Source organism: Panthera uncia, chromosome A2 (assembly GCF_023721935.1).
Source record: "Panthera uncia isolate 11264 chromosome A2, Puncia_PCG_1.0, whole genome shotgun sequence".
In the NCBI taxonomy this organism is placed as follows: Eukaryota; Metazoa; Chordata; class Mammalia; order Carnivora; family Felidae; genus Panthera; species Panthera uncia.
In genome coordinates, this window is record NC_064816.1 from 7,325,425 (window position 1) to 7,394,060 (window position 68,636).

Below are 68,636 nucleotides of genomic sequence, written 5' to 3' on the forward strand. Positions count from 1 at the left end.
TGACCAGAGCCCTGCCAGGGAATGCTTGGCTCTGAGGTAGCAGCTACAATTATCGAGCACCAACTGTATATGACCACACTATATAACCCCGTTGCTGACTGTATGCCTCATACTGAATGTGTGTTCCTGCTAATCTACTGCACCAAACGTATAATCCACTGTACTGTAAAGTGTGCAGCTGGCCTCAAAGAGAGCTATTGGGCAGGGTGGGGGGGGGGCGGGTACAGAGAGAACAGGCACATGACTGAGGGAGTATACAGTTGGCTTGGGGAGTGGATGGTTGGTGTGGGGGTGTATAATATAGTCAGCTGACTGTATACCCCATACTGGCTGCACAACCCTTTGCTGACTATATTCCTTGCACCAGCTGTATACCCCCACCCCTGCTGTGTACCCCACACTGATCAAATACCCCCATGGCAACTGTATACCTCTTTGTTGGCTGTATGCTTCCACACCAACTGTATAACGCCAGGCTGTATGCCCCTACTGGCGTCCCTCCATACCTACTGTATATCTCCGTATCAGTTAAACACCCTTACGCTAACTGTAGTACGTCCATGCCAACTGTATACCTCCTGGTATCCTGTGATTGGTCTTTGACCGGTTTTGGTTTTATACTTTCAGCCCCAATTCACAGTTGAGGCTGCACAGGGCAGGCAAGATACTGGCTGAACTGCCCTGCAGCTTGGACGGGGCAGAAGGAGCGTTTGAATCTAGGACCATGGGGTTAGAAGGGGAGTTTCACAAGAACAGATGCACAAGACTGGGCTCCCATTTGCTATTGTATATACTCAGGGCCCAGCCCTGGGCCTGCACCCAGTAGGCGCTGAATAAATACTTGTTCTACCGAACACTGGCTTCAGGATGCACAGTCAGGATGTGTGCTGGGATGGTGAGCTCAGGTGTATAAGCCCTGGGGGCCACAAAGGGCAGTGCCAGGCAGGGATGTGGCATCTGGGCTGCAGGTCCCATTTTGCCAGTCTTCAGAAGACCGGCGATGTGGATTTTTATATGGAGTTTCCCAAACGTTTAACTGTTGGCATTTCTTTCTTTTTTTTTTTTTTTTCTTTTTTTTATGCAGACCAAAATAAAAACTGGTTTGAGAATTTTCAGCTCAAATACTCTATATTTGGGAGTTTGGGTGCAGCCATCTGCCTGCTTTGCGGCGCGTATCTCGAGTTACCTCCCTACGCCTCAGTTTCCGTACCTGGAGAATGGGGCAATCTCAGGCGTCCTTCCAGGGTTGAGAGGTGTTCCAGGCGGCGGCGTCCGGTTGGGACGCGGGGGGCGCGCCGAGGCCGCTGGGTGAAGCCAGAGTCCCCCGGGTGGGGGCTGGGCAGGAGGAGGAGCGGCGGGGGGGGGGGGGGGGGGGGGGGGGCTAAATCGGGGGTGGCGGGTGAGTGGCGGGAGCAGCTGCGGCCCCGCCCGGGCCTCTCCCCCCTCCCTCCGTCCGTCGGCCAGTCCGTCCCGAGGCAACTGCTCCGCTAGGGCCGGTCAGACCGGTTTGGGCCGCCCCGCCTGGCTCTCCGCTGGGAGGAGCCGCCGCCAGTGGGTCCATCGGTCCCGCCTTCGGGACGCCCGCGCGTCCGGACCCAGTGCCGAGGGGGCTCGGAGCAGGCGGGCGGCGCCGGTGCTGGGCGCCCGCGGGGATGGGGGGCGAGCGGCCGCATTACTACGGGAAGCACGGTAGGCAGCGCCCCTCTTGCGCACCCGGGCCTGGCCTGTTGGAGGGGGCAGCGGGAGGACCCCGCGGGGAGCGAGAGTGGGGAGCAGACGTGCCGATCTCTGCCTGTAGCGCCTCATGCTCACGTGCCTGCACCCCTCACCCTGTTCCTGCCCGGAAGCTGCCTCTCAGGGGTCCCTCCAGCCCCCCTCACCTGAAGAGCCTGTCTTCGTAGCCCCCTCCCCGGTACTCCTGCCGGAACCTTCTCCAGATCCCACCTTGGACCCTCCCCTCCCTACCTGGCTCCCAACCGCCCAGTCCAGCGCCCTCCCCAGTGGGTAGCCGCCAGGGGATAACTCGGGGCTGTTCTCGGTGGGCGACTGCTCCCCCTGCCTTGCCCTGCCAGCCCTGGGGGCTCGGGCGTGGTCGCCTGGAACTGGGGTGAGGCAGAAAAAACTCGCTGGCTCTCTGGAAGTTACTCTTCCCTGGGCCAGAGGGTACCCCTAGGGGCTTCTGGGTGGGGGGGCTCCCATCCCCTTCTCGGTCACCCTGCTCGATCTTCCTGATTTTCAGGAACACCGCAGAAGTATGACCCTACCTTCAAAGGACCCATTTACCACAGGTAAGGGCCCTGGGTTCCTGGGAGGGGTGGGGTCTCTGCTGGTATTGCCTCTACCCATTTCTTCACCTCCCCCCCCCCCATCTGCTCTCCAACAAACTGGTGATAGATATTTGCAACTTGACAATTAAAGAGCTAATTTCCTTAATATACAAAGAGTCTTTACAAATGCATTTTTAAGCAAAGACTGGAAGAGATAATTTCTAGAACAAGAAGTACCATAGGCAGTGAAGTTATGGGAAAGTACTCAAACTCACTGATAGGTAAAGGAATGGATAAAACAATAACCAAACAGAATTTCGCCACCATGGATTAGCAAAGATGAAAAAGATTGGCATTTAGGCTGTTGTGAATCTAACCCACACAGTGTCTTCTTGGAGGGAATTCGGAAATACGAATTTTTAAGTGTGCAGCTCTAAGGGCGCCTGGGTGGCTCAGTCCATCAAGGTTCCGACTTCCGCTCAGGTCAGGATCTCACGGTCCGTGAGTTCGAGCTGTGCTGACAGCTGGGAGCCTGGAGCCTGCTTCCGATTCTGTGTCTCTCCATCTCTTGGCCCCTCCCCTGCTCATGCTCTGTGTCTCTCTGTCTCTCAATAATAAATCAATGTTAAAAAAAAGTTTTTTTAATAAAAAAAAAAGTAATAATTATGCAGCTCTTCGTTCCAAAGAGTAAAATTCTAGGGAAAAAAAATTCTCCATCAACCTTGTACACCTGGACAAAAAGGGATGATGTAGCTGCTTTTTTGAAAATGACAAGACCCAGCAATCTGAATGTGCATCTTTGAGAACTGGAACTGGTTTGATAAGTTACAGTGGGTCTTTGGGTCCTACTGTTCCGCAACTGTTAAAACGTACAAAAACCCTTGTAAGTGGTGACGTGGATCACTGACAAAATATTAAGTGAAAAACAGCAAGACACAGAACAGTGGGTGTATCACAATCACTTGAGTTAACAACAAAAAATGGTTTTTGAACATTTGTATCCAATAAATAACCCAAAAGACTCAGGACAGGGGCACCTGGCTGGCTCAGTCAGAAGAGCATGAGGGGCGCCTGGGTGGCGCAGTCGGTTAAGCGTCCGACTTCAGCCAGGTCACGATCTCACAGTCCGTGAGTTCGAGCCCCGCGTCAGGCTCTGGGCTGATGGCTCGGAGCCTGGAGCCTGTTTCCGATTCTGTGTCTCCCTCTCTCTCTGACCCTCCCCCGTTCATGCTCTGCCTCTCTCTGTCCCAAAAATAAATAAAAAAACGTTGGAAAAAAAAAAAAAAAAAAAAAGAAGAGCATGGGATTCTCCATCTCAGGGTCTGGAGTTCCAGCCCCACGTTGGGCGTGAAGATTACTAAAAAAGTAAATAAATAAATTGAAAATAAGAAAAATCATTAACAAAGTTTACTTACAGGGAGAGGGGCCGTGTGGGTGACTTATTTTTTCATTGCATGCATTCCTGCATAATTTAATGTTTATTTATATTTGAGAGAGAGAGAGAGAGAGAGAGAGAGAGACAGCGTGTGAGCGGGGGAGGGGCAGAGAGAGACAGAGACATCATTGGAAGCAGGCTCCAGGCTCTGAGCTGTCAGCACAGAGCCTGACCCGGGGCTGGGACTCATGAGCCATGAGATCATGACCTGAGCCGAAGTCAGACACTTAACCGACTGAGCCACCCAGGCGCCCCAAAATAGTTTACATTTTAAAAAACATTACTGCCAATTGCTATTAGAGGTGTGGGGACGTGGGCACTCTGAATCAGAAGAGAGCTGAACACTGTGGCCCACTGCTTCAAGAACAGTGTAGCATTAGGTATCAAAATGTAAGGGTGCCGGGTTGTCTGGGTAGAGCATGGGACTTCTGATTTTTTTTTTTTTTTAATTTTTTTTTTTCAACGTTTTTTATTTATTTTTGGGACAGAGAGAGACAGAGCATGAACGGGGGAGGGGCAGAGAGAGAGGGAGACACAGAATCGGAAACAGGCTCCAGGCTCCGAGCCATCAGCCCAGAGCCTGACGCGGGGCTCGAACTCACGGACCGCGAGAACGTGACCTGGCTGAAGTCGGACGCTTAACCGACTGCGCCACCCAGGCGCCCCATGGGACTTCTGATTTTAGGACGTGAGTTCCAGCTCCTTGTTGGGCGTAGAGGTTGCTTTAAAAAAAAAAAAAAGGCGAAATGTACATGCTCTTTGGTACAGCACTCACACCAGTAAGGAATACGTGGCTGTGCGTTATGTGTTCCGGGCAGCATAGGGTCCATGATACACAGTCCCCAAGGTTCCCACAACAAAGATGCTGTTCTTTGTTCCCCAGGGGCTGCACAGACATCATTTGCTGTGTGTTCCTCCTCCTGGCCATTGTGGGCTATGTGGCTGTAGGCATCATAGGTGAGTGGAGGAGGGCACAGAGTCGGGGTTCCAAAGTGTGGGGGGGGGGCAAGCCACAGCCTCTAGGGCAGGAACGGGGATGATGCTCAGGGATGGCCGTGCTTCAGTGTCCCTGGATCCCTCCACAGCCTGGACCCATGGGGACCCTCGAAAGGTGATCTACCCCACTGATAGCCGAGGCGAGTTCTGCGGGCAGAAGGGCACAAAAAATGCGTGAGTCTGGTTCCTTGGGGCCTGGTGGGACTGGGGAGGCATGGGCGGGAAGGCTTCGGCGGGAAGGCTTCGTGAGCACGGGAGAGAAGGTTCTAGGCTTCCCCCACCTCCATCCATCCATTAGTTTAGTCAACAAGTATTTATAAAGCTCCCACTTTCTCCAGATACTATTCTAGGCCTGGAGGACACAGCACTAAGTGAGACATTAAGAGTCTTGTGTGGTCGCTCACACTTTAGGCGAGGGACAGAGAGGAGACAGTCCTGGATCTGGTGTCGTCACATGGTAATGAACAGATGAGCCAAAAGCGAGTTCAATCCAGGCTGTGGCACTCCCTGGCTGTGTCACCCAGGGCGAGTGTCTCAACCTCTCTGGGCCTCATTTTCCTCAGCTCTGAAATGGGGACAATAACAGGCTGTTGTGATGGTTAGATGAGCCAAAAGGCAGAGCTTAGAACGGCGCCTGGTGTGGAGTGGTCGTTGCTAAGGTTGTGGTTTTCATGAGGCATTTTATATGCCATCATGACAGTTTCCATCTCCCTTCCCCAACCCCAGGAACAAACCCTACCTGTTTTATTTCAATATTGTGAAGTGTGCCAGCCCCCTGGTCCTGCTGGAATTCCAGTGCCCCACCCCCCAGGTAATGTGGCCTCTCCCCATCTTCTTTGCTGTCCCTGCTTTCTGTCACCGGGGCCTCTTCTCCCTATAGCGACAGCTTCTCTCTCTCAGCCCCTTCTTTTCCCTGGTGAATGGGAAGTGGGACCTCTGTCCTGAGTGGGGATCGGGTGTCTGTCTTGATCCCACCCAACCCCTGCCTCCTGCCCCCCCAAGATCTGCGTGGAGAAATGCCCCGACCGTTACCTCACCTACCTGAACGCTCACAGATCCCAGGACTTTGAATACTACAAGCAGTTCTGCGTGCCTGGCTTCCAGGGCAACAAGGTGAGGGGAGCCCAGGTGGGGGCAGGGGGGCAGAGTGCTGGCCTGGGGCTTTAACCCCCCCCCCCCCCCCCTTTCTTGTCAGGGTGTGGCTGAAGTGCTTCGGGATGGCGACTGCCCTGCTGTCCTCATCCCCAGCAAGCCCTGTGAGTCTGGGGTTCCGTAAGCTTGGGTGGGCCGGGGAGAGGTTTCGGGGACTCAGCCTGACTGGTCCCTTTCCCTGCTCCATGCAGTGGCCCGGCGATGCTTCCCAGCCATCCACGCCCACAAGGGGGTCCTCATGGTGGGCAACGAGACAACCTATGAGGACGGGCACGGCTCTCGAAAAAACATCACAGAGCTGGTGGAGGGTGCCAAGTGAGGACCGCCGCCGCCCATCACAGCGGTGTCCCCCTTTCCTGGGTGGGACAGGGCATCCCCTGGGGCTGGCCCGATCAGGGAGGGGCTCTGACACCAGCCTTATTTGCCCTTCCCCAGGAAGGCCAATGGGGTCCTGGAGGCGCGGCAGCTGGCCATGCGGATATTTGAAGATTACACAGTTTCCTGGTACTGGATCGTCATGTAAGTCGGGAGGGAAGGTGGCCCTTCCTGTCTGTGTGTCCTGGGGCTGGTGAGACGATCGCTGTGCTCATGCCCCCATTTTATCCCCAGAGGCCTGGTCATCGCCATGGTGATGAGCCTCCTGTTCATTGTCCTGCTCCGCTTCCTGGCTGGCATTATGGTCTGGGTGATGATCATCATGGTGATTCTGGTGCTGGGCTACGGTGCGTCCCCCCTCCCGGCACCCTCCCCACCCCCCAGTCTGCAAAATGCCTGTACCCTTTGACCCGACAGTGGCCGGCAAGAATCTTGACCTAAGCCGTGAGACATTCTCCATTCTTCTACTTGGTGTGTTTGTGAAAGATTGTTCATCTCGGTGTTGTTTATGGGAGCAGGCGCTTGGAAACAACCTCAGTGTTTATCGATGGGGGATGGGTTAACTCGTAGCCTCCCAGGCTGGGACCTGGAGCTGTATTTTATCTACATCAAAAAGCATTCTCAAGCAGACCACTTAACACAGTGATTAAAGATGCGAGCTCTGGCACCAGACAGCTGGGCATTAAATGCTGGCCTTGCCAATTCCTTCCTCCGTGACCGTGGGCAAGTGACTCACCCTCCCTGTGCCTCAATTTCTTCCTCTATAAAGTGGGGATAATTAGTATTTACTAGTTAGGAGGCTTAATGAGAAAAAGTGTGCAGATGAGATGCGGGGGGGGTGGGGGGGGCGTAGATTTCAGGCCCGTGGAACCCAGAGGTCATGCTCAGAATTCAGTGGTTTGTATTTTGATTATTTAGACAAACTTTCCAGATGAAAGATGCCTGATAGGCAATCCAGTGTGAGGATACAGATATTAAAACACTCACGTTAATCACTGGTTTCTGGCTGGGTGCTGGCATCTTAGGCAAAATTTTTTTTTTAATTTTTTAAATTTATTTTTGAGACAGAGAGAGACAGAGCATGAGCAGGGGAGGGGCAGAGAGAGAGGGAGACAAAGAATCCGAAACAGGCTCCGGGCTCCGAGCTGTCAGCACAGAGCCCGACACGGGGCTCGAACTCACAGACCGTGAGATCGTGGCCTGGGCCGAAGTTGGACGCTTAACCTAGTCACCCAGGCGCCCCCATTTTTTTTTTTTTTTTTTTACTTTATCTGGATTTTACAATTTTATTCTTCAAAGAGCAAAGGGGAACATTAAAAGTCCCTAATACGGCCCCACTGAATGTTAACACCCATATCCTTCCTCCCCACCCATGAATCATTGTTATAAGGTGGCAAGGAAAACCTCAAGTCACACAGCAGCCTGATACCTATTCAGTCACTCACTCATTCCTATAGGCAGGCGTGCGTCAAACACGTATTGAGCGCCTATGTGTCCTAGGAAGTTTTCTAGGTCCTGGGGGATGCGGGGAAGATGGACCAGAAATAATAAACCAGGTGTGTGCAACTCCTGATCTCGGAGTCGTGAGTTTGAGCTCCAGGCTGGGTGTGGAGATTACATAAAAATATAATCTTAAAAAAGAATAATACTAATAAACTAGAAAACTCTCTAGCAGGTCCAAGCAGAGAGAGGGGACAAGAAGTCGAGTGTGAGGGTGTGTGATTTGAAACAGGAGAAGGGGTTTGGGAAGGTCTCGTTAGAAGGTGCCATTGGAATAGAGACAAGGAGGGTGTGAGGAGTCTGGTACCAGGCAGTGGGCATAGCAAGTGCGAAGGCTCTGAGGCAGGAGGAAGCACCGGCAGCCTCTGTCCGCTCTGGTTTCTGCTTCTGCTCAATGGGGGTGTTTCCCCCTGCTTTGCAACGTCGGGGGAGCATTCCGTGGGCTGAGGTCGGTCCCCTGTGCAGGAATATTTCACTGCTACATGGAGTACACGCGACTGCGTGGCGAGGCCGGCTCCGACATCTCCCTGGTGGACCTCGGCTTCCAGACAGACCTCCGCGTGTACCTGCACTTGCGGCAGACCTGGATGGCCTTCAGTGAGTCCCAGCCCCCCCATCCTGCCCTCCGGTGAGGCCTGGGAGGGAGCGGGGACAGGCAGCTGGCAGCCTCTGCCACCCTCTGCCTCCCGCAGTGATCATTCTGAGCATCCTTGAGGCTGTTATCATCTTACTGCTCATCTTTCTGCGGAAGAGAATTCTCATCGCCATCGCACTCATCAAAGAAGCCAGCAGGTGGGTGCCAGGGTGCCCGGGGTTGGGCTGGGGTTTGCCCCGGGGGTGCTGGGGCCCTGATGCCTGTGTCTGCTCCTCCCCAGGGCCGTGGGATACGTGATGTGCTCTCTGCTCTACCCACTTGTCACCTTCCTCCTGCTGTGTCTTTGCATCGCCTACTGGGCCAGCACTGCTGTGTATCCACCGTCAGACCCAGATCCCTGACCCCCGCCCCGGGGTGGGGCGGGTGGCTAAGGGCCAAACTTGCCTGGAAGTGACCTGCAGCTTGGGGGCAGGGCCAGAACCTGGTGGCAGGGGGTGGGGGGAATGGAGCCTTTCTGGGGTCCCTAGTCCCAAATGTTGGGCTCCTTAATGAACCTCCAGCTTCCTGTCCACTTCCAACGAAGCTGTCTATAAGATCTTTGATGATGGCACCTGCCAAGTTGCCGGGAAAACCTGCAACCCTGAGGTGGGGGTCGGCTATTTCCCCAGCAGCCCACAGGCTATCTGAAACCTGTCATCTCCCCGCTTGGGGACCATTCAGCAAACATTCAGTGCCTGCTGTATGCCCTGTGCTGGATGTGGGGAGCGTGGAGGGGAAGAGCTCCAACTGGGCAGCCCCACCCCACCCTAAATGCTGGACCACACCCACCTTTCTCCCCTTGACTTCATTTCCTGCCCCACACCCCGCCCTTAATCCAATGATAGCCAGTTCTTGTTTCTAGAACCCCTTCCTTGCCTTTCATAAGCCCCTGTCCTGACCCCTGTGGTCCTCATACTGATCTCTACCACTCTTGTCCTGTCCACGTGACCACTCAACTGATGCATGACCCCACTCTGATCCCCAGGATGGGTTATCCTGCCTCATCGACACCTGTGGAGTCAACAATCCCATCTGGCTTCTAGAACCCCTATTAAAAGCCCCTATACAGAACTCCCAATCCCTTGACTTAACTCTGACTCCCATGACTCCTGTCCCACTCCATGGGCTACCTGACCCGGGCCTGATGCCCAGAACCCCCTCTGAGCCCCTGGCCCCTATGTTGTGACCCGGCTCCCCATCCTTCCCGCAGACCTTCGCCTCCTCCAATGAATCTCGCCTGTGCCCCGGTGCCCACTGCCAGTTCGCCTTCTATGGTGGTGAATCCGGCTATCACCGGGCCCTGCTGGGCCTGCAGATTTTCAATGCCTTCATGTTCTTCTGGCTGGCCAACTTCGTGCTGGCCCTGGGCCAGGTCACGCTGGCTGGGGCCTTCGCCTCCTACTACTGGGCCCTGCACAAGCCAGACGACCTGCCTGCCTTCCCACTCTTCTCTGCCTTCGGCCGGGCGCTCAGGTGGGACGCCGGGTGGTCTGGGGCTGGGGGCGAGATGGGCTGGAGGAGCCTTGGCCTGGCCGCTGACCACCCCCTTGGCCCTCAGGTACCACACAGGCTCCCTGGCCTTTGGTGCCCTCATTCTGGCCATTGTGCAGATCATCCGAGTGATGCTCGAATACTTGGATCAGCGCCTCAAAGGTGCGGCCCACCAGTGGCTCACGAGGGCCAGTGGGAGGTGGGGCGGGGGGGCGGGGTTAAGGCAATGGGACTGTGATTGGTTTCTGCTTGTAGGGAGCTTGGTTAGTTCCTAAGGTGGAAGAATGGCTGAGGGAGTCCAGTGGGTGGAGTTCTTAACCCTGGGGTAGCGGATGCGGACCCGGAGGCCTGGGGCACCATTGGTTCCTGAAGAGACTAGGATTTGTGTGTGAGGAGAAGAGCGGGGCTAAGACATTTTTTTTTTGCTGCGGTGGAGCTTGGATTGGTTATTCTTTGGGGTGGGGCCAAGGAGGCGGCAAGGATTGGCTTCTGCTTGGGAGGCGGGGCTGGGGCAGGTGTGTGGGTTGTGATTGGTCCCTATCCTAGAAGCTGGGTTGAAAGGCTTCAAGATTGGGCCCCTCCTAGGGGCCGGAGCCCCGGGCCCCCGTTGGTTCTTACTTGGGTGAGGGCCAGGCCCCCCGAGGGTTCTGGATCAAATTTCCTTTCCCTGTCTCTTTGAGAAGGCAGGCTCCAGAAATCTGGATTGTGTGCGTGTTATGAGGGTGGAGGGTGGTCCCTACCGGCGTGGGGGGGGGGTTGTCCCCCCTCACCTCTGCGTCCTTCTCTTCTCTCTTAGCTGCGGAGAACAGGTTTGCCAAGTTCCTCATGACCTGTCTCAAATGCTGCTTCTGGTGCCTGGAGAAGTTCATCAGATTCCTCAACAGGAATGCCTACATCATGGTGAGTAGACCTGGGACCCTGAACCAACCTGCCAACTCCTGCTGGGTGAGAGCAGCCCTCGTTCCCAGCCGGTGGGCCTGATCCCTCCTCCTCCTCCTCCTCCTCCTCCTCCTCCTCCTTCCAGATTGCCATCTACGGCACCAACTTCTGCACCTCGGCCAGGAATGCCTTCTTCCTGCTCATGAGAAACATCATCAGGTCAGGGAAAGCACCATCCTCTGGCTGCCTCCCTCCTCCCCCCGGTCCCTGAGCCCCTATTCATGCCTGCTCCTCACTGTCCCCTGCAGAGTGGCTGTCTTAGACAAAGTTACCGACTTCCTTTTCCTGTTGGGCAAACTTCTGATCGTGGGTAGTGTGGGTGAGTGCCGCTGGTCAGCCTACTGGGGGGGGCTGTGGTTGGGGTGACTTGTGAAGTGCTGTCGGGCCCCACATCTTCTTTTGTGACGCCTGCCATGGTGTCTGAGGTCTTCTTGGGGGGAGGGGCCGCTTCCTTTAGTCAGAACCCTCAACCGTCTCGTTACCTCCCTCTCTCCAGGGATCCTGGCATTCTTTTTCTTCACCCACCGTATCAGGATTGTGCAGGACACAGCACCGCCCCTCAATTATTACTGGGTCCCTATACTGGTACGGACCTTTGGGGACGGGTGGGGATCCAGGGAGAAGGAGGCGCTGGGGTCCTCCTGGTCTCTTTTAACTAGACAGATGTGGATGGAGGTCAGAGGTGGGGGATTGATTATGTATTCGGTCCACAAACACATAGTAAATACCTACTGTGTACCAGACACAGGGGGAGGAAGGGCTTCCCTCCAGGGGGCCTTCCAGTTCAGAGGCAAGTAGACATCAGTCAGTAACGATACGGGTGGCTGCATGATTGCACACTGACTCGTGCCACCGGTGGGGGGGGGCTTACAGGGAACCATTAGAGCCTGTGCGGGAGGATTTGGGCAGGTCTGGGAGGCCCGGTGTCTTCACTGTGGAAGTGATGTCAGATCTAAGATCTGAAGGAGATAACAGGCCACATCCAGGCAGAGGGAACAAGATCGGGGGCCGTGAGCTGGGACTGTGCCAGGAAATGAAGAAACCGGTGTGGGGGGAAGGAGGTGGAGATAGGGGCAGGGAGGTGATGGGGCCGTGGAGGTAATGTCATGCACCCTAAGAGCATTGCAGGCCTTGGAGCCCAGTGACCTAGAATTTTATCTGACTCTCTCTTTGCTCGTTCTAAGATGGTAACTTTGAGCAAGGTATTTAATCTCTCCATGGCCCACTTCCTTCAATCCATAAATGTTTATCAGATACCTGCCAAGGCCCTGTGAGCCTCCAGATTGCTGGGGGTATAGCAGTAAGTGGGACAGATACAGTCTGATGGGGATGAGGGCGTTATGTCCGTAGTACCCTAAACATGCATAAAATTGCAGCCAGGGTCTAGCTGTCAGAAGCAGCTTCGTAGAGGAAGTGGTATCTGAGGACTCCACGTATGAGCTGGAAGCAGAAAGATAAGGAGACCTTAGACTAGATTAAGTTGGGACGACAGCATGTGCAAAGGCCCTGGGGTTGAAGAGAGCAAGGAGTGAATGGCAGTACTTTGGATATTACTCTAAGGAGGGCTTATCAGCGGGGAAATGACCTGATCCCAGCCTGGGAGGGTGTGGCGGGTGGGAGTTGCCCTGGGAGCTGGGGTGGAAACATCTTGGCTCCCCTTGCCTAGACGGTGATCATCGGCTCCTACCTGATTGCCCATGGCTTCTTCAGTGTCTACGGCATGTGTGTGGACACGTTGTTCCTCTGCTTCTGTGAGTGACCCCTCACCCAAACCCTTGCCAGGCCCTGACTGCCTTCTCCCCTCTGGGCATAACATCTTCTGATGGGGCTATGCATCCAACGGCCAGGTGCCCCCAGCTTCCCCGGGCGTCCGAGGGCCCTGGCATGCCTTCTCGGCCTCCTCCCTGCGCTCGGAGCTGCTCCATCCCGTTGTGCCCTGGTCCGGCCTGCAGCTAGAACGCTCTGCCCCTGGGCCCTCGGCTTTGGGGTTTCTGGCTTTGTTGGGGGGGGATCTGTGGCTGCTACTAACTTTGGTCTCTCCATCTGTCTGTTTTTTGTTTTGTTTTTTGTTTTTTCTCTTCTCTTCCTCTACTCCATGCCTGCTGGCTTCCCTGTTCTTCCCTGCCTCCCTCTTTCCCTCCCTTCCTGACCACCCCATTTTCCCCCTGCCGGTTCCTGGGGGGAGCCCAGGTGAGGACCTGGAAAGAAATGACGGCTCTCAGGAGCGACCCTACTTCATGTCGCCCGAGCTGAGAGACATCCTGTTGAAGGGGAGTGCGGAGGAGGGGAAGCGGGCAGAAGTCGAGGAGTAGAGAGGGAGGGAGGCGTGGGGGCCACACAGGCCTCCTCCTTTCCTCCCCGTAGACTGGGGGTGCATGCGGGACTTCCCCTGCCCGGGAGCGTGGGGAGCGTGTGTGTGTCCCGTTCCCGAGCCTTCCACGGCTCGCCCCTCTCCTGTGTCTTGCTTCCTAATCCTCTGAGGCTTCTCTGTGGCCCTCGTCCCGTCCCCCCCCACCCCACCCCCGTCCCCGGAGGCCCCTGCCCGGGGGCTCCCCTCATGCCACGGTCTCTGGGGCCTCTCTCCGCAGTGGAGGACCTGGAGAGGAATGATGGCTCAGCCGAGAGGCCTTACTTCATGTCTCCCAACCTCAAGAGGCTCTTGAACAAGACCAACAAGAAGCTGGCCGAGTCCTAAAGGCCCCGCTCCCCCGCGCCCCACACACCTCTCCAGAAATCTCACACCGGGTGCTCGGCAGCTGGGCCAGAACCCTTGGCCCGCTGGGCTCACGTGAAGTCCTGTCACTGCCGCCCCCCCCCGCCCCGCCCCGACCCGTCCGGTCATCACTGGACCCCAGGGACCTGAAAGATTCGGGGCGTCTCCTCCCCTGTGCCGAGGGGCCTTCGGAGTTTTCCTGGCGGCGCCCCGAGACGCCACGAGTCACGCCAGCTCTCGCTGGCCTGGACGGGGAGAAGTCCGTTGAGGCCTCTGATGTCCGACCTGCAGTGGGGCCCGACCTCTGTGGGCCGCCGCCCGCTTCCTGTCGCTGCCTTCCAACGGGGCAGTGTCTGCGTCTGCGACCGTGGTGGCCGAAGCGGGCTGCGGTTCCTCAGGCGCCCGTTCTCTCGTGTCTGCTCCGGCCAGGACCAAGCCCCTTCTCCATGGCTGAACGGCTGACTCACAGGCTGCCACATGCGTTTCTTTCTTTTTTTTTTTTAACCTGGACGTGCATTAAAGGGTCTGTTAGCTTTTTCCTGTCTGTCTCAAAGGCTGAGCCGGGGCCAGCTGAGGAGTGCCTTCTGTTGTCCCCTCCCCGCCGAACGTGGCTGGGGTGGGAGTGGGGTGGCCAGGTGGGGGTGTCTCCTGGCATGGGAGGCCACAGCAGGGGTGTCACGGAAGGAGAGGGAGCTAGTCTGTTGGGGGAGGGCAGCTGGGAGCAGAGCCGGTGCAGGAGGGAGGAGGCCGCTAATGGCTGTTTGATGGGAACCTGCTGGCTGGCTGGCTGGAGGAGTTGGGCCCGATTTCCCCCCTTCTCCTGCCAGTTACTGACACAGCTCTCTTTGTAAGAGAGAAAGAACCTGAATCCCCCAAGGGGCGATTTCAGGGGAAGGGGTGGGTGGGGGCAGATGCCGTGAGCAAACCGGGCCGCCTCTGCGCAGTCACCTCGCCTTGAGGATTCTTTTGCCAAATTTGTGGAACTCCATGGACCTGGTCTCCTGGTTCCCCCTTCGCCACGTCCCAGGCCCCTGACTTCATCAGCACCGTGTTAGGGTCCGGAAGAGGGAGAAACCCAGGCCTGGGGTCCCAGGCTCTTGTGTCTGCCCGCCATCCCTCAGGCCCCCTCGTTCTGTCTGCACACTCTTGCGTGTTAACTGCATTCCAACCACTAATAAAGTGCCTATTGTACAGAGCCTGGGCCTGGAGTGTTTGTGGAGTGAGTAGGAGGCTGGTAGGGGGAACCCCAGCTTTGACTGTCCTGGGATTCATTCTCTGAGCTGGGGCGAGGCTCTCAGGGGAAGGAGGGAGGGCAGGGAGCCTTCTGTCTGCTGGCCCCGAGTCAGCCCGAATGGTACCCTGCGGGTAGCTCAGGTTTCTTCTGAACAAATAGCCCTTATTAGGTTCTCATCCCTACACTCCAGAAGGCGACGATGGCCTGTCTTCCCCCCCACCTCCTCAGTCACATGGCCTTTGTCCCCAGGCCCAGGCACCTGAGGCACCCACAGTCTAGTCCAGCCCCTTTGGGCCCGGAGAACTGCAAAGAACTGAACCCTGTCCTGCTGCCTAGGGGCTCACTGCTGCCCCCTGGTGCAAGCTATCTGCCCACCTCTGGGCCCTCTGTCCCACATTGTCCCGCTTTGCTGCCTTTCTCTATATCCCTGCCCTTGTAATTTTTTCTTAAACAGCCACCATTTTTTGAGTACTTCCTACCTGCATACCGTATACCACGTTTTTTTCTTAAAGTTGATTTATTTTGAGAGAGGGAACTTCCGTAAGTGGGAGAGGGGCAGAGAGGGAGAGAAAATTCTAAGCGGGTTCTGCATCAGCACAGAGCCTGAGGAGGGGCTCAAACTCAAAAACCGGACTATGAGATCATGACCTGAGCCGAAATCAAGAGTACGACGCTTAATCGACTGAGCCACCGGGGCGTCCCCATGGACCACTTTTATCACTCTCCTCAATAATTAAGACCTGGAGAATGGGCTACATTTTTTTTTTAATACTTGTTTTTAATGTTTCTTCACTTTTTGAGAAACAGAGACAGAGTGCAAACACGGCAAGGGCAGAGAGAGAGGGAGACACAGAATCCGAAGCAGGCTCCGGGCTCTGAGCTGTCAGCACAGAGCCCGACGCGGGGCTTGAACTCACAAACCACGAGATCATGACCTGAGCTGAAGTCGGACGCTTAACCAACTGAGCCACCCAGGTGGATGGGCTACATTTCTAAAGGTGGCACAGTGGGAAAGTGGCTTAGAAGGCAATTCAACCCTGGTCTCCTTGACCCCAGACCTTCCCGCTACTCCATACGGACACTTTCTGGCGTCCCCTGTTCACCTGGATTGTCTGAGTTTGGTCTTTTCCCTGTCCCCAGTTCCTGTTAGCCCCGCCTCCAAAATATCCCCTAAATCTGCTCACTTCTGTCCATTATCTTCAGCTCCCAGCCCCTGTTATCATCACCTGAACCAATGCTGTCCCCTGCCCTGGTCCCTGATTCCTGCCATCACCCCCCCGCCCTTCTCCACAGTTCCCCACACAGGTGCAGAAGGATGCTTGTGAACACCCTAGTGAGTTCACACCCCTTCTTTGCTTAAGAACCCCGCATGGGGCGCCTGGGTGGCGCAGTCGGTTAAGCGTCCGACTTCAGCCAGGTCACGATCTCACGGTCCGTGAGTTCGAGCCCCGCGTCAGGCTCTGGGCTGATGGCTCAGAGCCTGGAGCCTGTTTCCGATTCTGTGTCTCCCTCTCTCTCTGTCCCTCCCCCGTTCATGCTCTGTCTCTCTCTGTCCCACAAATAAATAAACGTTGAAAAAAAAAAAAAAAAAGAACCCTGCATGGCTTCCTCCTTATTCAAAGTGAAAAGTCAAAGGGGCGCCTGGGTGATTCAGTCGGTTTAGCATCCAACTTCAGCTCGGGTCATGATCTCGTGGTTTGTGGGTTCGAGCCCCACGTCAGGCTCTGTGCTGACAGCTCGGAGCCTGGAGCCTGCTTCGGATTCTGTATCTCCCTCTCTCTTTCTGCACCTCCCCAGCTCACGCTCTGTCTCTCAAAAATAAATAAATGTTCACAAATAAAAACAAAAGTGAAAAGCCCGAGTCTTCCCTCCAGCCCACGAGGCGCTGCCCCACCTTCCCCATCACCCCTGCCTTGCTGACCCTTCCAGACACCCTGGCCCCAGGGCTTGTGCCTGAAATGCTCCCCACTTGGCCCTTTGTGTGGCTAGCTCCTCATCCTTTGGCTTTCAGCTCAGGGGTCACCTCCTCCAGGAAGCCTTCTGTGCTTGTCTGAGGTTGGCTTATCTTGGTGACCACACATCACCCTCTTTCTCTTTCTTTTTCATGGCGTTTGTCACAATCTGCAATTATCTATTTGTATTTTCACTTAATAATTGTTAGCCTCCCCACCCAGAACGTCAGCTGTAGGGGGACACCGATCTTGCCCCTTTTTTACCACCTTAAACTGGAGCCAGGCAGGGTGTGTGGTATACAGCAGGTACTCACTATATAGGCACAGAACAGCTGAATGACTACAAGGGGCTTAGCATAGTGCCTGGTCTGGGGGAAGTACACAGCGTTACCCGTTGTTATTAGTATATCAGTACACGCCAGCATGTAAGTTCCCAGTCTCTTACACATGCTCCAAACTCCCTGGCTGCTGTGTTCTGAGACTGTACCACACAGAAGCAGAAACAGGAAAACCAGTGAAGTTACGTTACTGCAGGGGTGCCTGGCTGGCTCAGCGGGTGGACCATGCAATTCTTGGTCTCAGGGTCATGAGTTTGAGCCCCATGCTGGATGTGGAACCTACTTATAAAAAAAAAAAAAAAAAAAAAGATTAAAAAAAGGAGTAACCTGCACTAATCTGGGCACGTGCTGATGGCGGGACTGGACTCAGGTGGTCTTGGTGAAGGTGATGAAAAGCCTGCAGATTTTGGATGTAATTTGAAGACAGAGCTCACCTGTTTGATTGCATGTGCAAGAAAGAGAGGAGTCAAAGAAGCAGGAGGAAGCAGGGCTGAGAGGGGGCAAGCTCAGACAAGAGTCCTGGGAGGGCACTTGTGGCCTGATCCCGCAGGGAGCTTGGGAGGAGGTCACATCCCGGGGCTGTCCTGAACTGGTAGGTCACTGACTAAAGGTGGCCCCGGGCACCTACAATCCCAGGCACTTCTGGTTCTCTTGAGTGTGCAGGCAAAGTGTCCAGTGTGACCCAGTCGATCCTGTATTTTTTTTTTAATTTTTAAAAAATGTTTATTTATTTTGAGAGAGAGAGAGGGAGGGAGAGCATGTGTGAGCAAGTGGGGGAAGGGCAGAGAGAGAGGGAGAGAGAGAGAATGCCAAGCAGGCTCCACACAGCGCAGAGCCCGACACAGGGTTCGAACTCACAAACCATGAGATCATGACCTGAGCCAAAATCAAGAGTCAGACACTTAACCGACTGAGCCACCCGGGGGCCCCTGGTCTGATCCTCTTGAGTGTGTTGGCAATGTTGTCCAGAACCCGGAGCAGTTCTCTGGGGAAGAGTTGGCGTACAGGCAGTCGTGCAAAAGCACACAGAGCCCGGACAAAGAGAAAAGAATGCAGAGCTGAAGGGATCTGGGCAGGTAGGTTCGTTTTGGATTTGCACATAGATGGTTGGATGTGTGTGTCAGGACCTCACAAAGGAATTCTAGGCTGGAGGCATTTAAGCGGGAACGCTCGGCGTTTGTCTTTCAAGTCAGGGGCTGGCTGAGATCACCTGGGGAGTGAGTGTAGAGAGAGGCGAGGAGGAGCTCTGGGGAGAGGGAAAAAGAAAAAGCGGACGGACTCGGGGGAGAGCCAGAGAGTGGCGGCATCTGGAGCCAAGTGAAAGGCAGGAAGTGTGGGCACAAGCGCTCCTGGCTTTAGTGTGGGTGCAAATGAACGGGAGCGACTATTTTCTAGTGCAGGAAGGAGGAAGGTCACCAGCTGAGAGCAGAGCGCAGGGAGATGCTGGAAGCCATAACTAGGTGTGAAAAATTGGGAGAGCACTGCGTGAATGAGCATTGTGAGTGTCTTCTTTTTCTTTCGCAGACTTGCCGAGGTGTGAGGTGTAGGAACAGAGTGGATTTCGTCGGAGGAGCAGGGGCTTGTGGGTATGTGCAGGGGCAGACACAGGAGGGACGGATGCTAGCTCTCCACCCACAGCTTTCAAAGCACTGGGGGTGAAAGCCGAGGTCTCCGTGTGGGTCTCCGGGGACCTGCAGGACCTATCCACCCTTTCTTGGACGGCCCTCCCCAACTCCTCCCACACTGGCCCCATTCCAGCCCCTCAGGCCTCTGCTGCTCCTTCCACAAGCGCTACCAACCTCCGGGACTTTGTACCGGCCGTTCCCTCTGCCCGGAACATTCACCTCCCGGCAATCTGCTTGGTCTCAGTCCCTCAGCTCCCCATAAGGACTTTCTTGTGCAATGCCTAACTTACGATTGCACCTGGCCCAGTCCCGCACCCCACCCCCCCCCCCCCCGGCTGTATTTGGCCCACTGCACTTGCCACCGTGGGACATATTACATACTTTGCCTATTGTGTAGCACCTGCCTCCCCATCGCAGTCTGCTCCGCGACGGGAGGGCCATGGGGTGGTTCGTTTACTGTGTCCCCAGCAGCAGCTCCTGGCTGCACAGCCTCAATGCCTGCTTCTCCGACCCTCTCAGATGGTCTGTTACCAGCAGGCTAGACTCAAGCTCCTTTCTGCTCGGGTTGGCCAGCGTTCATTTCTGTGGTTTGCAACTCTGAGAGGTAGAGATTCGGAATTCTTGGAGCGATGAGGCCGGGCCAGGGGGACGGAGACCACTGCCCTGTTAGAAGCGAGGCGCACAGGCACAGGTGTGCTGGCCAGTTACAGGGTGGCAGAAATCTCAAAAGTGGCTCAGGCAACTAACAGATACAGAGATGTCTCCCAGTCCTATAACATTCTGGAACAGGTAAAACTAATCTGGTGATGTAATAGGGACAGGGATTGGCTAGGACAGCAGGAGGGAACTTCCTGGGGGAGGGTGGGTGCCAATGTCCCTGATTTTGATCGGGGTGGTGCTTACACAGGCGTGTGTATGTAAACATTTACCAAGACGTACACTTAAATGATTGTGTATATTACACCTTCACTGAAAAAAAAAAAAGTGGCTTAGGGTGCCTGGGTGTCTCGGCTGGTTGGGCATCTGACTCTTGGTTTCAGCTCAGGTCACGACCCCACGGTTCATGGGTTCGAGCCCCACATCGGGCTCTGCACTAACAGTGTGGAACCTGCTTGGAATTCTCTCTCTCTCTCAAAATAAACAAACTTAAAAAAATAATAGTGCAGTTTAAAATTTAAAAAAAAAAAAGTGGCTTAAGGGAAATGGGAGTTTCCTATTTGGCTCCTGTCCATGAGGTTGGGCTGACTTGGGTGCAGTGGGGGCCAGGCATGGTGGGTGACCCACTCACTCACTTCTTCCCTGTTTCGACTGTTCTAAGCCAGGGTGAACAAGGACCATGTTCCCTGGTCTCAAGAGTTTCCTCTCTAGCTAAAGAGAAACAGATAATAACTATACAACGGGTGATGATAAACACTTTGAAGTAACACAAAGCAGGATAATCTGGCAGTGCTGTTTAAGAAATGGTGGTTAGGGCAGCTGGGCGTCTCTGAGGTGGGACACTGGAGCAGAGACTCAGAGAGGGAGAGGGCTCTGAATGCCCGAGGGAAGAGAGTATTTCAGGCAGAGTGTGTAGCAGAGCAAAGGCCCTGAGGTGACAGGATGCTTGGAGGAAGGTGTGGAAAGGCTCATCAAACTGTATTCCAGGCTCATACCCTCCCAGCCCAGCTGCCAGGTCAGAAAGGCCCCTTCCTTCCTTCCTTCCTTCCTTCCTTCCTTCTTTCCTTCCTTCCTTCCTTCCTCTTTCTTTCTTTCTCCCTCCCTCCCTTCCTTTCTCTCTTTCTCTTTCTTTTTCTTCCTTCCTTCCATGTTTATTTATTCTTGAGAGAGAGAGGGAGAGAGAGAGCGAAAGCGGAGGAGGGGCAGAGAGGGAGACACAGAATCCAAAGCAGGTTCCAGGCTCCAAGCTGTCAGCAGAGCCCGACGCGGGGCTCGAACTCACAAACCGTGAGATCATGACCTGAGCCGAAGTTGATGCTCAACCAACTGAGCCACCCAGGCGCCCCAGACCTCATCTTTCTCAGAAGACTGGAGGCAAGTCCCAGCACTGCCTATGCCCTGGCCGGTTTTGCCGAAAACACCACGTCTGAACCATCCTTGGGCCAGGTAAGAAGTGGGGCTCTGATCAGCCAGATCCAGGGCAGAGGCTGGGCGGTGGGAGAACAAAATGGCAGAGAGGTGGTTCCCTAAGGGAAATCTTGGTTCTCAGAAGAACAAAGTGGGAAACGGAGACCCAGCAGGCCAAGGTCCCGGGTAGCCGGCTGCTCTGTGACGCGGCAGCGAGAGCAAGAACTAGAACAGCAGCAACTTCAGGATGGCCAAGCGGGTCCTGGAGGGTGAAGACGACGAACTCCACCTGGTTGGGGTCCTGCACCCGCTTGGCCCGTATGACAGCGTCACTGTGTGGCCACGCCAATGTTTCCCCCCAAGTCTCAGCATCCTGGGGCTCCAACCGATGTGGCCCTGACTTGACTCCAATTTCACCGCATCTTCTGCTTTTGAAGCATTGCCGGGGCGCCTTGCTGGCTCAGTCCATGCAGCATGCAACTCTCGATCTCAGGGCCGTGAGTTCAAGCCACGTTGGGCACGGAGCCAAAATAAAATCTTTCAAATATTGCCGCAAAACACACATAAAAATTACCCCCCAAACCGTTTTTAAGTGTGCAGCTCGGTGACATTGAGCACATTCACAGTTTTGTGCAAAAGCATCACCACCTCCATGTCCAGAACTTTTTCTTCTTCCCAAACGAAAACTCCGTCCCCATTAAACACAAACTCCCCCTCCTGCAGGCACCCATCGTTCTACTTTCTGCCTCTATGGATCTAGACACTGCATATGAATGGAATCGTACAGTATTTAGCCTTTTGGGTCTGGCTTATTTCATTTAACATAACATCCTCTAGGTTCATCCACGTTGTAGAATATGTCACAGTTTCTTTTTTTTTAATTTGTAAAAATGTTTATTTATTTTTGAGGGGGCGGGCAGAGAGAGGGAGACACAGAATCGGAAGCAGGCTCCAGGCTCTGAGCTGTCAGCGCAGAGCCCGATGTGGGGCCTGAACTCATGAACCACGAGATCATGACCCGAGCTGACGTTGGATGCTTAACCGGCTGAGCCACCCAGGCGCTCCTCCTTCTCTTTTAAGGCGGAATAATATTTAACATTCCACTGTCTGCATACATCACGGTCTGTTGATGCATTCATCCATCGACGGACACTTGGGTTAATTCCACATTTTGGCTATTGTGAATCAGGCTGTGAACAGGGGTGTGGAAGGAAGTATCTGGAGTACCTGCTTTCATTTCTTGTGGGCATATACTCAGAAATGGAAGTGCTGGAAACGTTCATTTTGCTTAATTTTGGGAGCAAACATCATGTTGTTTTCTTGCTCCATCTTTTAACTGAGTTTTCTTCCTTGTTGGTTTCATTCTCTTTCATCAAAGTACACTCCCTGCCCCCCCCCCCCCCGCCACACCTTGTATTTCCCTGGCTTCAAGATCAGAGAAACAAGGGCTTCTCCTGCCTCTAAAGTCCCCAGCCTGGTGCTCACGGGCTCTGACTGGCTGGATTTCGGTCACTCACTCCTAAGCCAATCACTGCAGTCAAGCCATGGGCTTAGTTTCAGAATGTGACACCAGGGACTCATCAAATGAAGTTCCCCACAGCACTGTGGTGAACCCACGTCCACCCCACTGAAGGGGGAGGAAGGGAGGAGACACGGGTCCAAAAGGTTTCAGGAGGAAAAGTTCCTCAGTGGGACTGGGGGTAGGAGGCTGGAGTAGGAGAAGTCTCTGATGAGGAGGAAGGCAAAGAAAGGAGAGCACGTCCGTGAGAACACTTCAGTCCCCGATGATGACAGAGCCTGTCTAGACAGAGGGAATGCGAGGGGAGGGGACAGACCGTACTCTTCAGCCACTGAGAAAGAGGCTGTAACGGGGAGAGGGGGTGCACAGCCAGATGACAGCGCCCATCGGTCAGGGCAGGGAGGTAAGAGACGGTGCATACTGGGGTTGTTAAACAGGAAGCAGTGGAAAGGCAAGGGTGGTAGTGGAAGGCTGGGTCAGGGTGGAGAAGAAGGGGCAAGAGAGGGCAGCTGGCACCTTGGGGCTTCAGTCTTGCACATGATGACCAAGGAGAGAACACAGACAAGGAGCAGGATGGATGTAGCTTGTCCAAAGATCGGGCTGAGGGGTGCCTGGGTGGCTCAGTCGGTTAAACGTCTGACTTCCGGTCAGGTCACGGCTCAGGTCATGATCTCGCGGTTCGTGAGTCTGAGCACCGCGTTGGGCTGTGCTGGCAGCTCTGAGCCTGGAGCCTGCTTCAGATTCTGCGTCTCCCTCTCTCTTTCTGCCCCTCCCACTCTTGCACTGTCTCTCTCAAAAAATGTATAAACATGAAGGAAAATTACAAAGATCGCGCTGAAAACCTCTTATCCCGCAGCTCCTGGTGGGTGGCCCCAACAGAATGCACTTGTTTGTTAAGGGCTTCAACTGCAGCCCAGCATCTCTTCCTACAAAACCCAGGTTGTGCGAGGCACCAGTCCCAGCAGGTGACAATCGGAACCATAACAGGTTCCCTAGCACTCACTTCACAGAGCCTCAGCAGACTCTTGAGATTCAAAGAACTCTCCAAACCTGTCCTGGGCTACTCTGTGGAGATTGTAGTTTGATCTAAAGGCTTTGCTTGTAACCACGATCCTACCTACCCCTTTATGCGTATGGAGCCCCTTTCACAGGGGCTGCCTTGAGAGCCTCAAAAGCAAGTTCTTCAGAAATCTACCCAGCCATGGACTTGGGAGTCAGAAAACCAGACACCTTCCCTGTTTTGCCACTTGGTAGCGCTGTTAGCTCAGTGGAGTCGCACCCCTCGGAGCCAGTTCCCTGGTGTCCGTAATTGCCGGTCTCTAACTTGTTACAGCCAGTTATCACCTTGTCAGGGTGACCTTACACAATCTAAACTTCCTTTAACCAATTTTACCTGAATACATGGACCATTAAATTTACCATACCTTTCTTCACTCTTAAGCTCTATTTAGGAAAGCTCTTCAAGTGTGTGTGTGTGTGGGGGGGGGGGGGAGATGCTGAGTATTTGCGTGAAAAACAGAAAAAAAAAATACACACACATAATTAAGCCTCTCTGGGAGTAAAACAAAAAACTTCACAATGGCTGCCAAGAAGTAGGGAGGAGGCGGATGGGTTTTGTCCTTTCACACTCTTGCATATTTGATAGCTTGCATCAGGCGAATACATTATCCGTTCAAAACCCTCAGTAAAGTGTAAACAGAGAGGCAGTAGGTACAGTGTGCATCCATTTTAGTAACATTTTTTACACCTTACCTTTTAAATAACTGAGACATTTATTCGAGACACAGAAATGTGCCAAGTGCTTTAAAAAAAAATCACCATGGGGCGCCTGGGTGGCTCAGTCGGTTGAGCGACCGACTTCGGCTCAGGTCACCATCTCGCGGTCCGTGAGTTCGAGCCCCGCGTCGGGCTCTGGGCTGACGGCTCAGAGCCTGGAGCCTGCTTCCGATTCTGTGTCTCCCTCTCTCTCTGCCCCATCCCCGTTCATGCTCTGTCTCTCTCTGTCTCAAAAATAAATAAATGTTAAAAAAAAAATTTAAAAAAAAATCACCATTAGGGTGCCTGGGTGGCTCAGTCAGTTAAGCACCCGACTTTCGGCTCAGATCATCATGATCTCACGGTTCGCTCGAGGGTTCAAGCCCCACGTCTGGCTCTGTGCTGACAGCTCAGGGCCTGGAGCCTGCTTCAGACTCTGTGTCTCCCTCTCTCTTTCTCTGCCCCTCCCCCGCTTGCACTCTATCTCTCTCAGAAATAAACATTAATTTTTTTTTAACCAACGTTTTGTAGAAAGGAAATGAAGGCTCAGAGAGGTAGTTTTTGGTCACACAGGGGACTCAAATCTGGAACAGACGATGGGTCTTGTGTCATTAACAAAGGAGCTGCACCGTCCCTACATTTTTGCTAGGAAAATCGTTATTATGCCTTAAATCTTTTTAAGTTTATTTATGGATTTTGAGTAAGAGAGAGCACGGGTGCGAGTAGGGGAGGGGCAGAGAGAGCGAATCCCAACCAGGTTCGTTCTCACGAACCATGAGATCACGACCTGAGCCAAAATCCAACTGAGACACCCACGTGTCCCACGTTATGCCTTAAGTCTTGAACGACTTCTTTCAGGTAGGAAACCTTTCCAATGATTCCTTGTTCCGAATCCCAGCAGCTTCTGAACAGCATCGCACCGGACAACATGCCTAGTAACGCCTGTCAAGCGCTAGCTTGATTCTGACACTGAAGCGGCGCCGGGCTTACTGTACATACTGTTTATACATCGGGGATCTCACGAAGCGCCCCGGAGAATTCAACATTAGCCTTTAAAATAGAAGACGCTCGGGGCGCCTGGGTGGCGCAGTCGGTTAAGCGTCCGACTTCAGCCAGGTCACGATCTCGCGGTCCGTGAGTTCGAGCCCCGCGTCAGGCTCTGGGCTGATGGCTCGGAGCCTGGAGCCTGTTTCCGATTCTGTGTCTCCCTCTCTCTCTGCCCCTCCCCCGATCATGCTCTGTCTCTCTCTGTCCCCAAAATAAATAAAAAACGTTGAAAAAATAAAATAAAATAAAATAGAAGACGCTCTGAGGCCTTTACTTATGAACCCCGAGCTGTGGTTGGCCGAGCGTCTGACTTGCAGACCCGGCTCTCTCACGAGCAGTCTGTGAATCCTCTAGTCGGGCCTCAGTTTCTCCATTTGTCAAAGGGCGACTGGAAGATCTCGAGTAGTTCGGCTCTGCCCTGCGGAGGCCTGGGCCCGGCAGGGCAGCCGGACACTACATTGGGGGTTTGATTGCAGGACTTAAGAACTGGAGCGCTCGCCGACGCCGGTCCCGGGGCAGCAAGATCTGTCCGGCCGTTCCCGACACCTGCATCTCGGGTCTTCTAGGTCTCTAGCGAGAGACACAGGGAGATGGGAGGAAGCTCCGCCAGGTAGCCTCGGATGGAGGTTGAAGCTCCCGGACCAAGATTCGGCCACTACAGGTATACTCTTGTGACAGCCTCTCAAAGAGGTTTCCGCCAACGTACACGCGACAGACGGGTGTAAGATGGCAGCCACGCAGGCGCATAAACTAGCAGCAGGGGGAGACTCCGCCTCTCGCCCTGAACCACGTGGTGATGCCGCTTAAAACCGCCATTGAAAAAAAGAACGGCGACCATATCACATGATGGAGACCTACCAATACCAAAGGAAAGCGCCAAAGTCCTTGTCACGTGGCCAAGACTCTGTATTGGCCACTGTCACATGATCAAGGACTCGAAAAGGGAGGTAAACGTTTCGACTCCACGTGACCAGAACGCAACGGCTACGCTCTTGCCACGTGACTAAAGCCCACCTCCTTATCTCTTTTCGTTGCTCCCTCCCTCCCGGGCTGGGCCTGCGTCAAGCGGCAACGCGGCGGCAGGGGGCGGGGCTCCAGCCGATCACGTGGCCCGCACCTCCCCGGCGCGCGCCCGCCCGCCCGCTCGCCCCCGGCCCCGGCTCCTCCTCCTCCTCTTCTCGCCATTGCAGTTGGACTCAGCAGCCCGGTGCGCACCGCGTGGCTTTTGGGGGGAGACCCCGGCGGGCTGTGGTAGGAGGGCGGCGGCGGCGGTTGCGGTCGGGGAAGGGAACGCCGACAAGGTAAGCGTCAATGTGGCGGCGGCTGGGCCCGCTCCCGCCTCTGCCCCTCCCCCCGCCAGTCCTCCCACTCAGCGCGGGCCCGGCTGAGGGGTCGCGGTGACAAGGCCTGAGGCGCCCCGCGCTCTTCTCCTACGCCCGGTTCTCTCCCCCCAGGGCCGGGCTCATTCCTCCCTCTCCAGTCTCGCTCCCGCGCTCGGCCGTTACTCTCCCCCATTGTGCCGAGGAAACAAAATGGCGGCGGCGGCGGCGAGGGCCCGGTGCGCGCGCATCCGCCCCCCCCTTCGCGGCCCCTCGGCCGGCGGCGGCGCCTCGCACGGGGGGTGCGCGCGCACCGGGCCCCCGGCCGCCGAGTCCCCCGGGCCCGGCTTTGTCTGTTGCTGCGTCCCGCGCGCACGCGCGCACGTGCCGGGAGCACACACCCCCCTTGGCCGGTAGAGTCCTGGCCGGCGCAGCAGGGGCGACCCCCTCCTCATTCCTTCTTAGTCTTTGTCCCTGTCCCGTCCCGGGTTCCAGGAGAGTCCCAGGTTCCCGAGGCGGGAAATGTCGCCGCCTTTGTCCTTACATGGCGTGGAGATGCGGACCTCCTCCTTGGGACCCTGTTCCCACGCTGATTGCAGAGGAGGCCTCTGTCGGTTGTATGGGGTTCCCCAATCTGTGATCAGCCAGGCCTGCCTCAGATTAGGACCCAAAATTGGCGTAGGGTTTGAGCTTTCCTTTTCATTAGTTTAGGTGTTTCATTGATGTTGAATTTTATCCGGATTGCTTAGGATTTGCATCCTCCCTCAAAATGGTGATGTGGTGCGATATTTGGGTACACTGAAACTTGCAAGATTGTGACCCAAACATGAGAGTTTAAAACAGTTTTTTACCGTATTAAGTAGTTGAGTGACTGAGTTGAAGTTCTGCCACAGTTAATCCTGAGCCTGGATGAATTATCTGGGTTGTACAGTGATCAGCATGCTCTCCCCCAGTTCATTGTCTAGACTTGGGGAGCTAAACCATTTCTTAGTATTTCCAGAGTTGATTGATTGTTGCTTGGGATTCTGCTCAGGGGACGTGATGGATCAATAAGGGAGTACCGGTTTCCCTGATAAGCCTTTCTTTTCTGGACTCCGGTATTTCAGTGGTTTTGAATCTTTTTCTGATTGGTTAGGATGATCTCCTCTTTAAAGTGGGTGGCCTTTGGCATATTTGGGTTCCAGGGGGAAACCCAAGGTGCCACTCAGAGTTGGGACTCAAATTGAGGGCTTCAGACTCTTTCGCAGGTATTTGTGGCTGGGAGTCTCCTTGGATTGCTCACCCTGCTGCCACTGTGCTTTGTGTGTGATGCTTTGTGTGTGGTCTCGTGGGATGTAGGTAGGTAACAGCAGCCACTCAGATTGTGAATGAAGTGTGGGAACCAGAAGCTCATTAACAGCTAGAAAAGGGAAATAAATAAATAAAAGGCCCCTGGGTACAGGCGTTACTATCCCTGTCCCTAGTCCTGCAGTCTTTGCCCCTGAGCTCTTGGTTGACCGCGTGAGTTGATCGTGGTCCCTGGGATTTGTGAATGGAATCTCTGCAGGCCCTGGTGTTTGGAGTTGATTGGAGGCTGGCAGTTACTGCCAGACGTGGCCTTGCCGGCACCGAGTGTGGGTTCATCAGTTTCCCTACTCCTAGAGCTTGGACAAGTCTGGGAATCATACTCTTTTTGGAACACTGGTGGGTAATTGCAGTTTTTGTTTGTTTTTTCCTGATTGAACTTGTCTAGTGTCTATAGGCAAAAATTCTTTAGCTTCTTCTAGTATATTTAAGAGGGCTTTTTTTTTTTTTTCCCCGAGGTCCGTATTACCGGGAGTGAAGAATCTAAGGCTGTTTCTTAGTTTTTTTTAATTCTTGTTAAAAAACTACATTGGCAAGAGCCGCTGCTAATACATTGATGTCACTTTCATGGTGGCTCTTTTCCATGTTCCCCCTGCTTCACGTCTCCAGGTAGGAACAGGTGGAGTCCGTGATGAGGAAAGAGCTTTCTGTAAGTCTATAAGCCTCTTCTCTTTGGGTAAACAGTAGGCAGCATCTTGTCTGTAGGCCTCAGCAAGTTGTGGGGCTTGGAAATGTTCCTCTGAAAAAAGGCTTTAGAAGTTTTCTTTGGGCTGGATCAGGTCCCTCTTATTTACCTCTCTCACCCTCCTTCCCAGTTTCTCCTGATTTCACCTTTCATGGCTCAGAGGAATAATTCCTTTCCCCAAGAAACTTGGGTTTATACCTCCTTGGACTTGCCCTCCTGTCAGTAAGTTGGTTAACTTTGTGCAGTTTTGAAGGATGTGTAAATCACACCATCTAACATTACATGCACGTATCTGCATGCCATTTTATCTGAATGTTGCTTTGATTGAACTTTCATGGGAATTACGATTTTCTAGGCTGTATATATTGGATGCTTTCTATCTCACCCAAGTCCTGGGGAAAAAAGGATTTGATTTCTGTTTTTAGCGAAGGGGTTTCAGGTTAAAGGCAGACGTTGGTTTGACAAGAATCTACATACAGTGAAGCAGGTTGGGGCCCTGAAGGGATGAGATTCCTTCAGATTCCAGCTGCAGCACTTGGCGGTTTTGTCTGAAACCACTAGCTTCCCTCTCTGCTCTGTTGTTTAGGGTAAGTCAGTGCTGATTCTTTGTGGTGCTAGCATTGTTATCGAAATGATAGTGAGAGCATGGTGGACAGGTGTTTGTTACGGAGCCTTGTCAGTGTACTGACTTTTAAAAATTGTTCCTTGCCATTTTATGCTTTGTTGAATCCCTGTGAGATTTTTCCAAGGTTGCACTTTATAGGTGATCCCATTATAAATTGTGATTGGAAGTTCAGAATGACTTTTAACATCTACTGTTTTCAGATGTCTTGGGAAAACGATGTCCAGTTGAAATTTAATTTTTTTTCTCATTGAGTGCTTATGGAATGAAGAAAAATGTAGTCACAGAGCTGGACATGGGGCTCAATCCCATGAACCATGAGATTATGACCCCAGCCGAAATCCAGAGTCGGACGCTCAACCAACTGAGCCACCCAGGCGCCCATGTAGCCACTAGTTTTTAGCAGGAAGATGAGTTTATTGTCCAAGGACCATTTTCTTGTGTGCTGTATATGAACACTAAGGACCATTTAGTTATGAAGTAACTTTTATTAGAGTATGTACATTTGCTCCAAATTATTTTTATAATCTTGGGCAGTTAGTGAGAATTGGTGCTATGGACAACTTGAGATCCATTGTAATTTTCCTTGACATTCCAAACAGTCCTCTTTCTTCTTATTTTCATTAGGATTGTGGTTTGAGCTCAGTCTTACTGGGATAATTTTGCAGGCCACCTGCTTTGCTGCTGCTTCCTTTGGACTGCTTTTTTCCTCTTACCTGAATCTGTGTGTGTTTAAAGAATAAGATGTTGCGGGTTAGGTTTGCTTCTCAGTGGTACTTCTAGATTTTTTGCAGGTTAATAATCCTTGCTATGCATTCATAATTCAAGAAAACAGTCCAGATGTCAACAATGTGGAAATAACCAGCCCGGCCCCATGGCACATAGTGGCGCTTAATAAACATTTGTCCTGTGGGTGACCTGTGCAGAGTCCTAGCAGGGGGGAGTAACAGCTGTCCAGTAAATGGAGGTCTGTGGGCTTCTCGCATCCCACAGAGCAGGTGTGTGAACTGACGAGTGGAGGGAAGATGAACTGAGTCAATTTTGATGAAGTTACTTGAGTTTGTATTTAACGTAATTTATTTATTTAGAGCTTTTTTTTTTTTTCTTTTTTTAATCAGCTCTGGAAAAACTCTTTGGTGGGTTCTTAGAAAGTAAATAGGCAACTGCCAAATGACCCAGCAATTTCACCCTTGGGCATTTCTCCCAAAGAAAGGAACATTTATGTTTACATAAAAATCTATACACAAATGCTCATAGCAGCTTTATCCTTGATAGCCAAGAACTGGAAGCCACGTAGATGTCCTTCAGTAGGTGAATGGTTAAACCAAGATACGTCCATACCACGGAGTACTGCTTAGCGATCAAAAGAAGCAAGCTGTTGATAACACCTTGGATGAATCTTGAGGCAGTTACATTGCATGAAACAAGCCAGTGCTGAAAGGTTACATACTCTGGAATTCCATATATATAACATTCTTGGAGTGGCAGAACTGTTGGGATGGTGAATGGATTAGTGGTTGGTAGGGTTAGGCATATGAGGAGTGGTGGAAGGGTGAGTATGACCAATCAAGGGCAACAGGAGGGATCCTTGGGATGGCAGTGGTCTGTCTGATTGTATCACCATGAGTGTTGTGGTTATGAATTGTACTGTAGTTTGCAAGATGTTGCCATTGTGGGAAACTGCTTTAAAGAGTACACGTGATCTCTGTTATTTCTTGTATACTGCATGTGAAGCTGCAGTTATCTTGCAGTAGTTTTATTGAAAAGAGTGCCACCCTTACCCACCAAAATAATTCACATGTCTGTGGATTCACATCCTTTGAGAGATCATCTTTTTTTCTTTGTAACTGGGGAGGGGAAAAGAATGCTTTTGGGAGAAGGAAACATATTGCACGCTAAGTTAAGAAAAAAATCCAGGGCTTCCCCATGGGGATACATGGGAGGGTCGCCCCTCCTGCCCCTGCCCCAACCAGGTGTGGAAGATTTCCTAAGCTTACTTCTCTCCTGCTTGTTGCCTGAAGAGCATGTTGGGAAGAGGGTTTGGTAATTCCCACCTGGAGTCATGATACACGCTTAACTGTTATGTCCTCTCACAGGCAGATTTTAAAACCTTTCTATCGGTTCATCCGAGAGTTGGTGAAATTCCTCCTTTAATATATTACATTTGCGGTTTTTCAGTTGATGAAGCATCTTCCCACAAAGTCACCTTTTATCCTTACTGTTTGCAGCTCTTGGGCATAGCTAGTGTTGCCATTTCCTTTTTGATAACAGCTCTGAACAGGTAGATAATTTACCGGAGGATCCCACAGCTGCGAGGTTGGGGAGCCCAGTTGGATGCAAACGTGGGGCTTCTGTCTCCCAAGACCCATGAATGCTCTACAGTACCAGTGAGCCTGGACTCCTGGGTCTCGTGGGAGGCCAGTGGAGTTTCAGAAACATTTTGGAGAAAAATTTGTGTTTGTCAACTTTATATTTAGTCAAGGAAAGTATCTTTTTTTCCCTTTCTTTTTGTTTCTGTTTATTTTGAGAGAGAGCATGAGCGGGAGGGGTGGGGTGGGGTGGGGTGGGGGTGGGGGGGCAGAGAGAGAATCCTAAGCAGGCTCTGCCCTCGATCTCATGAACTGCAAGATCATGACCTGAGCCGAAATCAAGAGTCAGATGCTCAACTGACAAAGCTACCCAGGCACCCAGAAAATATGTTTTTAATTAGCATACAACATCTCCTTTTTTTCATCAGAGAAAAGGACATTTTTTAAAAATTGAAACTATTTGTGGAAATCATTATCCCTGACTTTACACCTCCCTGTGGACCAGTAAAAAACACTGTTGCAGACAGAATTGGGAATCACTGCACCAGCGTTCGGATCTGTGTTGGATTTTCAAATTTCTCCGAGTGGCATCCATAACCAGATTTTAGGTTGGCATCTTTTGGCTGGGTTGCTTTGTTAAAATTATTTTTCACGTGTCCTTGATGATGTCAATCTGTAAAGGTTTGCAGAGTCACTAAAGAGTAGCATGTGTCATTTCACTTCATGCTCCAGGATAGGAGAGCTCTGGAGATGGGGAAACCAGGAGCTGGGGTTGGGATCCTTTCAAAGCTTAATCCATTCAGTCTTTTAGATGAGCATCCGCTTCAGGACAATTCCCCGGAGTTGCTGGAATAGCTGTAGGACTTTGTGAAATAGATAGTTGGGGCTATACCTGTTGCGGTGTTGCCACTGCACCCGTTCGTTCATTTTACAGACTAACTTGGGCATGTGTCTTTTTCAGCAGCAAGTGCCGTGCGTTGAGTTCTAATTAGCAAGAGGTCAGCACGTTGCAAGCCAAAGGTTTTGTGGTTTAAACTTCTGTAACTCTGCATGCTGTGAGTGGGCTGGATTTGAGAAGGAAAAAAACCCTGATCCCTTCGTGTGAGAACATCCCCAGCTACCCAGAGTTCATGTTTAAAATCCTGATTCTCCACTCCACCTGTTCCTCGCTTGGGTTTCTTTTCAGAGGAGCTGGACTGGTAAAAAGCCAGGCTTCCTTGTGCCTTGCTGTTGAATCATAAAGGTGGTTGCAGGAGCAGCTTCTGTTTAAAGTTTGGTTGTCAGGGGCCAGTGGAGTGTTGGCTGTAGGCAAGCAGGTGGGTGTTGTGGACCTCTTGCCAACAGTGTTCTTTGCTAAAAATCTTGAAAAGGAGGTTTCTGTTCACCCAGAAGACCTCTCTGTCTGTTAAAGAGAGGGATTCCCTGGTATTCAAGACTAGAGCGGTTAGCTTCTGAAAAGCTGGCTTGGATGACAGGTCTGGGTTCGCATAGAGACCAGGGAGGCCAGATTTGTTGGCCTGCAAAGGAACATTGTCTCCAGTTTTTCAGCATTTGTTCTAGTTCACATAATTAGTGCTCTTACTTTCTTTGTCCCCCTGAATCAGGAGGCATCACCACCAAGGTCTGGTCTAAGGGAGGAGGGCCTGGGGGTGAGTGTTCCACAGATGGGCCAGGTGGGGTGCTCAGGGCCAGCCACACAGCCCAGTGAGTCTCTTCAGGGATTCATTCTGGGGCCTGCCTCTTGGAGCAGAGGAAGACCAAGAGATGCAGCCACTTGTGACAGAGGCACACCCACGTTCTTAGTTTTAACAGTGAAGGCAGCGGATGGAGACCTACATGCGGGACAGTCGATGAAAGCGGGTGCATTTGGGGGCGTACGCGTGTCCTTGAGGTACTTTTGACGGGCTGGGTTTTTCGTTTGTTTTTTTCTGTTTTTTGTCACAACATCTTTTTACCCAGGGGTGCAAGAATGATTTCTCTACTCCCAGTGTCTATCAGGTGGCATTTGTTCTTACAGCAATTGCCTACATCCACTGTGGAAAATCACCATTTTCAGAGTAGGAAGTTGGGATATACACCTCTGCACTAGTGGCAAAGTAGGGTTTGGGGTGTTTTTTTGTTTTTTTTTTTTTAATTTTTTTTTAATGTTTATTTATTTTTGAGACAGAGACAGAGCATTTTGAGACAGAGAGAGACAGAGCATGAACGGGGGAGGGGCAGAGAGAGAGGGAGACACAGAATCGGAAGCAGGCTCCAGGCTCTGAGCCGTAAGCCCAGAGCCCGACGCGGGGCTCAAACTCACAGATTGCGAGATCGTGACCTGAGCTGAAGTCGGATGCTTAACCGACTGAGCCACCCAGGCGCCCCAGGTTTTGTTTTTTTGTTTTTTTTTTTTAAGTATCATTACAGACTCAAGCTTTTCCATGCATTTAATGTGCTGAATCAATTTAGGGTTTTTTTCTTTTTTTTTTTTTTTAGGTTTTTTTTTTTTTTTTAAATTTTTTTCAAAGTTTGTTTATTTTTGAGAGAGAGAGAGGGAGACACAGAATCCGAGGCAGGCTCCAGGATCTGAGCTGTCAGCACAGAGCCCGAACTCACGAACCACGAGATCATGACCTGAGCCAAAGTCGGATGCTTAACCAACTGAGCCATCCAGGCGCCCCTTAGGTTGTTTATTTTTAACATCTCATTATGAAAATTCTCAAACATATACCGAAGGTGACATGGTTTTACAGTGAATAGCCACCTGTATATAAAGCTCAGGTTCTGCCATTGACATTTGACTATACTTTTGTTTCACACATCTCTTCCTTTGTTCTGGTCATCCTTCAGTCCACATTTATTTATGCATTTATCGAGTTTCTTTGACGTCTAATCCACTTTACTTTTATGATGCATTTCAAAGTAGCAAAAAATTACAGTCCTCCATCTGAATATTAACTAGAGTCCAGTATTTATTTACAGCCCCCTTTTTTTTCTTTTGAAGTAACGTACACGTCTTGAGACTACCATTCAAGTAGTTTTGACCACTGAATATACCAACTCCTACCAAGATATAGACCGTGATCATCACCCCGAAAGCGCCCATCCCAGGTGTGCCTGCCACCATCTGCCTAATGTAGCTGCTGAATAGTTTTGCCTGTTCTAGAACTTTGTGCAGGTGGAAGCATTTTATGTTTGTTTTGTTTTTTGTAATCCATTGCCCCAGATGTGGCCAGTGGGAGCCTTCACAGGTCAGCTCCTTGTTCTTTGGATGACCTGCATTAGTGTCTGAGTGCCTCTTTGCTTTCTGATGCTGCAAATGACCCCAGCTCACGCAGTTTCTGTGTTAGGTGCAGGCCAACCATTTCTCTGGGGAGCTCTTTTTAGTAAGGTAGACACTGTTGGTCCTACAAAACCCTAAATAAAAGGGTCACAGCCACCTGAAACCATAAGTTTTCTGCATTTGATGTTTTTGTGATGGAGGAGGAGTGTAGCATGAAGAGATAGTCCGTGTGGAGTGAAGCCTCGGCTCCTGGCACCTGGCTGGGCTTGGAAGGAAGGCGATTCTTTACTTTGCATTGCCCACTGGGCCCAGAGGGGCAAGGCATTTTTCTGCCATGCCTGTCACCATTCTAGCATGGAGGTGCACACTGAGTACTTGTTGAGTAAATAAATCAGGTTTTAAACCTACCAGCCGTCATTGTGAGGTCAATGAGGTTCCAGCATAGGTATGGCCAGGAGTGGGGGCCGTTCGACATGGCCATTTTACCATCAGGCTGTGAGCTCTCTAATGGTCTGCTTCTTGGTTTAGAACTGAGTTTCTGGGAGCGCCTGGGTGGCTCAGTTGGTTAAGTGTTTGACTTTGGCTCAGGTCACGATCTCGAGGTTCCTGAGTTCAGGCCCCGTGTCGGGTTCTGTGCCAACAGCTCAGAGCCGGGAACCTGCTTCCGATTCCGATTCCAATTCTGATTCTGATTCTCTCTCTGCCCCTCCCCTGCTCATGTTCTCTTTCTCTCTCTCTCTCAGAAATCAATAACGGTGCCTGGGTGGCTTAGTCGGTTAAGCATCCGACTTCAGCTCAGGTCATGATCTCGCAGTTTGTGGGGTTGAGCCCCACGTCGGGCTCTGTGCTGACAGCTCAGAGCCCGGAGCCTGCTTTAGATTCTGTGTCTCCCTCTTTCTCTGCCCCTCCCCTGCTCATGCTCTGTCTCTGTCTCTCTCTGTCTCTCTCTGAAAAATAAAAAAAAAAATTTTTAAACCAATAAATAATAAAAAAATTAAAAAGAACTAGGTTTCTAGAGCTTTGGTTGAATTTTTGTGTTAAAAAAAATTTTTTTTTAATGTTTATTTTTGAGAGAGAGAGAGTGGGAGCGAGGGAGGGGCAGAGAGAAAGAGGAAGAGACAGAATCTGAAGCAGGCTCCAGGCTCTGAGCTGTCAGCACAGCCCGACGTGGGGCTCGAACTCACTGAGCCATGAGATCATGACCTGAGCTGAAGTAGGACGCTCAGCTGACTGAGCCACCCAGGCGCTCCGGTTGAATTTTTAGATGACCTTCCATGGCTGTACTTTTGTGGGAGGACTTAAGTACATTCCGCAGTTAAAGAAAACTGTTACGGAAGTTTTCAGACCTCGGAGGTGAATGAATCCAGGCATACCCATCCCCCAGCTTCGACAGCTATCAGCATTTTGCCGTCTCGTTTTATTTTTCTCCCCATCACCACTGTCTGCCTTACTGGAGTATTTTAGGGCGAATATCAGGCCTGTGCTTTCAACCATCAATTTGTCTTAAATATGTATCTAACGTTAGTAAAGCATTCTTTTTGAGCGCGACCTTGATACCATTCGTTCCTCACTGAACGAATGATAATTCCTTCATGTAGGAGGCACTTCCTACTGTACGTCACTCATCACTTAGCCCCACAGCGGCCTGGCAAACAGAGATCCTGTTGGTAGAGAAAGTTGGCGCCATTTTGAAGGGTCCGTGGCGTTTGTGCTGCGTGTTTTCCGTAGGTTGACTTGTTGCATGTTTACCCCCCTTCGGAGGTGCAGGGGCCGCATCCAGGTCCAGGGGAAACTTCAGGGCCCGCGGCTAGCGGCTGGGCGGACAGGGTTTCAAGTCCAGGTCTGTGTGGGAGCTCCCACTTGGTGGTGACCCGAGTGATTTACCAAGGGCATCGTGGAGACTGGCCTCCGCTCCTCCCCTGCCCCCCAAAGAAGCCCTTGACCCCCACTTGTCCTCTTGCATAGCTCTCGTTCCACCCTTCGATTTTATAGTTCCACTTGGAAACCTACAAATTTGCAATTAGATCGTTAGGTAGTCCTGAAGTGTTGTGGGAAATTCTTGTTTTGGCCAGTCATGTCCAAGTTTATCCTTGAAGCGTGTGCCTTTCCACAAGGTGGAGACTGCTGCCCTGACTGGTAACTGGCTTCGATCGAAGGGGCTGGCTGTTTTGTGGTTGGATGGGATGGGTGGATTCATCTGTTGTGTATCACTGTGATGGATTTTCTGTGTTGTTCACTCACTTGGAAGATGTCAGTGTGGACCAGACTGTTTGCACAGAGTAGGAACGAGTAGGTTGTCGTCAGCATGTTATTTAGAGCCCCAAATGGTAATTACAGCTACGCCTGTTCTAAAGACTCCTGTTGTGCACTTGAGTTCTCTTGGTCTCTTCGAAATTTAACCCACGGAGGGGGGCACGTGGTGCAGTGGTCACATCCACCTGATGTTTCAGAAGGTTCTTGCCTTTCTGGTTGACAGACACCTTTTGGGGCTCTTAGTCCCCTGCTTTCCTTCCATTTCTTCATGACCCTCAAAGACCAGAGCTCCTTCCCTCTCTTTTCCTTCTCCAAACACCAGGATTTTGCTGAGTATTTATATTGTTACCATTTATTGGAGGCGTGTTAAGCTTTTATTTTTTATATTTGTGAAAAGTGACATACTTTAGGGGTGCCTGGGTGGCTCAGTCAGGTGAGCATCTGACTCTTGATTTTGGTTCAGGTCATGATCTTGCAGTTTGCGGGATCGAGTCCTATGTTGGGCTCCTTGCCGACAGCATGTAGCCAGCTTGGGATTCCCTCTCTGTTTGCCCCCCCATCCCGCTCATGATCTCGCTCTTTTTAATATTTTTGTAATATTTATTTTTCGAGAGAGGAGAGTGTGCTGCCCGCAAGCCAGGGAGAGACAGAGGGAGAGGGAGACCGAGGATCTGAAGCAGGCGCCATGCTGACACCAGAGAGCCTGTTGCGGGGCTCGAACCCATGAACTCTGCAAGATCATGACCTGAGCCAAAATCGGGTGCTTAACTGACTGCCCCCCCCTTTCAAAATAAATAAACACTTTTAAAAAATCGGACATACTGGGGCACCTAGATGGCTCAGTTGGTTAAGTGTCTGAGTACAGCTCGGATTGGGTTGTGATCTTGCAGTTTGTGGATTTGAGCCCCGCAGTGGGCTCTCTGCTGTCAGCAAGGAGCCAGGTTCGGATCCTCAGTCCCCCTATCTCTCTGCCCACCACCCCCACCCCCACCCCCGCTTGTGCACGTGTGCTCCCTTTCTCTCTCTTTCAAAATAAATAAATGAACTTTGACAAAATCTAGCATACTTTACATTAAAAAATTAAAAAAAGTAAAAGATGAAGGAAGATGAAATAGAAACCCTCTAGATGTGGGTGGAGTTGGATTCTGAAACCAGCTGTTTTCATTTTTAGGGCATTTTATAATTAGTTTGTGCCTCGGCTTACCAGCGGTTACCTGGAAATAAGGATGTGTCCTGCTGTGTTAACAGGGCCCCTCACGTGGCAGCACCACTGTCTTTCATCCTACTCAGTATCTGACTGCTACAATTCATCCGTGTATGAAATACTTGAAACTAAAATGATTTTCTGATCTTATAGATAGTTGAAGTATTGATAACACCAAGGAAATCTGTCACAGTTTGAAAAGATAAGCAAACATTTGATTTCCAGACACTACAGAAAAAAGAAGTAAAAATGGTAAGTTTTTAAAAAGTGTAAATACTATTTCTTTATTCATATTCGAAGATGTAGCATTTCCCTAAAGCATTTGATTCTCCTATTTTTTCATTAGCTTTTTTGAATTATACTGCTGCACAGTGTAATTGAATTCACACACATACGTACATGTATATACATATATATATAAATGCCTGAAGTGCCCCCTTCCTCTCAGCTGCCTCGAGAATGAACAGCCGTTTTCATTCAGTTGTCCTGCTCCCCACACCTTCAGGAGCGTCCCCCTACGTTTACTTTCACACAAATGATGAAGCCTGATTCTGCGTTGGGCGGCTTGGAAGAGAAGCGGACGCTCGTGTGGTCTCTGCATTGTTTTTAACTGAGTTTCCACATTTCCAGCGTCCGATGCGAATTTTTGTGAATGATGATCGCCACGTGATGGCAAAGCATTCTTCTGTTTATCCAACCCAAGAGGAACTGGAGGCTGTCCAGAACATGGTGTCCCACACAGAGAGGGCTCTCAAAGCTGTGTCTGACTGGATAGACGAGCAAGAGAAAGGAAGCGGTGAGCACGCCGAGTCTGAGAACGTGGATGTGCCCCCAGAGGACGAGACCAAAGAAGGGGCTGGGTAAGTTTGAGGTTTTGGGGCGGTGGGGATCTTTCGTAGAGAGACTGGCCAGCGTAGGGGTGAACATCTCCTTTTCTAAGAAACTCCAGCCTCTCCATGGCCTCTGGGTTCTGGCTATGCTGAATCCCTCACCGAGCATCCTTTGGTCTGTCCCTCAGGGAGCAGAAGACGGAGCACATGACCAGAACCCTGCGGGGCGTGATGCGTGTTGGCCTCGTGGCAAAGGGCCTGCTGCTCAAGGGGGACTTGGATTTGGAGCTGGTGCTGCTATGTAAGGAGAAGCCCACGACTGCCCTCCTGGACAAGGTGGCCGACAACCTGGCCATCCAGCTCGCTGTGAGTGTGACCGTCTCCACTGGGTGGGGCAGACTGCGCATGTTGCAGGTGCAGGGCGAGGGAAGAGCGGCCCGTTCGTGCTGTGCACCAAGAGATGGCTCCAAACCCACCCTTGCACGTGTGGGTGGATGCCACAGAACTCTAAGGCTCTACGGACAGTGCCTGGCTGCATGTGATAGGCCCAGAGCTCTTTCAGCTAGGAAAGACTCCGTGTCTGCTGTGCTCCGGGCTGCGCTGGGCTGGAACTTTACGTCCGGAGCCAATTGAGTCGATGGTTGAATAGAAGGGGCAATTATTAACTCTTCCCCACTGATCCAAAACTGGGCACGAGAACTTTTTAAAAACCAATTTTTTGGGGGCACCTAGGTGGCTCGGTCCGTTAAGCCTCTGACTTTTTTTTTTTTTTTTTTTTTTTTTTTTTTTTTTTTTTTTTTTTTTTTTTTTTTGAGAGAGAGAGAGACAGAGCATGAACGGGGGAGGGGCAGACAGAGAGGGAGACACAGAATCTGAAACAGGCTCCAGGCTCCGAGCCGTCAGCACAGAGCCCGACGCGGGGCTCGAACTCACGGACCGTGAGATCATGACCCGAGCGAAGTCGGACGCTTAACCGACTGAGCCACCCAGGTGCCCCAAGCCTCTGACTCTTGATCTCACCTCAGGTCTTGATCTCAGCTCAGAGTGATGAGTTCAAGCCCCACATTGGGCTCCACGCTGGGTGTGGAGCCTACTGAAAACATAAGACCAGCTTCTTCATCTTGTTAGAAAAGTGTTGCATAAATAATTGCTTCTGACATTTCTGGAACATTTACTACACCAGAGCCTAGGCCACATGTGCTGTTTATGTTATTTCTTTGTCCTCGTAACAACCCTTTGAAACAGGACTTTATCATCTGAGTATATTAGAAGATGTGACTGGGATGCAGGGAGCTGAGTAGTTGACCTCAGCATCCCTGGTTGGTGAGTTCTGGGGCTGTAGAACCTCCGTGTGCCGCCACCCTATGCTGCCCCCCTGGGACACATTCACCCCATTTAGCAACAGGATAAGCAAAAGAAGCAAGTGAAAAAACTAAGAAATCTCATTCTTTGGGGAAACACCCTGTTCATTTTCATATGTAAACGTGCATTTTCTTTGCCTGTGACTGATAATTTGGGGTTTCGGATGGTGGTCAGAATTGAAAAGTAGAGCTGGTGCAGTACAGCAGACACTTCTGGAAGGCTGTTTCAGGGAATGAAGCCCGAGACTTTTCTGTTCCAGTGGTCATTTTTAAGTTAATTTTAACTCGCGTCTGTAAAAAGCGTATTCATTGATGAAAATTACATTGTTGTGAATGTTTCTAAAAGAAAGACGCCTTTTGTAAAAAGCCAATCTTTAAAGAAAGGTACAAAGTGTATTTTTACTGACTGAGATTAGTGTTTTCTGACTGGGGCAGTTTGGTCCCCACAGAGGACATTGAGCGAGCTGGAGACAATTTGGGTTGTCCCAGCAGTGGGGCGTGGGGTGCTGCTGGCGTCTGCCAGGTGGAGGAGGCTGGAGACGTCTGCCCAAATGGCCTGCAGTGCACAGGATGGCCCCACAGCCCAGAATGCTCTGGCCCAGAGCGTCCGTAGCGCTGAGGTGGAGAAACCCCATTTTAGGTTTTCCAGAGTGCATCTGTCCTCCTCCTTTATGTTTTCCCTAACAGAAATCATAGAAGTTTGAATTCTCTTCATCAGGGCTCATAAACTAGTATAAAGGAGAAAGTGGAAGCCAGGGTGTTGTAATACCCTTTTGTAGATACGTGCATTTGCAGCAAATATGTGCTTTTTTTTTTTAACGCATAATGTGACACAAATTCTCTTACTACACAGTTTTTTTTTTCCACACTGATGGCTGCTCATCTCAGTATGGAAATACGGGTGGTGGATGCCCGCTCTGCTGGGCGTTGTGCTTTCCGTGTGGTGTCCGTGTAAGCCTCCTGCGGCCTCCTGGTGTGGGTCGTGTCACTAAGTCCATGTTAGAAATTAGACACCAACATCTTAATGAGATTAAGTGATGTGCCCAAAGTTACACAACTAGCCGGCGACAAAGTAAAGATTCGTACCCTTGGTCTCCTTGGCCCAGAACCTAAAGCTTTGTTTTGCAAAGCTCCCCGTGAAAGTTTCTCTGCGTAGAGACCTCCGCTCTGGAGTACACAGAAAGCGGCTAAAGACCCAGTCAGTAAGAGGGAGGTCCTGATACCCTAGATGAAGGCACTGCTCTCATGTCACACCCCAAGAAGTTGACATGTGTGCTGTGGTGACCAGCAGAGACAGATACAGCTGTTGATTGCCAGCCTTGGGGAAGAAGTATGTTTTGAAAGTTGCGTTTTCTTTTGTAGGCTGTTACAGAAGACAAGTACGAAATACTCCAGTCTGTCGATGATGCTGCGATTGTGATAAAAAACACAAAAGAGCCTCCGTTGTCCCTGACCATCCACCTGACCTCCCCTGTTGTCAGAGAAGAAATGGAGAAAGTATTAGCCGGAGGTAGGGAGGCTGAGAAAGGCCAGCAGGACTTTGGAAACCTGGTGTTCCCTCGCCAGCCAAATGTGCTATTCAGTTTTAGACTGCTTTGATAAAAGGATATCGGTGTAGCTTTGACCACCTTTACTCTGAGGTCACACCTCCCGTTCGGTTTCAGTGCTTGGGAGTTTGACAAAACGGTTGCACTAAAAGTGAGTAGCACTTTTCATAGAGGATCGCACCATTTTTATCTTAATCCTTGAATGTTCTCATCAGTGTTAAACTTGGTTTTTCTGTCGAGCGTTCTTTGGCCTTGAAAAAGGGTGTCCCTGGTGATTTTATGGCTTTTAAATTCCGGAAGACAACCAGATGGTTTCTGCATGAACATCACGACGGAGTTGTGCAAACAGCTTGTGTTGCAGCAGAACCGAGGGCTTCTTGGTTTGTCCTCTTCCGTTGGCTGCTTTTATCAGCTGCCGTGATGGAAATGCAAAGAGTTGATACAGAGTTTTGGATAAAGTTTTCAGCAATTGTGTGCTTTTCAAACCAAAACCTCAGAGACTTCTAATGCTCTCACCGTTCAAAGGCCACCAAGGGCCCCTCACGCGTCTCTTCCGTGCGGATGTTTTTTAATCACAGATCTCACACCGCAGAGTGAAGGTAACAGGCCTTATCCAAATCCCTGACACGCGACTGGCAGCAGTGACAGTGCCCCGGTTCTGCTGCAGCAGAGGCTCACACTCTGCGCCCTTGTTGCTATTTGATTACCTTTGGTTCTGATACCTGATTCCAATTATCGATTTAGGGACGCTGGACCTTTGACCAACAGGACTCTCTCTGTCAAGGGCTGGGGCTAGGGCAGTCCCGCCTGGTGGGCGGAGGTGGTCCCCTTTGCTGCAGATGCCTCAGGGGATGGCCGTTGTGGGAAGCAGAGAGGGAGTTCATTTCCACTCCCCCCACCTATTTTGGTTGTTTTTATTTTTGGGTTCTTTTTTTGTTTTTGTTTTTTTGGAGGGAGGGTTGTTGTTTTTTTGTTTTTTGGTGTTTTTTTTGTGTCTTTTTTTTTTTTTTTGCTTTTGTGTTTTTTTGCTATTGAAATTTTTAGCATAGCTAATCTATTGGGAGATCATGGGGAGGAAGCAAGGTAATTGTCTGTTAGAAGATAGGATCCACCTATCTGTCCCCCTCCCCCATGGGATTATTCCTTTTAGAGTAATTTCCCACTTTTGTTTTTGTTACTGTTTTTTGTTTTTGTTTTTGTTTTTTTGGAGGGGCCTCCGATTTTTATGATCTCCTCAGGGCAGAGTTAAACGCACTCTAGCTTCTCCTTCCCTGGTCTAGGGTGGAGAGGACTTGAGATTCTGGGAGCCTCAGCTGCCCTTTAGGAAGCTGCCACATCCCCTTTCCACCTGACAGAAACCCCTTGGTCAAACTGTGCCTTGTCTTCTTATTCCATCCATGAATAGAAACGCTATCAGTCAACGATCCCCCGGACGTTCTGGACAGGCAGAAATGCCTTGCTGCCTTGGCGTCCCTCCGACACGCCAAGTGGTTCCAGGTTTGCATTTTGTTCTTCTATTTGTCTTTTGGTAGAGAATTCCTAAGTTTTAGCTTGGCTAACTTCCACCATAAAGTTTCGGTAACGTTGAAGATCGCCGTGCCGCACTTAGTACCTGCAGGCGTGCAGTTGCTAAAGGAGCGCGCACAGACAAATTTGACACCCCCAGAGGAGGCTTGTGACTGAGTAGGTGGGCTGCTGCTGCTTTGTGCCAAGAGTAACCTTGTTCTCGTCCACCTGGTGAAGTTGCCACTGACCACGCACTTGATGGTCTTGAACGTTCACCGTTTACCCTTGACAAAGTAGCGCCTTGAGACTCGTGTTTTTCATGTTTGCCGTGTGTTGAGGGAGGTTCCTTGGTGTAAAGAGCCTGTACTTTGTTCTCTAGGCCAGAGCCAACGGGCTGAAGTCGTGTGTCATTGTCATCCGGGTCCTGAGGGACCTGTGTACCCGCGTGCCCACCTGGGGTCCCCTCAGAGGATGGGTAAGGACCTCGTAGCCGTGGCCATCTGGGGGTCGTGTGCACAGAGACTTTCTCCCATATCCCAGTAGTACGTTATGGTAACTGGGCCCGAGTGGCGCTTCGGGGTGTGCCCAAGGCACCCCTGTACCAGCCATATATTGAGCGGGCACTTTGTGCCACACCCTGGGTGGGGGATGAGAGCTAGACCAGAACCCCCCCTCCCGCCCCACCCCATGGTGGGCACAGAGCTTGGCCTAAGGAGAGGGCTGGCCAGCTAGCACTTCCTGTGATATGCTCTACTCCAAGAAGAAGCATTTTTGTAGCTGCCCTTGGAAAGGGGTCAGCAAACTCTGGGGCCCATAAGCCAGTCTGGCCAGCTGCCTGTTTGTCTACAGCCCATAGTTGAGAGTGGGTTTTATATTTTTAAGTGGCTACATAATAAATACAAGCACCTACATAAAGGCCACGTCTTGGCTTCTTGGCTTCTACAGTCTGAAAGATTTAACGGTTATCTCTTTAAGGAAAAGTTACCCAGCTGGGCTCTAGTTGTCCTGTCTTTGGTTTAGCCTCAACTTGTGAACTTGGAGTGCTCTGATATCCCCCCCTCCCCCTAAACACACACACAGTGACAGCTCCTCGATACAGGCCGACCACCTTCTGGACAGTGGAGTTAACTGTCCGTCTTGCCTTTCAGCCCCTCGAGCTTCTTTGTGAGAAGTCCATCGGCACAGCCAACAGACCCATGGGTGCCGGCGAGGCCCTGCGGAGAGTGCTGGAGTGCCTGGCGTCAGGCATCGTGATGCCAGGTTGGGGCCTTGTGCTTTGCAAGTTGCAGGGAAAGGACAGGGATTGAGGCCCTGAGGCCACTTCCTGGCGGGTCCCTTGACCGGGTTAGGGCAGCAGCAGCCCCGTGTCCCCCCTAGGACTGAAGCATGTGACTACCCTCTTGCACCATCATATCCAGCCCTGTGCCGGCTCCGCAGCTGTGACTCAGGGCGGATCCGGGGCAGTGGTGACCCACTCCCACGCGAGCTCCTTGCTCTGAGACACGTGGATTATTTCTCTCATGGGCTGGATGCCGAGTGGGTCACCGAGCTCAGCGTGTTTTCCAGAGCTGGGTGTGGATGGGGCGTGGGGGGTAACGCACCTGGTTCCCTCAGCCAACACAACTCTTCCGAGATGCTAAAAGATAATCCTCTGCATATCTTCCTTGTTTCCTGCCTTCAGATGGTTCTGGCATTTATGACCCTTGTGAAAAAGAAGCCACTGATGCTATTGGGCATCTAGACAGACAGCAACGGGAAGATATCACACAGAGTGCGCAGGTATAGTCATCGCCATTGCCAACGTGAGCCCTTACCCAGTCTGTAATCACTGGCTTCCAGTTCCATTACTGGGTATTTTCAGGGTAGCCACTGGACTCGTAGGCTCAGGTTGGGGATCGAAGGTGAAGGGATCGTGCCTGATACAGGGCGCCCCAATCTGGGCTGCTTCTTTCCCCTGGCGCCACGCGTGCTTGTCGCCTATCCCCTCGGCCTGCTCGAGTGCTGTTTTTGGACACCGAGTTCAGCGGGGAGATGTATTTGCTGTGTGGACTGCTCCAGGGTCCTTCCCTTGCAGGCCCACCACGTGGCTCCGTGTGGCAACCAGTCCCCAGGTTGGGGTCTCCTGTATTCCTGTTGAGGGGGGTGGTCACAGGCTGGCCTTCCCCCACAGCAAGGCTGGGCCCTGGCAGTCAGGACTTCCCCTGGCTGTTGGGGGACCCCTTGCTGTTGTAGGGGAGACCCTTAGCAACCCCCTCAGCTCCCACCCCTTCCAGAAGGTATTAGCAAGCGCACACACTTTGGCGAGGAGCACAGGGCGGCTAAGTCAGGTCCTCTTCCCCTTCTCCAGCATGCTCTGCGGCTTGCTGCGTTTGGCCAGCTCCATAAAGTTCTGGGTATGGACCCTCTGCCTTCTAAGATGCCCAAGAAACCAAAGAATGAAAACCCAGTGGACTACACAGGTAAGCATGCCGTGGGGCCTGGGCCCCAGGCTGGGCGGCGGCAGCAGCACGGACTCCTCGCAGAGCACAGGAGGGATTCTCAGCTCTTTCTCTCGTGATCTCTTCCTTCAGTTCAAATCCCCCCCAGCACCACCTATGCCATTACACCCATGAAACGCCCGATGGAGGAAGACGGGGAGGAAAAGTCTCCCAGCAAAAAGAAGAAGAAGATTCAGAAGAAAGGTACCAGCATTCACTTCTAGCCCTTAGTGTATCTTCCATCTGGCTCAATTAAGAGTCATCCCAGAGTGACGAGATGCTCGCTTTGGCTTTTAGTTTTCTCAGATGTGATCTTTTCTGAAATGACTAACCGTAACGTAGACGTAGAACGAAAAGTGGGGTGAACGTACTCGGGAACGACACAGATGAGGCCTTGGCCTGTGCAGGCGGCTGGGCCGCTGTGCCGCCGTGCCATCGGAGGCCACCAGCAGTGGTTCCTCCTGCCCAGTTGAGCGTTGGCTAATAGTCCAGAATGATGTTGGTGTTCTCTCTCTAGAGGAGAAGGCAGAGCCGCCTCAGGCTATGAATGCTCTCATGAGACTAAACCAGCTGAAGCCAGGACTGCAGTATAAGCTGGTTTCCCAGACCGGTCCAGTCCACGCCCCGATCTTTACCATGTCTGTGGAGGTAGATGGCAACTCATTCGAGGCCTCTGGACCGTCCAAAAAGACTGCCAAGCTTCATGTGGCCGTTAAGGTAAGTGTGGTGAGCAGTGTTGTGCACCGTGTGCTCGTTCTGAGGACAACAGAAGCGCTTCTGTGTGTCGGGCTCCTTCAGAACCATTACATGGTCTCGAAACCCCCAGTGTGGACAGCGTGAGGCTTAGAGAGGGTGCGTGAAAATTGAGAGGAGTCGATTTTTGAATGTGTGCCAAATCATACGTGGAAGAATAGCTTTGTCGTTGTGGCTGACAGAGAGTCCCCAGATGTGGCTGGGCATCAGAGTTTCGTGCTGGAAAGGGAGCGGGATGGCTAGTGGAGAAAACACCCTCTGGATTGCTGGATGCCACCCTAGAAGCTTCTGATTCAGGATCCAGGGAGTGGGGGGAGAGCTGCGTGGTTGGCCCTGGTACTAAGCCCTCCCTAACTGGGGGCCCTGCGGGTGTCCCTCCTGCAGGTGTTACAGGACATGGGCCTCCCTACCGGCGCTGAAGGCAGAGACTCCAGCAAGGGGGAGGACTCGGCCGAGGAAACGGAAGCAAAGCCGGCCGTGGTGGCCCCTCCACCTGTGGTGGAAGCCGCTTCGACCCCCAGCGCCACCTTCCCCTCAGATCCCACTGCCGAGGTGAGCACGTGGTGGGTGCCGGAGTGCCCGACAGGATGCAGCAGGCAGTTCTGTGTCCTATGAAACCAGGGTGGTTACTGGTCCTGCTCATTTTCCCCAAAAAGAGTAACTTCCAGTCCAGGAGCCTATACAGGGAGCTGGGCGTGAGCCTTTGAGCCACGACCAAGAGGGCCCTGCTGATGTTGACCCAGTGCCCAGGGCTGCAGTGGGGCGGCCCTGGGTCAAAGTCAAGTCATTCCCCAGAAGTCGGATGTAGGTGGAGGCAGTCCCGTTGCTGGGAGGCCCTCGGATGACTCCCAGAGGCCGGGGGGGGGCGAGGGTGGTGAGAGATAGCAGGGGAGATAGCGTGGAGGGCGTCTTTTCATGATTCAGGGGTGGCTGCCTTCCTACACATGCTGGAAAGCCCTTAGCTGAGTTTTTTGGTTTTCTTTTCTGTTTTCCCTGAGAACGTAAAACAGCAGGGGCCGATCCTGACCAAGCACGGCAAGAACCCTGTTATGGAACTCAACGAGAAGAGGCGCGGCCTCAAGTACGAGCTCATCTCCGAGACTGGGGGCAGCCACGACAAACGCTTCGTCATGGAGGTGAGCGGCCAGCTCCCCCAGGAGAGTCCCCCTGCCGCAGGAGAGGGTGGCGTCGGGCCACACCGACACACATCTGTTCTTCCCAGGTCGAGGTGGATGGACAGAAGTTTCAGGGTGCTGGCTCAAACAAAAAGGTGGCAAAAGCATATGCTGCTCTCGCTGCACTAGAAAAGCTGTTCCCCGATGCCCCTCTTGCCCTGGAAGCCAACAAGAAGAAGAGAGCCCCCGTGCCTGTGAGAGGTGGACCGAAATTTGCTGCTAAGGTAAGCGGTTGCCCCTGTGGTCTCTGGCCGTGGCACGAGCTAACCCGTGGTTGGGGTGTGAGGTGAACGTAACTGGTCTCCGTTCTTTCCCCGTGCAGCCACATAACCCTGGCTTCGGCATGGGAGGCCCCATGCATAATGAAGTGCCCCCGCCCCCCAACCTCCGAGGGCGGGGCAGAGGAGGGAACATCCGAGGTCGAGGGAGAGGGAGAGGATTTGGTGGCGCCAACCATGGAGGCTACATGAACGCCGGTAAGGACTCTCATCCCGCGTCGTCCCCATGGGCCCTGCTTGCTCCTGGGAGTGTGTGGGTCCCCTGGGATCGGGTGACCGGCGGGAGACTCTGGGAGAGGCGGGGGCAGGGCAGCCCCGCCTTCCACCCCGTAACCTGTCTGTTCCTTTCCAGGCGCCGGATATGGCAGCTATGGGTACGGAGGCAGCTCGGCAACGGCAGGCTACAGTAAGTGTGTGTTTCTCTTTGTCTGCGGTTTGGGGGGAAGCTACAGCGGAGCTCCCACGCCGGAGTTAGGACGGGGCGGCCCACCAGCAGCAGCCTCCTTGAGATTTAAGAGCGGCTCGCACCTTTTCCCAGTGATTAGGGCAGACGGTCCTCAAGCCCCTATTCTGCAAGAGTGTAGTGTGTTCTTTAAATGTTAACACATGTATTTGTGTGACTTGAAAATTTCTTAAAAGTCAGAATTTTAAATTTCTCTGCTTTAAGCCATGTGAAACACCAGTCCTGTGATTATGCTTTTCCTGACAGTGCACAGCTCTTGTCTTGAGAAGGAGCCTTCACTGGGGGGTTACAGGAGCAGAGAAATCTAAAACATGAATTTCAAATGTGGCGCTCTGTGCCATTTTTCAAAAGAATTCTAATTTTTTTTCTCTGCTCTGTCTCCCCCTTTTGTAGGTGACTTTTTCACAGACTGCTACGGCTATCATGATTTTGGGTCTTCCTAGAGCATCTAAAAGTATTGCACACAAAATCAACTTTTTACTCCAATTTTCTCGAACTCCAAAACCCAAAGTGTCCGTGCTGTGCCCCTGTGCTTCACTGGGTTTCTCAACCGTGGCTTGTCACCGCAGCTTGTCTGAAACTCTTAGCCTGCAGAATTTAAGACAATGGCAGTTTTTATCGTGATTTGCCTTTGAACTTGGTCATATTGAAGTTCACAATAAGTGGAAAACAATTTTCAGAGAATGCATTTTTGTGCAGAATTGCACAGAATTCTAGAGCCAGCGTTGGTCAGCATCAAGGCAAAAGCCCACCTTTGCTTTTTATGGAAAGCATTACTTTATTTAAGAGACAGATAATAATGCATTTTAATCTACCTTTGTCTTAATTTACAGCAGGTTTTGTATGAATTTTTAACATTTTAACAAATTCCCAAATCTGGTTGATGCCTTTGACAGTAATGAAAACGATTTTATCACATCTGAATCCAGAGCAACTGGCTTTTTTTTTTTCCTTTTTTTTTTTTTTTTTAATCTTGTAAAACGTGGGGAACATCGGGAATTGTACATTGTGCTAAGTTAACCTCTCCCGCCTTTTGTAAATGCTCTGGTGGGTTCTTGTTTGGGAATGCGGTATTTCGTGGCTGGTTTAGTTAGAGGTGAACTCTCAAAGGTATCAAAACTGTGCTTCCATTATTAGTGCAGGAAACAGACAGGCTCTGAGGGAGAGAGAACGTGGAATTTTGCAAGTCCTAATCACAGCTGCAAATGCATGGGATTCTAGAGTTTGTTTTTTGTTTTGTTTTAACGGGGCTTTAAAAAGAATTAAGCAGAAAGACTTAATACGTAGCCCAATTCTCCAGTGAAGAACCGGCCTCAGCAGGGCCTGTGCTGCTGGGTGTGCAGCCATGATGGATTCCAGAAGGTCTGGAATCTTCTGCCCTCTCACCTTAGGGTGCAGGCTGGAGTTTCTGACTTCTCCCTGTGTGCAGAGGCACACGGAGGCAGTGGGATTCTTTGCTGAGACCCCCATTTCCCAGTGGAAGTCCTTCTTGGAAAGGGCATGGTTGGGCTCTGGTCAGCAGGCCTTTGCCGCAAAGCCTGTCTTTGAGTTGACTTGCAAGATTTTGCGTTTCTTCGGCAAAAACTGGTCAAAATGGTTACTATACAATTTGTTCCCAGAGGTTTGAAACATTCAGTGAAACTTTTTAAAACTTTGCATGATGTATTTTTTTTTTAGAAAGTTATTGTTTGAGAATAATGTCTTTTTATACCAGGAAATAGTTATCCTGAAATGACGTTGAAAACTACTCCCCCCCCCCCTTTATTTTTTTTTTTTTTAATCAATACATGTTAAAGTAACAAGTCCTCAGTACTTGGCGTCTTCATTCATTCCTGTGCTTGAGGAGGGACGAGGAGGTGTTCAGTTTAGGCTGTGGGGCAGCCGGGGTGGCGGGGTTCTGAGAGGGAGTCTGAAGAGGACCTCCTGTCCTCCAGCCTCCTGGCCAGGCCTCCGCATGTTTGTTCCCTTGCATCGTGGGCCATGTCCTTCTTGGTGTTTTGGCTTTGTGATGGGGGCGGGTGGAGGGGTGGAGGAGGCCGCCTGAAGAAAACAAACTGATGTCACAGATCAGTTTTATCCAAATTCTTGTTCAAACAATCCAAGACATGGCAGTGTGGGGTGCACATCTCCAGTGGGTGGAAGGCACGTGATGACTCCCAAATTAGAACTCTACCCAAAAGGCGGGGAACCCTTGATGTTAAGTGGGAAGGAAGGCTAGGCTGTGTGGGAGTGTCCCTCCCCCTCCATCTCACCCTGGGCACGGTGCGGGGTGGAGGGGCACCAGGCTGTCTGTAGATGGGCAGCACCGACCAACAAAGGTGTGCCCGCAGGCACCCCTGCCCCGGGAGCCAGGAGCTCCACTGCCCCCACGTGAGCGCTGGGGATTGCCCTGCTGGGCTCGAGAGCCACCCACACGCCCCGGCCTCCCCTTCCTCCCACCGCACTTTAGGCCACCCATCCCCCATCGGCCCACCCGAGTGTCTGGTGGGGGTGGGGTGTGGACATACCTGTCTCGTGGGATCTACACCTGGTGACCAAAGGAGAGTCTTACTGTGACATTCTCAGCTTCAGGGTCTGAGAATGTGGCGGCCTCCCTGCACGCTTGTCAATCCTGCTCGGTCCGCCTGCCCCCGGCAGCTGTGCTGGGAACAAGGAGGGGCCCTCTGGGGGGGGCCGTCTGAGGCTGTAGCTTGAGGCCCAGCCTGGATGTTCTGATCCTGACTTTGTAGCCAGTCTCCTTTCCCCCACGTTTGCACGAGTCACACCAGAGAGACGCCCCAGGTCATTTGGCCAAGTCTCCGTTTGTTCCTCCCAACAACCATGTCAGACTAGTTCTTCCAGGAATGAAACCAGGTTTAGGGGCCTCGTTAAATGTCTGGGGGTCACCCAGGCCTGTGACTGCAGAGCCTCTTCCCAGCACAGCGGGGGGGGAGGTGGGGGTGGCCGGCTGCTTCTCTGGGGCTTTGCTTTTTTCCCTGTCACCGTTGGGGACATCTGGGTAACAGTCGTGAATGTCATCTCGCGCTCGGATCTCATCTCATTGTAATGTTGACATCCGCTGCAAAAGCTGCTGTTGGCGTGCTGTCCTGCCGCTGCTTGGCAAAGATCCATTGTTGTCATCAGCTGATGGGTGAGTGGAGCTGAAGGCTGGACCAGTCCAAACCAGGCTGCTTTAAGGACCGGAGCCACTGCTCCTCGCCTTCCCACCTCCATTCCTCTGCCCTGGCCTGGGCAGTGGGCTTGCGGGTCAGCCTTCAGGACCCACAGCCACGACCTTCCCTGTCTTTCCCCTCCCCCGGCTCCCCCATCCTCTGCCTGACCCGCTGCCTTCCTGTTTAGGTCAGTTCTACAGCAACGGAGGGCATTCTGGGAATGCCGGTGGTGGCGGCGGCGGGGGCGGTGGTGGCTCCTCTGGCTACGGCTCCTACTACCAAGGCGACAACTACAACTCACCAGTGCCCCCGAAACACGCTGGGAAGAAGCAGCCCCACGGGGGCCAGCAGAAGCCCTCGTACGGCTCAGGCTACCAGTCCCACCAAGGCCAGCAGCAGTCCTACAACCAGGGCCAGTACAGCAACTACGGCCCCCCACAGGGAAAGCAGAAGGGCTATAATCATGGACAAGGCAACTACTCCTCCTACTCAAACTCCTACAGCTCCCCCGGGGGCGGGGGCGGATCAGACTACAGCTACGAGAGCAAATTCAGTGAGTTGGCTTCCAGGGCCCCGAGGCCTGGCCGGGGTCCAGGCCAGCGGCGCATCCCGTGGAGTGGCGGAAGCTCAGCATTGCCCTGACCTCTTGCCGAGGGACTGGAAGGAAGCCGGGCGGTGCTGGCTGTCGGGTGGGCTGTAGGGAAACCCTGGAGGCAGGGTTCCCTTGGCCCAGATCCGTGCCTTTCCCTTCCCATCCATCTCCTCCTCCGAAGGCAGGCCTAGCGGAGGCTCCTATGCCAAGGAGGCCTGTGGGTTGAGGCTGGGGCACAAGGGTGGAGTCTGGGTCTGGTCCGGCTGCCGTGAAGTGACCTCCGGGGCTCGGGGGACAGTGTTGTATCAGGCCCCTGAGGGCACGTGAGCTACTTCTCCACTCCACCTCTCCCTCCACCTCATGCACAAACCCAGCAGGCTGCAGCTGCGCTGGCGGCGGAGTAGGAAAGCGTAGATGTGCACTTGTTTCCTGTAAAGGGACGTTGGTCAGCGAGAAGGCCAGGGACCTTAAATGTGTATTTTGAGAGAGCGAGAGAGTGCGCAAGCGGGAGAGGTACAGAGCGAGAATCCCAAGCAGGCTCCATACTGTTAGCGTAGAGCTCCACGTGGGGCTTGATCTCATGAACCATGAGGTCATGACCTGAGTTGAAATCAAGAGTGGGACGCTTAACTGAGTGAGCCTCCCAGGCACCCCCCCAGGGTGGGGCAGGGACTTTAAAGAAGCTGTTCTGTGTGTGGGCGGAGGGCACTGGGTGCCTGGTGACAGGTGGGTGGGAGGAGAAGCTGCTGTGTGCTTCCCGAGGTGGGGGGAAGCTTGGGTTGGAGGAGCGGGTGGGAAGACGGCGTGGAACCGGGCCTCAGAACTTGGTGACCGGGCCGCCCCAGGACACGGGGACCTTGCAGTGCTCCGGCCAGTCCCTAGCACTCCTCAGTTGAACTGACATGTGCCAGATTTAAGCAGCCAGGACGAGGGGGATACGCAAAGGCCCGTGGTCTCAGCCTGGGGCCTGCCCCTTCCGGGGCCACAAGGATCCCAGACCACCCCAGCTGTGTCTTCACCGAGGCCCCTTAACTGCACTGTCTTCTCTCCCCCAGACTACAGTGGTAGTGGAGGCCGGAGCGGCGGGAACAGCTACGGCTCAGGCGGGTCGTCCTACAACCCAGGGTCACACGGGGGCTACGGCGGAGGTTCTGGGGGCGGCTCCTCATACCAAGGCAAACAAGGTGGGCCTGGATCGGCAGGTGGCACAGCACGGCTCGGGGGAGGTCCGGCGGTGAGGGGTATCGTACACCCGGCGTGGGCAGGCGGGCACCGTAGGCAGGGCTGCGGCGGCACGTGCCATCTGGCTTCCGTGTGGGGTGGGGACGGGGACAAGGAGACGGAGACGTGGGCACATGGCTGCGGGCACACCTCCAGCTTCTCGGCTTTTCAGAAGCAGACATCCAGATGCCGCCCCGCTCTTAAGACGCCGGCACCTGTGTGGAAAAACGCTGACAGGGCTGAGGCCCAGTCTGGTGTGTGCCCTCCGGCCAGGGGCTTTGGGCTCGGCCTTGTGTTCAGGCAGCCCCCAGATACAGCTCCCACTGCTGCTGTCCATACGGGCCCACCCGCACCCCTGACAAACCGGGGTCCGTGGGTCCACATCACAGGGTGGTGGTGACGACCAGACCAGACAGCGCAGGAAAGGCAGTGCCTGCACACCCCCTCCCCCCGCCCCGTGGCCTCACCCGCGGACACCACGTGGGCACACGCGGCTCGGGTGTTTGTTGGCCGTGGTCCGGAGCTCTGACTGCGGGGCAAGCCCCGCGCCCCTTGGCTCTAACCCACCCCTCTCTTCCCTAGGAGGCTACTCGTCACAGTCCAACTACAACTCCCCCGGGTCCGGCCAGAATTACAGCGGCCCTCCCAGCTCCTACCAGTCCTCACAGGGCGGCTACGGCAGAAACGCAGACCACAGCATGAACTACCAGTATAGATAAAGCCCCCCGAGGGGTGAAGATTTGTACCTTCTGCACTTCCCCCTCGTCGTAAGATTCAGTTTTATGCATCACAGTTAACATGTCAGCTGGCCCCTCCAGGCCCCCTCGCCCCAACCTGTCCACATTGCTGTGTTGTGCGGTGCAGCTGGTCACTCCCGTGACCCGTCCTGTGACCCTTATTTAGCTGTGTTTGGGACTTCCGTGTCTTCGATGGTTTGTTAGTTGCCATTACAACTTTGTCTGAGTAGAGTTTGAGTTCTTACAGTTAAGTATCCCTCTGTCTATTTACAATTGGTGTTAGCGTTAACTCAGTTTGTCTTTAAATAGCTCCAGAAGGGATACATCATCTGTTAATGCTTTTGTGAAGTGAGTTAAACGAGCTTTCTGTATTTTAATGCTTTAGTGTTTCAGTTTTATAAGTGAAGATTTTATTTTAAAAACCAGTGGGAAAGAGTGGGGTTTTTTTTGTATGTCTGGATCATTCAGGCAGTACATCTGAATTAAGCTGAATGTAGACAAATAAAGAAAAAGAAAACTCTGCGCCCGTCGTAGGCCTGGGTGTCTGACCCACCAGCAGTGTGATGGGCAGGTTCCCCCACTGTTCCCAGCATGGGAATGCGGGGCGGGGGTGGCAGGACAGTCCCTCGTCACCCAAGGGTCCAGTTCCAGGCCTCTCGATGCCTTCACTCCAAGGTTGGCCAGGGCCAGCAACCCGGTAACACGGGATCTTGTTTTGTCAGTGTCCCGGGGGGCTCCAGGTGGTCTGCAGAGTGGCCTACGCTCCTGTTAGGGGTTTGCTCCCACAAGTCAGCATGCTTGCTTTCTTGCCCCGCGAATTCTGGCGTAGCTTTAAGTACAGTTTCATGTCACTGTGGAGTGGAACCTACGTAGGTTTGGTACGTGTAACCCAACTTGCAAAAGGCCAGTTGAATCTGGCTAAAGCACCCCAAGATCTGGGAAGCCCAGCCTGGAACCTTCTCTGTCTGGATGGTGTGGTTTTGTGTCCCCAACAGCTGCAGCCTCGTGGTGCTGCCCCCCGCCCAGAGGTTCCGAGTGTGCAGTCGGGGTTCTTTCTAGCCACCCAGCCCTGTTCTGACGGGTTTCCCTGGAGTGGTGCAGTGGTGCGTCTCAATCACAGGCAGTTTTGCATTGGGGGATGTTTGTCACCTAGTGGGCGGGGGCCAAGGATGCTACTGACCACTCGGCTTAAGTGTCAGCCACGTGGAGGTGGAGAAACCTGCCCTGAGAGCAGCCCTTCCCCACTCTGGCCCTGCCCCAGGGGGTGGGCGGGGGCGGCGCTGTCCTTGCCTTTGCCCAGGCTTCGACTCTGTCTGGGAAGAGCCTCTCCAGTGAGTCTGGGCTGCACGTCTGCAGGGACCCTTCTCCTCTTCCCATCTCTCTGCTATCCCTCAGACCAGGCATCGTTCGAATTCTGAACTGCAGGCAGTCCTTGGCCTCCTGTGCTTGATGAACCATAACCCTGGGGAGAAGAGCAAACCATTCTCGATTCAGAACTCCTCAGCTGAGGCAGAAAATCCAGTGTGCCTTCAAAGGATGAAGATTCGCCTTGGAGAGGTGGAAGAAAGGTGTTGTGCACTTAAAAAAAATATGGGAAGAATTTGGCCTTCTGCTGGAGCAGAGGAGGACCCAGATACCAGTGGTCCATCGTGGGGAGAGGGAGGGATGGTGTGATGCCCACCCAAGAGGCAGTCCACAGTGCAAGCACCAAGGTGGCCTGCAGTACACTGGATGTGTGTGTGCATGTGCACTAATAGAGACGAGAGACAGGCCTTAGGGATGGGTCCCAACCCAGACTTCGATGGGATATGATATGTCCATGACCCATCTCTCCTGGACACCTCCAGGGGCTGGGAAAAGGAGATCATTGGGACCCTGTGTTGAAATGAGAAGATCCAGGCTGTGGGTGGGGCCTGCACCACTCCGGAACCCACGGGGAAGAATGTCCCCCCGCCCCACCTCCAGATGCCTTCAAGCTATGGGCCTGTATTCTCAGCTCAGGTTTCCTCGCCATCAGTTTCCCAAGCAGTGACCACCACCACGTTGAAGTTTCTGAATGTAGACCCTTCACAAGGGTAAGAATCTCGAAGGCATTGGAGAAAACTCCCAGGCCACCTTGATGTGGAGACCTCAGGGAGCTGTTACTTGGTGCCATGTTCTTCTTGTGAAAAACGTCAGATCTCCAGGTTGCTGGTCGCTGAGGGATGCTGGTCTGAGTCCCTGGGCCTGGCCTGAGTGCTCCCAAAGCCAGGACAAGTGTTACTGATCTGAGAGACTTTCGTTGCCAAGAAGAAAGCAGTATCTGAGAAGCAGGATCTTTCCTTGTTTCATCTAGCTTCTGGTGACTTCTGGGCATTCCTTGGCTTGTGACTGCATTCCTCCAGTCTCTGCCTCCACCTTCACATGACCTCCCTGAGAGCCTCTTAGGTCTCAGATCTCCTTCTTATAAGGACACCAATCATTGGATTTCAGGTCCACCCTAATCGTGGGTGAGCACATCCCAAGATCTTTCACATTCATAGGTATTGGCACTTAGGAGTTGGACGTATGTTTTTGGGAGAACAATATTCAACAGCCTGCAAAAGCGTTGGGTGAAGACTTCATCCCATGCTGCTAGAACAGCCCTGGGAGTTTGTTGACCACAGCCAGGATCGCCACGGTCAGCATGGCCAGTGCCTGTCCTGAAGCGACAGCTCATGAGCACACGTGCCTTGGCATCCCAACTGCTTGGGGACTTCATTGGTGCTAATGGCACTGTGGTGCAGCCGACCAGGAACAGTATCTCAGCCCTCAGGACTGCCACCCCAGGGAGCTGGGTTCAGGAAGGTGTGGCTGACACCATGAGCATGGAGAAGACCTGGGTGCTGGCCTGTCACCCATTGAAAGCTGATCGAATCCTTTCCAGCCTGCTGCCCTCCAAGCCCAGGAAGCCAGACTGGAGGAGGTTCTCAGATGCTTCTCTGGGTCCTCCTCAGCCAGGGACACGGTAGGCAACAGAGAGATGCTTCGGTCCGCATGCTGCCAGAGAGGATGGTGACACGCGTCTTTCAGTCACCAGTGGAGGTCACCAGGAGCATCAGCAGGAAGAGCCAGTGGGCCCACAAGCTTAGCAAGTTGATCAGGATAGGGTTATTTGGTGGATAGACCATGAGTGTCAGGGACCTGGGACTGGACATCACCCCAGAGGGCTCAGGATGCTTTTGGAGGGAGGAAAGGAGAAAGACCTCTACTGAGGGAACAGCTGGCCGTGTGTGGTGGGCTGAGGTGACGTCACGGGGCAGAGCTTTGCAGGGATTTTCAGATGATCCCACGGGGAGGTGTGGGGTGGTTGAGACCTAGGACCAAAGGGGCCCTCTAAGCAGTAGTGGGGCACATCCAGTATTTCCACCTTTCTGCATTGAGCAGAATCACTAGGGTCCTGGTTGTCCCTCTGGAGTGGGGTCCAGTCTCACCTGGAAGTCAACACCCAGCTGCCTCCACTCTGGCAGGGAAACATGCACTGTTCCTCTGACCACTGACCATTCTTGTGTGGTCAGCATGGCCTGTTCCGCCCCTAGGGACTGGCCTGGTCCAGCTGGGCTCAGCCTCAGGACTCAGTCAGTCTCCAGGTGTGAGCCCGCCCCACACTGTCTGTGCCCTTTGCAGGCCTCTTCTGAGACTTCTGGACACAATCTTGGGCCACCCACCAGCAAGCCTTGGCCTGGATGCTCATTCTAACTCATCCCAGAATAAACAAACTTCATGTGTTCATTGTTGCATTCACTGCACATGTATTTATTGGGTATTGCTTATGTATGGGTCCGGTAATGGGTGCTGAGAATATAGCAGAGTTGCTTGGCTATCAGTCCTTTGCAAGGTGCTGGGAATATGAACCTGGACCCTGCTCTCCTGTGGCTCCTGGTACCAAGAGGGCCCTGTCCTAGCTGGTGCAGGGAGTGCTGGGAAAGACCTGTGTTTTGAGACAGGACAGTTAAATGGAACCAGGTATGTTAGGGCGGGTGAGCACAGTTTATGCCATGCAGAGGAACACCGTGCTCAGAAGTTCAGCTGGGTGGTGAGAGAGGACTTCAGAGAGCTGAAGTCAGGTGAGCGAAGCATTCTTGTTGCAAGGTGGGAAGTGTGGGGTTGCAAGATGGAGATGTCAACGGGGGGCAACCAGTACAAGGCCTCGACAGCCAAGCAGTGGAATTCAGACCTTTATCCTGAGGGCAGTGGGGAACCATGCATGGAAAGATTCTGAGCTGGGAAGAACCCAGGCTCAGTCATGCTTCAGAACAGCCCTTTGTTGGGCAAAGAACAGGTGTGTGGGAGAGGTGAGAATGGAGGTCAGGTAACCAGCAAAGAGGCTTGATTGAATTCTGGGACGTCGGGGCTGAGGTTCAGGGTGGTTTAGGTGATAGAGTCTATTGGACTAGGTGAGGAAAGCTCTCTAGACCCGCAAGGGGTAATGACTGCAAGTTCCAGACAGAGCAGACTGGCCCAGAGAGAGGCATTGCGTTGCCTCGGGCCACAGGAAGTCGAGGGTCCCTACTCTGTTACCGTTACTGGGAGACAAACAGAAAAGTCTAAGGTGCCACCATGGAAGTCGTTCTCTGGGGGTCGTACGTCCTGGACCCATGCCCTTCCCAGCATTTCCCAAGAAGCTGGCAGCTAAACTTAGCCTACTTGGCACCGGGCTGTCGCAGTGAGAATGTCCTGGAAAAATAGCCATCATCCCTGGCTGGATAAACCAGAGAAAACAAACTCTGTCCTCCTAGGACAACCACCAACACCAGGCTCCAAGTAGCCTATTTCAACGACAGAGGTATTCAACCCCCCCTTACTCCTCTTTCCAGAGGCTCTGCATTCCCCACTCTGTGCCCCACAATCTCACGACTCCTGCTCTTCAGGGTCCCAAGACTTAAGTAACCACTGTTTGAGGTTTTGGGGGGGGCGTGTTTTAAGAAGCCTTCACGCCTTCTGCGGAGCCAAAGTTGGGGCTTGAACCCACTAGCCTGAGATCCAGACCTGAGGTGAGATCAAGAGTAGGGCGCTTAACCGACTTGAGCCACCGAGGCGCTCCTCAGTACCAGCTTCTTAAGGCCAACTACCTAATTCCCGTTTTTGGAGGCTCCCCTGGGCAGCTGTGGCGATCCCAGGAAAGGGGAAGTTAGATCTGCTGAGAACCCCCGCCAGCCAGGTCTCGAACCTGGGCAAGGGGCGCAGAAGCCGGCCCACTCTGGCCCCCGCGAGCACGTCCTTTACCAAACCGCTTATTTGCCCTTAGGTCCGCCGGGTGCACACCGCTCGCCCCTCTTATGCCCATTCAATAGGCCCCGTTTGGAACAAAAAGTATTATACAGTCTGCAGTCACCGCCCTAAGACACCGCGCCCTTGTGAGGGAGACCGCAAAACTTCCAATTGGACGCTGTTGCAGGCTCGGCCCATGACTACGCCCCAGAGGTGTCTCCCGCCGGGCGCTCGCAGCTAGAGACTGGAAAAAGGACGCTTTCCCAAAGCTCCGCCCTGAGCGCCCGCCGTAGCTTCCCTGGTATCCCGGCAACGCGCGTGGCGCTGTCCAGCGTTCTGAAGCCGCGCTCCCAGCGCCTCTCAAATAGTGGCGGCCTTCTGGCGCCCCCCAGTCTTCCTTGCTGAGCCGCGCTGAAACCCTGTAAGCAGATGTAAATAAATCTAAGCAGCGCCCACCTCCACACCCCAGTTTACCTCTTGGTAATAGAGCTTGCTTCACTCCACCCTCCGCCGAAAAAGCCCACCCTCCCATCTACCTCAGAGGAAAGCTAATTGCAAACCAGAGGCCTTGCAGAACCTGGAGCTGTGACCCTCTCACCTTCATCTCCCTCCAGCCACCCTCACTCCCTCCAGCCACACTGACCTCACCGCTGCACTGCAAACAATCCAGACACATTCCCCCACCTCAGGGCCTTTGCCCTCACTGTTCCCACTGCCTGAAATGCTCTGAGACTTTTTCTTTTCTTCTTCTTCTTCTTCTTCTTTTTTTTTTTTTTTTTTTTTTTAGATTTTAAGTAATTTCTACACCCAACGTGGGACTTGAAATCACAACCCCGAGATCAAGAGCACTCTCCACCAACTGAGCCAGCAGGCGCCCCTCATGATCTTTTCATGGCTCCTCCCTCCTCTCCTTCAGGCATTAACTCACATCTCACTCAGTGATTCTGGTCCTGACCAGGCTACTTAAAATAGTCACCTCCCAGGAGCTCCTGGCTGGTTGAGTCAGTAGAACATATGACTTTTGATCTTGGGATCTTGAGTTTGAGCCCCACATTAGGCACAGAGATGACTCATAAAAAAAAAAAAAATAGTCACCTCCCAACCCTTTCCTCCTCTTCTCTATTTCCTAGCACTTATCACCATCTGAGATACATCTTTTACTTATTTTTCTTGTTTGCATATCCGGGGCATGGATTTTTGTCTCCTAGTTCACTGTTGTGTTGGACAGCAGTGAAAACAGAGTCTGACACAGAGTGGACACTTCATAATGTTTATTACATGTATATTCATGTGTGTATTTGAACACTTAACAGTGTGCTGGCCCCTGTATCCCATCATAATGGCCCTCTGTCCCAATTTAAAAAGGAAGAAAGTGATGCTCAGAGAGTGGCATCACCTTACCAAAGCCACCTGACTAATGAGTGGGGATGCCTGAATCTCCCCTCCAAGATTCCTATTTGTAACCTTTTCCCCCCTGCTCTATGCTCCAATCCCTAACACTGCCTTCTCCTTCAGGAAGAGAAGCTGTCTAAGAGGGTGGCTTTACAGAGCTCAGACAAAACTACCATTTCAATTCCTGTTCCTTGATTACTAGTCATGTGACCACGAGCAAGTCAGTAAATGTCTCTGCCTCGGTTTCTTCATTCATAAAATGGGAATGATAATGGTACCCACCTCACCGCACTGTGAGAAGTGATGACATTATGGGGCTTACCAGAAAACTGGCACCCATGAGAACCTGCTCCAACGGTGTTGACAGTGTTGGCTCTTAAAAAATCATCATCATATTATTATTATTTGAGGGAACTAAAAAAAAATAATTAAAACAAAGATCAGGAGGATGGCTCTTTCCCTTAGTGGCAGCGGTGCCTCGTGCTGCCAGAGTTATTGGCAACTCAATTGCCCGTGTTCTCGCCATCATCAGCCAGACTCAGGAAGAGAACCTCAGGGAATTCTACAAGGGTAAGAAGCACAAGCCCCTGGGTCTAGGGCCCCAGAAGACACATGACATCACACCCGAAGACCAGGAAGCAGCAGAAGGAGCAGCTGTACCCACGGCAGAAGTACGCGGTCAGGGCCTGAGCACTGGATTCTCCTGACGAGGGGGCAGGTGGAATTGTGTCAGAAAAACTGTAGGGGAACGGGCACGCCCAGGTACTGCCTGCTGGTGCAGGAGCACATGTCACAAGCCTACGGAGGGCATCTGGTAGGATCTTATACTCTTCGGCCCCGTCATCTGGATGCTGGAAATTCTTCCCGAAGTTGTACCCGCTGCCACGTGAAATGACTTAAATGCAAGATTATTTGTTGCCGCCTTGTTTGTAGAAGCAGGAGATTACTCATCACTCAAGTGAGAAGAAACAGGAGACTCCATAAGACGTTGGTGGTCGGTCATGATCTTGCGGTATGTGAGTTCGAGCCCCGCATCGGGCTCTGTGCTGTTAGGGCAGACCCCACTTTGGATCCTCTGTCTCCCTCTCTCTCTGCCCCTCCCCCACTCTTTCTCTCAAAAATAAATAAACATTAAAAAAGGGGGGGGGGCACCTGGGTGGCTCAGTCGGGTAAGCTCCAACTTCGGCTCAGGCCATGATCTCGTGGTTCGTGAGTTTGAGCCCGCATTGGGCTCTGTGCTGACAGCTCAGAGCCTGGAGCCTACTTTGGATTCTCTCTCTCTCTCTGTCTCTCTCTGCCCTCCCCCACTTACGCTCTGTGTGTCTCTCTCTCAAGAATAAACATTTTAAAAAGTTAAAAAAAAAAAAAAAAGAACAAGGAGAATATGTACTGACATGGGATGGCCTCCAGGGTGTAGACGAAAAGCAAGCTGCCTCCCCCAAGTGTAACTACCAAGGGTCTCCTTTCATGTAAAAAGGGATAAATATATGCATTTAACTTTATTTTTTAAAATAGCGTATTTATGTTCTTAAGTAGGCACCACACCCAACGCGAGGCTCAAACTCTTGACCCCAAGATCAAAAGTCTCATGCTCCAGCAACTGAGCCAGCTAGGCGCCCTACCAGTATTTAACTTTATATTTGCTTCAGTTTGCAGGAAGAAACACTAAAAGGATACAAGGATCTGATAAAGCCTTTTTATGCTTTCTGAAAAAAAATTTTAAGTTTATGTATTTACTTTGAGACAGAGAGAGTGTGAGGAGGGGAGAGGCATAGAATCCCAAGCATGCTCCACAGTGTCAGCACAGAGATCATGACCTGAGTTGAAATCAAGTGTCAGATGCTTAACCGACTGAGCCACCTGGGGGCCCCACATTCTGAAATTTAAAAAAAAATTTTTTTTTATTTATTTTTGAGAGCGAGAGAGACAGAGCATGAGCGGGAGAGGGGCAGAGAGAGAGGGAGACACAGAATCTGAAGCAGGCTCCAGACTCTGAGCTGTCAGCACAGAGCCCGATATGGGGCTCAAACTCATGAAGGGTGAGATCATGACCTGAGCCAAAGTCAGATGCTTAACCGACTGAGCCACCCACAGCAGGGCCATGTATAACAGCAAAAACACAGGGTGCCTGGGTGTCTCAGTCGATTAAGCGTCTGACTCTTGATTTCAACTCAGGTCATGATCTCACTGTTTGAAGTTCGAGCCCCGTGTCAGGCTCTGCACTGACAGCGTGGAGCTTGCTTGGGATTCTCTCTCCGTCTGTCTCTTCCCCTACCCAGCTTGCACACTTTCTCTCTCTCTCTCTCTCTCTCTCTCTCTCAAAATAAATAAACTTTGAAAAAGTGTTGAAGTATTAAAGCTTCTAGAAGATTAAGAAAAAAACCTCCATTAGTATATCTAAGTGAATCAATGAAAACAACAGCAAGAAAATACATATCTGCTAATATATGCTGATAAATGTGAGTATAGACAAGAATGAATAAATACCAAACGTTACTTAATATTAAGGGATAAGAACTGTTTTGACAGGGGACAGGAGTGGGAAACGTAGTAATTCACGGTACACATTTTATCCATATTTTTTAAACTATGTGGTTATATATTATTTATTTTATTTAGTTATTAATTATTCTTTTAAAGTAATCTCTACACCCAATCTCTGTCTTTTTTTAATTTTTTTTTTTTTTTACGTTTATTTTTGAGACAGAGAGAGACAGAGCATGAACGGGGGTGGGGCAGACAGAGAGGGAGACACAGAATCAGAAGCAGGCTCCAGGCTCTGAGCCATCAGCCCAGAGCCCGACGCGGGGCTCGAACTCACGGTCTGTGAGATCATGACCTGAGCTGAAGTCGGACGCTTAACCGACCGACAGAGCCACCCAGGCGCCCCAACCCAATCTCTGTCTTGAACTCATGACCCCAAGATCAAGAGTCGCATGCTCTACCAACTAAGCCAAACAGGTGCCCCATTATTATCTATTTTAAAACTTTAAATAAGCTTATTTAATTAAAATTGAATCATGGGGCACCTTGGTGGCTTAGTGGGTTGAACCTCTTGATCTCGGCTCAGGTCATGATCCCAGGGTTGTAGGATCAAGCCCTGCATCAGGCTCCACACTGAGCATGGGGCCTGATAAGATTGTCTCTCTCTCCCTGTGCCCCTCTCCTCTGATCGTGCGCTCTCCCACTCTCTTGCTTTTTAAAATAAATGTAAAAAAATATATAATATATATATGTATATATATTATATATATGTTTGAATCATAAGTAAGGCTTATTACATGCCTCTGTTTTCTAAATTTTTGTTACATTTAATGTGTTTTTGTGTGTGTGTACATATGTTTTCATTTTTTTATATAAATGTTTTACTGTGGAAAATATAGAAAATTTACCATTTTAAGCTTTTTTCACATTGGCTAAGAGATTCCCCCCCATTTTATTGAGATATAATTGACACATACCTTGTATTAGTTTTATTTATTTATTTATTTATTTACTTATTTATTTTAAGTAAACTCTGCCAACGTGAGCCTCAAACTCATGACCCTGAGATCCAAAGTCTCTCATTCTGACTGAGCTAGCTGGGCGCCCCCATATTCGTTTCAAGTGTACAGAATAATGATTTGATGTATGTAATATTTCAAATGTATTTAATATTTAGGGACGCCTGGTGACTCAGTAGGTTAAGCATCTAACCGGCTCAGGTCATGATCTTACGGTTTGTGGGTTTGAGTCCACGTCAGGCTCTGTGCTGGAACCTGCTTTGGATCCTGTGTCTCCCTCTCTCTCTGCCCCTCCCCCTGCTCACACTCTGTCTCCCTCAAGAATAAATAAACATTAAAAACATATTTAATATTTGAATGGGAAATGCAAAGATCCAGAACTATTAAAAAGGAATTTTTTCTGCGTGTCAGTAGGACGATCTTCCCAGATCCCCTCCCCAGTGAAAACTGGGGGAAAGTATTAAAATAACAACCATTTAAAGTCTCTGGAAGGGGTTCTAAAGGCATACAGTAAATGAGGAATCAACTATTCAAGAAAATCTATGAGAAAAGTCAGTTACAATAGTGAGCGTTTCCAGTATTTGATATCTTCTACCCTCCTGCCTTCTACCAGTTCAGCGAGATGGCAACTCCACTCCATACTGGTGCAACCGGGCACATGGGGTTTGCTCACACTTAGCCCCCAGCTGGGGGAATCTCTTCTCACCAGGGGCAACACCCCAGAATTTCCTATCCTGCTCTCGGCTGCCTGTGTTAGGCTGTTTGAGGCAAGTGCAGCTCTTCCAAGAGAGGATAAGAGAACTTCCAAAATTATGGGCAGACTCCAATGACCAGAGCCAAGAATGTTAAGGATTCTCAAATGGGATAAACGAAAAGAAATCCACACTGAGGGGCGCCTGAGTGGCTTCAGTCAGTTAAGCATCCGGCTTCAGCTCAGGTTATGATCTCACGGTTTGTGAGTTCGAGCCCCGAGGTGGGCTCTGTGCGGACAGTGCAGAACCTGCTTGGGATTCTCTCTCTCTCTTCCCCACTTGTGCACTCTCTCTCTCAAAATAAATAAAGAAAAAAGAAAAAGAAAAAAAGAAATCCCCAAAGAAACCAGAAAGACAGAAACAGGTCACAGGAAAGAGTATTTTGATTGAGATCCTAGTGGGTTTTGTTTGTTTGTTTGTGATTTTTTGTTGTTGTTTTAGAATTTTAAACATACCTTTCAATTTGGTACTGGGGCTAAGACGTAGGCAGAGTGCTAGAGAAGTGTCTGGGATTAGAAGAATATAACAAGGTAGGGTTAAGTCAATTGGTTGGGTGAGGGGAGGCAGCTACCTGCTCGACAGGGGCAGCTTCAAAGTATCCACCCAGGGGCGCCTGGGGGGCTCAGTCCGTGGAGCATCTGACTTCAGCTCAGGTCATGATCTCCAGGTTTGTGAGTTCGAGCCCCACATCCATCAGGCTCTGTGCTGTGAGCCTGTGAGCGCAGAACCCGCTTTGGATCCTCTGTCTCCCTCTCTCTGCCCCTCCCCCCGCTTGTACTCTCCCCAAAATAAATAAATCTTTTTTAAAAACGTGTCCATCCATTGTGGCTTCCACCTGTCCCTCTTCATAGTCCAAGACCTGAAACATCCTGTAGCATGCTGCTCCCCGGGTCATCACTGAAAGCACTCAGCCTGACTGCGGACGGAATACGCACAGGATTCGCTTACTGAAGACCACGCCTGGATCCAGCTCATAGCTTACACCCGACGATGGCTTGGTCACCTCTGCCACCACCACGTCTGCCTGCTGCAGCCAGGCTACCTCCCGCTCACGGAGGAGTCTGTCAGTCTCACCCCCAGCAGCCTCTTCCCCGTGCTTGCCCAGCTTGGTAGCCACCGGGTGCTCCGTGAGTACCTCCCAGAAGGGCCAAAGCTGGGTACGATCTGCTGGTACAGCACCCAGCGCCCAGTCCTTGCCGCTGCAGGGGACACTCACGCAGAAGTACAGGGCATGGTGGCCTGGCTGGTCCAGCTCCCTGTGCCTCTGTGTCCCTGAGCTCCCGAACTCCGGCTACCGCCTCCGCCCAAGATCCGACTTCTTAACAGTGAGAATGGAAGCTACAAGCCGAGCATGTTCAGCGGGCTAAGAGAAAATAATTGTCAACCTATAATTATATACCCAGTGAGACTATCTTCCAAGAACCTGGGCAGGGCGCTTGGCTGGCTCAGTCATTAGAGCTTACAACTCTTGATCTCAGGGTCCTGAGTTGGAGCCCCCTGTTGGGCATAGAGGTTATTTTTTTTAAGCCCATTTATTCATTTGGAGAGAGAAAGAGAGAGTGTCTGTGTGGGGGTGGGGAGAGGCAAGAGAGAATTTCAAGCGGGCTCCGCACCGTCAGCGCAGAGCGCAACGCCGGGCTTATACCCACAATCGTGAGATCATGACCTGCGCTGAAGCCAAGAGTCAGCTGCTTAAGCGACTGAGCCACCCAGGCGCCCCACAGAGTTTACTTTAAATATTAAAAAAAAAAAAAAAAACAACCCAAACCTTTAAATCAGTAGCTACAAATATTTCTTCACAGAAAACAGCATAGCCAGATGGGGTTACAAGTGAGGTCAATAAAATATCCCAGAAACAGATAATACCAATCTTGCACAACTTCGTCCAGCACATAGATATTTGAACACCGAATTCAGACAGATACAGTACAAGAAAGGAAAACTCTAAACCAATATATTTTATAACAGAGCTATGATGCAGGAATTTTAAATAAAATACTCATTAAAATTAATGTAAAATGCCATAACATGTAAAAAAGATACCATGACCAAAGTGGGCTTATCTCAGGAATAGAACTAAATTTAGTAGTAAATAAAAAAATAAATTTACATCACTGGGCACTTTAAATGAGACGAATAATATGGTCATTTCAGATACTGAAAAAGCATACAATGAACATTTATTTATGATAAAAATCTGTTAGTGAGCCAAGAATTGAAAAGACCTTTTTTTTTTTTTCCATTTTTAAAGTGTTTATTTTTGAGAGAGAGAGACACACACAGCATGAATGGGGGAGGGGTAGAGAAAGAGAGAGGGAGACAGAATCCCAAGCAGGCTCCAGGCCCTGAACTGTCAGCACAGAGCTTGGCGTGGGGCTCGAACTCGCAAACCATGAGATCGTGACCTGAGCCGAAGCTGGATGCTTAACCGACTGAGCCACCCAGGTGTTCCTGAAAGGACATTTCTTTACTTGGTATGGTGCATCTTCCAAAAACTTACTGTAGACATCATACATAAGGGTGAAATGTTGAAAGCATTTTCTTTAAAACATCTTCAGGTTTTTGTGTGGGGAGTAAAGAACAAAAGCCGTAAGACCAGCGCAAGATGTCTACTGCAATATTCAAAGCAAGTGATGCTAGTGGCTGGGCCAGAGTGAGAGCTATGGAGGGGGTGTAAACCAGTTGATCCTGTACAGATTTTGAAAGCAGAGCAGCCAGAATTGGCTGACAAATCAGATGTAGCGAGTAAGACAGTGAGAGGTCAAGGACCACTCCTAAATTTCTGGTCTGAGTTCCTGGAAGGACTGAGCTGCTATTACTGAGAAGAGGAAGATGGAAGGAGGTAGGCATGGTTGGGGGGACAATCGGGAGCTCTGCTTTAGACATCTGAAGTTTGCGTGCCTACAGACACCCAGTGGAGATATGTAGGAGGCATCTGGGAAGACGAGAGAGGAGTTCAACGAGACAGAACTACACCGAGAATAAAAACTTGGGCACTGTCATTGCACAGATGTTTTAAAAGCACAATATGAGTTACAGGTGACATGATACAGAATGATGGGGGGGGGTAGCATCATTAAGATTGGGGGAGTCAGGAGCAGTTGATAAAATATGAGCCAGCCATAGGGATACCAGAAAGGGAGAGTATTGCAGACAAAGGCAATGGCAAGTGCAAAGGCCCTGAGGTGGGTCTCAAGGGTGGGCATTTTTCAGATATGGCCTCAGTGAAGATTCTCCACCCTGAAAAGCCCAAGGCTCCTAGGTCAGTCTTGCGTACATCAGCACAATTGAGGCCAGTGGGCCACTGAGAGGCAGGATTCTGGGGCAATGGCGCCCTCTGCTGCCCATAACAGATACAGATAATCAGCTCCATTTTCAACAGTAAGTTATTATATATTATATAATATTTGTTATTTATCTATTTATTTTTAATGTTTATTTTTGAGAGAGAGAGAGAGAGACAGAATGTGAGAGGGAGAGAGGCAGAGAGAGATGGAGACACAGAATCTGAAACAGGCTCCAGGCTCTGAGCTGTCAGCACAGAGCCCGCCGTGGGGCTCAAACCCAGGGACTCCCAAACCATGACCAGTGAAACCATGACGGGAGCAGAAGTCCGACACTTAACTGACTG

General features: G+C 51.7%; 2 protein-coding genes across 8 annotated transcripts in view; both read left to right on the forward strand.

Moving 5' to 3' along the window:
- SLC44A2 (solute carrier family 44 member 2) overlaps nt 1-14,698 on the forward strand; it is a 26,982-nt gene extending 12,284 nt beyond the window's left edge. The window contains exons 1-22 of one of the 3 annotated variants that reach the window (XM_049642400.1): nt 1,464-1,689; nt 2,240-2,288; nt 4,586-4,659; nt 4,788-4,872; nt 5,425-5,509; nt 5,701-5,811; nt 5,894-5,954; nt 6,042-6,165; nt 6,286-6,369; nt 6,460-6,572; nt 8,191-8,322; nt 8,418-8,517; nt 8,601-8,693; nt 8,881-8,965; nt 9,570-9,832; nt 9,918-10,012; nt 10,647-10,750; nt 10,875-10,948; nt 11,038-11,108; nt 11,286-11,374; nt 12,456-12,540; nt 12,980-13,334. In XM_049642400.1, the coding sequence (XP_049498357.1) occupies nt 1,653-1,689; nt 2,240-2,288; nt 4,586-4,659; nt 4,788-4,872; nt 5,425-5,509; nt 5,701-5,811; nt 5,894-5,954; nt 6,042-6,165; nt 6,286-6,369; nt 6,460-6,572; nt 8,191-8,322; nt 8,418-8,517; nt 8,601-8,693; nt 8,881-8,965; nt 9,570-9,832; nt 9,918-10,012; nt 10,647-10,750; nt 10,875-10,948; nt 11,038-11,108; nt 11,286-11,374; nt 12,456-12,540; nt 12,980-13,101 (2,136 nt within the window). In that variant the 5' untranslated portion in view covers nt 1,464-1,652 and the 3' untranslated portion in view covers nt 13,102-13,334. Of the gene's footprint in view, nt 1-1,463; nt 1,690-2,239; nt 2,289-4,585; nt 4,660-4,787; nt 4,873-5,424; nt 5,510-5,700; nt 5,812-5,893; nt 5,955-6,041; nt 6,166-6,285; nt 6,370-6,459; nt 6,573-8,190; nt 8,323-8,417; nt 8,518-8,600; nt 8,694-8,880; nt 8,966-9,569; nt 9,833-9,917; nt 10,013-10,646; nt 10,751-10,874; nt 10,949-11,037; nt 11,109-11,285; nt 11,375-12,455; nt 12,541-12,979; nt 13,335-13,377 lie in introns of those variants that run through there. The other 2 variants (XM_049642402.1, XM_049642401.1) reach the window with 2 other exon arrangements.
- Nucleotides 14,699-26,122: 11,424 nt separating this feature from the next.
- Nucleotides 26,123-57,879, forward strand: ILF3 (interleukin enhancer binding factor 3). Of its 5 annotated transcripts, none has more exons than XM_049642377.1 (21): nt 26,123-26,337; nt 34,302-34,408; nt 38,191-38,289; nt 38,668-38,897; nt 39,056-39,233; nt 41,591-41,738; nt 43,181-43,272; nt 43,661-43,756; nt 44,430-44,541; nt 44,963-45,060; nt 45,629-45,740; nt 45,852-45,962; nt 46,276-46,475; nt 46,896-47,063; nt 47,510-47,647; nt 47,734-47,910; nt 48,009-48,162; nt 48,317-48,370; nt 51,767-52,132; nt 53,227-53,355; nt 53,975-57,879. In XM_049642377.1, the coding sequence occupies exons 3-21, from the start codon at nt 38,287-38,289 to the stop codon at nt 54,109-54,111; spliced, it is 2,703 nt and encodes a 900-aa protein (XP_049498334.1). In that variant the 5' UTR covers nt 26,123-26,337; nt 34,302-34,408; nt 38,191-38,286; the 3' UTR covers nt 54,112-57,879. The 5 variants fall into 5 exon arrangements, with proteins under 5 accessions (XP_049498334.1, XP_049498337.1, XP_049498336.1 ...); XM_049642380.1 differs by having other exon boundaries at nt 47,522-47,647; XM_049642379.1 differs by lacking the exon at nt 34,302-34,408.
- Nucleotides 57,880-68,636: the final 10,757 nt, after the last annotated feature.

What these genes read in the sequence shown, in the direction of transcription:
- ILF3 (XM_049642377.1), top strand. An exon ending in ACCTGGCCATCCAGCTCGCT is followed by an intron (nt 39,234 to 41,590) that starts GTGAGTGTGACC and finishes TTTCTTTTGTAG; the next exon opens with GCTGTTACAGAAGACAAGTA. An exon ending in GGAGAAAGTATTAGCCGGAG is followed by an intron (nt 41,739 to 43,180) that starts GTAGGGAGGCTG and finishes ATCCATGAATAG; the next exon opens with AAACGCTATCAGTCAACGAT.